This window comes from Andrographis paniculata, unplaced genomic scaffold (assembly GCF_009805555.1).
Source record: "Andrographis paniculata isolate CXL003 unplaced genomic scaffold, ASM980555v1 Contig22END, whole genome shotgun sequence".
NCBI classification, from domain to species: domain Eukaryota; kingdom Viridiplantae; phylum Streptophyta; class Magnoliopsida; order Lamiales; family Acanthaceae; genus Andrographis; species Andrographis paniculata.
In genome coordinates this window covers 1,203,164-1,275,252 of record NW_026137513.1, presented here as the reverse complement: position 1 = coordinate 1,275,252, position 72,089 = coordinate 1,203,164, and the positions used below count along the sequence as shown (strand labels likewise).

General features: G+C 31.6%; 2 protein-coding genes across 2 annotated transcripts; one reads left to right on the top strand and one right to left on the bottom strand.

Moving 5' to 3' along the window:
• Positions 1-19,781: 19,781 nt before the first annotated feature.
• Positions 19,782-20,531, bottom strand: LOC127245699 (uncharacterized). Its single transcript, XM_051266712.1, has one exon. The coding sequence runs from the start codon at positions 20,529-20,531 to the stop codon at positions 19,782-19,784; it is 750 nt and encodes a 249-aa protein (XP_051122669.1).
• A 37,885-nt stretch (positions 20,532-58,416) lies between these two features.
• LOC127245600 (hsp70 nucleotide exchange factor FES1) lies at positions 58,417-70,098 on the top strand. Its single transcript, XM_051266586.1, has 7 exons — positions 58,417-58,819; positions 59,272-59,363; positions 59,915-60,065; positions 68,655-68,782; positions 68,921-69,079; positions 69,177-69,362; positions 69,489-70,098. Exons 1-7 carry the CDS (start codon positions 58,576-58,578, stop codon positions 69,816-69,818), a joined length of 1,290 nt encoding a protein of 429 aa, XP_051122543.1. The 5' UTR covers positions 58,417-58,575; the 3' UTR covers positions 69,819-70,098.
• The last annotated feature ends 1,991 nt before the right edge of the window (positions 70,099-72,089 follow it).

The following is a 72,089-nucleotide window of genomic DNA, read 5'->3' as shown; positions in this document are numbered from 1 at the left end:
ACAATATCAATTTCTACTTGCCTATTGGATCGCCACAACTACAAGGTGTAAAAATGTTCTAATGTATTGTTATTGATAATAATGTATAATAGTATTTTGATTGATAAAAAATTAATCATTTATATTAAATAAAATATTAAATTCCATTTTGTTTTATAAAATTACTAAAATATTTTTTATTTAAAATAGGTATTTCCAAAAATGGCGATGACACAATTGCATCAACTACTTTCTCGAAACACAATTCTAATAGAGAAATCAAATTTTGTGAACGTTCGAAATTATAAAAATAGAAGTAAGCTATCTATTCTTTTTCCAAATTTGAATCCTTAAAAGAAGGATATGAAATTTGTTCAATTAAATATTTGTGTTTTTTTTTTTTTGTATATAATATAATTACTGTATTATAATTACATATGTAAATATATATATATTATTATCACTAATGCACTTCAACAAAAAATTGAAAAAAAATATCATTTGGTATGCTTTAGATGTATATAATAGTAGATGCATCAGTTATATCACATTTTTTAAGACAACCTGCAACTTGAACATCGTTACTCGGTGAACAAAATATTATATGTCATCATTGTGGTGTATTTATGTGGTTCAAGAATTTCAGTTTGTGTTGTCAAAGCGAAAAGATATGTTTGCTTTTGCTACCACCTTCCCCTCCTTATCTACACAATTTGTTAAAAAATCATTTGTTTATGAAAAATATAAGATCTTTGAATTCAATCTTCAGTTTGGCTTTCATACACTTCAACTTCTAAACAAGTTACCGTGAGAGAATTTTGGACATCTCGTTTTCAACATAGGGGATCAAAAGGCACAACTATATTGCCAAGAGGACACCTATTTAACCAACTTACAGTAGATGTTTATACTGCAACTGAACATCATCGATTGAACTATCTGAAGACGCATCAAAATAAATTACATTTATATCTATATCAAAATCTTGAAGATGTAATTGTAGCTGAAGTCACATATGCCAACTCCGTAGAAATGCGATTTCTTCCATCATTTTTATAGGTTATATAAGAAATATCAAGATGCTCCAGCCATAGGTAGAGCAGTTGGAATCCTGATTTTTTTCATAATATTCACATGCAATAAAAATTTGTCAGAAATTTTAAATTACTTGAAGTTTCTTTCTAATAAAAAAAGCCGAAGACTGTCTCGATATTTTGGCAAGAGTATTTCGAATGAAATTGAAACAAATTGTATGATTATTTAAAGATCAAATAAATATTCTTTGAAAATATAGTTGTAGATAGTTTGTGCTGAAAGTTACACTTTAAATAAATGTAGGTAAAATGTGAATATTAGTCTTAAATTTTATATATGAAACATATGTTGAAGTTATTGAATTTAAAAAACGAGGACTACCGGATACGTATATGACAATAACACTTGAAAATGAATTCAAGCCAATCACCACAGAAGACATAGGCCACTACATATGCGCTGAAATACAAGATAAGAATATCGATCTACTAGATGATACGGTAACAAAGAACATGCTTCATGTTCCTTATATAATTTATAATCCTCAATCTTCATGTATGGTGGATGAAAGATATAGCAAAATTTATCCACATTTTTTCCTTTGCACTAGTATTGATGAAGATGAATTTGTTTCATATATGATATGACCCATCAAATACAATTTTGATAAATGGTGTGGAAATAGATAATCGTTGGATTGTTCCATACAACCATGACTTCTCTGTGTTGTATAATGCTCATATTAATGTGAAAAAATATATATTTGGAAAATTAATAAAATATATGTATAAGTATATGTGCAAATGACCAAACTGCACAACCATCGTTTAAAATAAAATATTGAGGAAGACAAACAAGTTGACCATAAAGCCAAAACAATTGATGAAATCAAACCATATCTCAATTGTCGTTATGCGTCAATAATAGAAGCTTTCTAGAGGATATATGAATTTAAATTATATAGGCATTATCTATCAGTTGAAGGATTGCAATACCACGCCCTAAACCAATAGTTTGTCATATTTAATAATAGAGACAATTTTCCAAATGTTTTCAACCATGGTGGAATTCGAGATACAATGTTGAAAAAAGAGTTTGAATCTAACAATGAGAACATCGATGCGAATAGAATAACATACGTTTATTTCATCAGTGAATGGGTATGAAATAAAAAAGATAAAGAATAGCTAGAAAAAACATGGGATGAGCATAGGTAGATTTCCATATCTGCATTCGAGTTCCAGAGAAAAATATTATTTGCGGATGATGCTCTATATAGTTCGTGGAGTTGAGAACTATGAAGATATTAGTACATTAAAGGAAAATAGATATTGAACATTCAGAGAGACATGCGCAACACGTGGGTTACTTGACGATGATAATGAAAACCACGAGGCATTAGGTGAAGCTATGACATGGGCTTCATCACCAGCATTGTACGATATGTTTGCAACTATGTTCATGTTTTCTGAAATCACAAATCTCGTTCATCTGTGGGAAGAACATTGAAAATTTATGGTCAATGACATCACATATCACTTGAATAGAGAATCACAAACTAATATGATTCTTTTTAAAACACTTCTAAAGGATTGGTGTCTGAGTGAAATAAAGATGATACTAATAAAAAATAGAAAAATTATTATAGATTTTTTCATTTATGCCACAACCATCTATTGTATCTTATGCATTCCCTCGAACAAATTGATATGTGAAGAACACAACTATATTGTACTAAAAGAAGAGAAAGCGTTCAATTTTCTATTATGGAATGAATAATGATCAACGCCACATAAATAACATCATAATGAATGCTCATGAAAAAAAAAATGTGGATTTTTCTTTATCAATAGTGGGGGAACAGAAAAATATATTTGGTTTAAACATTAATTGTGAAGTTCCGATTTGAATAAAAAATTGTCCTTTCATTGGCATCATTTGGCATTGTAGCTTTATTAATATCAGGAGGTCATACAACACATTCACATTTCAAGACACCATTCAAATTGCATGAAACATTGCATTGTTCTGTTACTGTCAACTTAAACCTGGAAAAACTAATTGAAGAATGTTCAATTAAAAATAATAATAATAATAATAATAATAATAATAATAATAATAATAATAATAATAATAATAATAATAATAGTGTTCATTGATAATATGAGACGAAGCACCAGGGACACATTTTTATAGCTTTGAAGCAGTTAGCAGAACACTCAAAGTCATAATAATAAGTTCGCCGAACTACTCTGATAAGTCTTTCGGTGGGCAAGTTATGTGTCTTGGATGGTGATTTCAGATAGATTCTATCGGTTGTAACAAAAGGAAGACGTGAAGCTATTGTCACGACATCGTGTCTAAATTCACCTATTTAGAGTAAGTGCAAAATATTGCATATGAAAAAAAAAATGAGATTAATGTGTCTGGATGGAACAAGACGATCACATAAAAAATGACATAATTTCGTGAAGTGGATAATAAGGTTGGAGAGGAAAAAACCAAATTATTTCATTTTGATGATGGTACAAATTTGATTGGATTGAAATCCCTTTAAGATTTCTAATAAATGAGAGCCCAAATGACATATATTATTTAATAAGTGAAACATACTCAAAATATACCTAAAGTTGAAATAACAGTACACGGATAGTAATTACTTTAAAGAGAAAGTCATCTTAGCACCAAAAAATGCAAATATAGATCAAATCAAATCGATGATGTTATCTATGTTTGAACTATAACAATACTAAGGTGCTGATAGCATAATTCTTGAAAAAGTGCAACATAAAGATCAAAACCTACATTTGATAGAGCTGGATAAAAGGTAACATCATTAATTCTCATTACAATATATGTTTACTTTTACTACTCATATATAATTCAATTATATATATATAAATCTAATTGTACATTATGATAATAAGTCTGACAACAATTCAAGTAATTTTAAAAGAAAACTGGGCCATGACAGATGGAGTTAAATTGAAAATAGCGATGAAGGAACAAACAACATTGTTGGCCCGTAGTGTCATAGTGAAGTTATTTCAAGGTACATTGCAAAACTATAAAATCATTACATTAAATACTATATTTTTGTAGTATATGACTAGTTATATAATATTTTTTTTTTAACATGTTCGATTGTTTATACTCATCATTTCAAAATTGTATATAAATAAAAATATGCCACAAATATCTCTGTAACTCGTAATAAAAGTATATTCAATTATTTCTCACGTATTTTATATCAATTAATAGTTTCTACATATAAGTTCGTTCACAATCACTCTATGCAAAAAAAGTGGAATTCATTAGGTCAAGGATATTTTCGATGTTGGAATTATTAAAGATAACAAATTTCAAAATAATTAAGATCGCTAATTTGCGATATCGAAATTAGGTACACATACTGCATTATTTAAATATACGCATAAAATCATTTGTTTTTTTTTTTTGTGAATGAAATTTGAATATAAACTGTACAAGTGAAATTTTATTGTATACTTGCAGGCATTAAACGAATCGATAGGGAAAAATTATGGAATGTTTTATTCTATCCATCATTATATATGTTCCCATTATAAATATACAACAATATCAAAACATTGTCATTAAAACTGAAATGTGCTCACCTAAATTTTATGTTCCAACTAGATTATTCAGTTCATGGGCCACTTTATGCGATAAGTACTATAAATTAATTAATAATTCGATTCACATGTTTTCAATTCTTTACATATATATACATATATTTGTAGAGAAATGGAAAAACGAGGTTCTAAGAGTACTTGAGCACATTTATTGATCGTGCTTATATATTTATACTTCTAGTGGCACCTATATGCAATAGATCGGGTTTATAATTTTCAGTCTATCGAATATTAAACGTTGATTGGTGTGAAGAGTGAGCTCATATGTTTATTCAATCCTCGTGATGTAAAATATTGTGGTTACTAATCTTTTTGTACTAATGATAAATTTTAGTTAATGAGTTAGTATTGAATTATTTTTTATTTATTTTATTTATTTATTATTTTTATCATTATTTTTCGCAATGATTAGGTTAATAAATCTTTGAATTGGAGTTTGAAAACTTTTGGATTATTCAAGTTAAAATGTTTCACATTATTTTTGTTCTTGATTATTTTGAATCTAAGTCCATACCAATTTAATATAGAAGTATTATTTTTAGGACTTAATCAAAGTGTTTTTTCATTTTTTTTCTTTATATTTTTTGCTTTTAAGTTCATAATATTGTTGTGGTAATTGATCGATTGCAAGCTCAAATTGATCACATAATTTTTAGCTATTTATGTTGTATTTTGTTGAATGTTGGGTTAACAATTTGTGTACTTTATGTTTTGTAGTTGTGTATGTTATAATGTATAGTATGTGATAGATAATATAGCATAAATGTTTGATAACTTTAGAAAAATTATAATTTGCATCCGCCTTGGTCATTCCATTTTATTTTGTACAATAATTGTATTATTGCATACATATATGATATTATAGCTCAAATAAAAATATACAAAACTATTGAGAATTTTGTGTAGCATGTGTGAAATTGACTTATATGAGTACTGGATATTGCTATAATAGTGGTCTAGTAGATTTAAAATATAAAAGTAAGTATTGTCCATCGGAATTAACTTTGTAATCCTTGAGACATATAAATAACTAAGTACATTTCAACAAATATGTATAATGAACGCTTATCGTTGGTTATACGAAAGTAAGTGGTTGTCAAAAGTCGTTCAAAGATTTGTATATTTATTATTTTTAATAACAACAGTATAAATATTTTTTTAATATATATTCAATACGATACATTTACGGAAGAGTTAAAAAATAAGTAATTTGTTATTTTAGTCGTTCATAACACAGCTCGCCACTAGTAATAATAATGAACAAAAGTTATATTCTTTTGAAAATTTTATTTTTTATTTATTTACTTTATCATTCAAATAACTTTAGAAGTATACACCCTAACTAAACAATGAGTGTGTTTGGTTTGGTTTTAAATTAAACTCAAATATGATGCTATTTAATCTATATAGATTTAATAAAATATATTTTCTATCCGAAGTTTAATAAATATTATATTTTAATGATACTTTATTATAGTTTTAGTACGTAAAGACTATTTTACTTTTATGATGTATAAAGTTAATATAAGGATATTGGTATAAATAAGTATAAATATGATAATATTTTTATTGTGTAGTGGGGTCCACACATACTAAAAAATAAAATTGATATTTTATATTTTATATTTAGATAATACAAAATGACAAAATATATACATACAAAATATATTAAAAGAGTATAATTTTCTCTTACAAAGCATACATCAAAATATTATTTAAACGAAAACTAAAATCAAAATTTTAATTTCCAACCAAAACCAAACAAATCCAATAGCATTCAATAACTTGTATTTTATATTTTTAATGTTTCCAAATGATCAAAATTTTAAATGAAAAATATATTCTTTCTGTTGGACGAAAAAATTATTTGGATTTTTGTAATAAATTAATAAATAATATTATTAGCTAGTGAAAATATATAAGATGATTTTACAATTTTATCCTTTGTACTTTATGTAGATCTGTAATAACATATTTATAATTTATATAACAGTTAAGAGTATTGATTTTAATGTGAGATTAATTTTACTATAATAAAAAAAAAAAGATTGTTTTAAGTGAGATAAATAAAAATATTAAAAATAATACTTTTAGTTAAGGACAGAAAGATTATTTTTTGTTTAAATTAAAGTATCTATTGTATATACATTTTTAAATTGTAAAATATATTTATTACTCTCTATCTGTCCCAACTCAAACCACTTTTTTTTACTATTTTTATTTGTTTCATTTTAAAGTATTATTTTTTTTATTTTAGTTAAGTAATCATACACGAATACAAAAAAAAATTAACTATATAATTACTTTATACATAAAGTCAAATGACAAAAATATCAAAGTCTCTTACAAACTACCACTTACTAATAAAATATTATTATTTTTTAATTTATAACAAAATACAGAGGGAGGATATATTATGAAAATATAAAACCACATGTTAGTTAGTTTGGCTGCGATCACCACTATTTATTCCGCATACTTTTAAATAAAAATACAATATTTTTGTTTCATAAAATATCACATTAAATTATTATTTTAAACAAAAATTCAAGTAAACACACAATTTCAAATCAATTTTGAATCGCAACCAAACAAAAGCATCTCATGTTTATTTCATTTGATTTTTTCTGCTTGTTTGTCCAACTATGTTTTTTCCGGACACGATTCTCAATATATATATATATATTTAATATTCAATCATCACTACCAGAAATTAGGCTATAGTTGCGGTAAAAATAGTTACGGTTTTAATACAAATTGGTGATTTTTTACTAAAAAGTCACGGAAAAATATACGGAACCAGTTCCGTGGAATTTTGCTGGTGACTTTTTCTTAAGTGGTGAGATTTCTGTGACAATAAGTTATAGAATAATACCATGACATGTCCGTGACTTTATATAGCAACAGAAGCTGCAACAAAATTTCGTGAATATTTTATAATTGTAACATTTTCGTAACAATAAGTTACAAAATAATACCATTACACCTCTGTAACTTTATATTAACGAAAGTTGTAACAATTTCATGACTTTATATTTTTGAAAAAAAAATATAATTATATTATAATTTTTGTTCAATACAACCACGCACGATTATTTTTTTCGGAATTACTTCGTATAATCTGTGCAAGTCGAATCTAAGGGTTCGAACTAGTGACCTTATTAGTTATTAAAGACTTACACAACCTGTAATGTCAACTTAGCTATCTACTCTAAAGTATTAATTTTTGTTTGTTATTATATTTTGACTCTAAAAAGATTATTGGTTATAAATTTATATTTTAACAATATATACATATTTATTTAATATATCATCATGAATTTTCAACAAAAAATTGAAGTTTGTCTATTAATATAAAAATTATTAAATTTATTTAACATATAGTATTTTTTTAGTATTAGAGTTTTTTAATTTCATCTATTGTCAATAAATTATTTATTTATTTATTTTTTTAGACTCAATCATATTGTTAAAAAAAAAATCTATAATATAAAGTTTCAAAATTAATAATATATTTAAAAACATTATCGATATGGTAACTATAAATAGTTAAATATTGGCTTATGTTAATATTTGCAATAACTTAAATAAATATATATTAAGATTTTGCTAATATTATTTTAAGCAGTGATGAATGGTTAAAAAAAATTATTCAATTACAATACAAGTAAAAATAAATAAAAATATTGAAGATGATTTTATTATTTTGTTATTATTTTAAATAGCTACGAACGATAATAAGAAAAAATTATAGTTGTTTTCGTTACTTATGTTGTGACATTTGATTTTAAAAAGTCACGAAAATTATACCATAACAATATCTGTAATAATTTAAAATGTTGCAAATATTTTGGTTATTTTTGCCGCAACTTAAAATAGTTAAGAAAAAATTTCATGACAATTTTTGTGACGAAATAGTCAAAAGATACGGAATATAAATATCTTGGACATTTTCGTTACATAAGTCGTTACTTTAAATAGTCACGGAAAGTTTTTGTAACTTTTTCTGCAAATATTATTTACGGAATAGTCAAAGTAAAAAGTTGTGACATAAATTTGTCACGAAATTACTTTCCGTGACTTTTAATTGTCGCGGATTAATATTTGCGACAAATTTCCGCAATCATCAACCCTCCTTTTTCTAGTAGTGCATCTCATAAAAACATTAAAATTTGACATATATTATTTTTTATATTACCCATACAAATATCTAAACTTCACATAAAAAAAAAAAAAAAAAAAAACCCAAAACAAAACACTAAACCAACGTTTTTATGTAAAATTTCAAAATCTCAATATATATATATATATAGTATATTACATTCAAATTTTTATATAAAATATACCACCTCCATCTCACATACCGTGTCTGCTACACTGTAGACACGGTATTTTAGGAGGGGTGTAATTAGTAGATAATTAAGAATGTATTAGTGAAAATAATAATCCTATAATATAAATAATTATAAATTAAGATTAAGATAACTAATCAGTTTAATTAAAATTTTTAAAAAAATAAAATTAAAAAGTTTAAAACGAGATTAAAATGTATAATCATTTTCTAAAAAAGAAAAGTGACATGATATATGGAACGGACAGAAACGGCAACGTGGACATGGTAAATGAGACAGAGGGAATAATATTTTAAAATAAATTTATTTAAAAAGTAAGTAAAAATATAAACCTTAAAAAATTCAAAAGAAAAAAAACAAGGGAACTAATTATAAGAGTAATTTGATAAATGTCTCGTAAACAATAATTTGGTTGTGTAGGATAAACTCGGAACCGATCACATTTGAAAGAGTAGCCATTCCAACGTTCCACGTCATGTAAAAAAAAAGAAAAAAAAAAGTTATAAATTAAAGACCTCACTTGTATAATTCTTTTAGCTAAATTTATATCTATTGCAGTGTATTGAGCTTTAAATTAATAAATAAATTATTAGTTTGATGTGAAAAATAAGTGTTTAAAATTGGATTTAAATTAAAAAAATTAATGTTTAAAGTAATATAAATAATAATAATAAAAAAAAATCTCATTTGATAGTTTTTAATTAAGAATAAAGAATTATGAATGCCGATACATTTTAAAAAAATATGTCTTGAACATTAAAAAACAACAAATCTTAGAAGGTGTTTGGGAAAGAGCTTTTTGAATAGTTTTTAGTTTATTGAACAGTTTTTAGCTGTTTGACTAGTCAAAAAGTTAATTTAGATGTTTGGTAAATTAGCTTTTTGAAATAGCTTTTTTAACCCAAAAAGCTAATTTATGAAAAGCTCATTTGCCCAGCGTTTTGAAAGAGTTTTTTCATTTTAATTTTGGTTATTCTTTATTTACCCTTAAAACGTAATTATTTATTTTATAGATATAAATATATTTTTATAGCAGTATTTATTAATTATTTTAATATATTTAATTTATTAAATTAAATTTTTATTTTTGTAAATTTAAAATAATTACGATTATTAATTATTACATATAAATTATTTTATTTGTAAAATATATAAATTTTTAAAACTAAATCAAATAAAAAAACAAAGGTTATTAATTTATTTATATATATTAAAACAATAATTAACATACGAAAGATTTATTATTTTATATTTTACATAATTTTAATAAAAAATTATTATTTTTTAATAAAAATTATTTTCTCAAATCTAAATAATAAAAATAAAATTAAATATTTTATAATATTTTTATAATTTTCAATAATTAATAACAACAATTATCATAAATTTCAAACTAAAATGAACAAAATTAAATATTTTAAAACATAACAAATCAATGTCTTTAATAGTCATTTTATGTATAAACAGATAATGTTAAATGGTTGTTTTACCAAACACTTTAATACAATCCGCTAATTGAATCAGCTAGTCAAACCAGCTAATTGAATCAGCTAACAGCTAAAAGCTATAAGCTAATTGCCAAATGTACCCTTAAACTTATTTTGAAGTGATGATTACGATTCAAATATGTATTACTATATATAGTACATATGATATGAATCCATACAACATATACCCCCGCACACAATTGGCACACATTTGACGGAAAATTTCTCTAATTCAAGCACGCGCGCATCTAAGTACTAACCTAACACTTTAACTATTCTCTTTGTTTAGATAGATGCACCTAGAGTTGTTAACGATCCGAGCCGAGCCAAATTTTAAGTGTTCGTTATCGTTTGCGAACAAAGCTTGTGTTCGTTCGTTGAACTTTTGAGCTCATTCATAGTGTTCGAGCTCGGCTCGTTAAGAATTTTTTTTGTTTGAACTCGTGTTCGTGTTCGGCTTGTTTAGGCTCGATTAAGCTCGTTCGAGTTCGTTCGAGTTCGTTTGTCTTATTTTTTAAAATATATAAATAAAATAATTTTAAATTATCTTTATAATTTATATATAAATTTAAAAAAATCAAACGAGTCTGTTTATATTGTTTGACTCGACTCGTTAACGGTCGCGAACGAGCTTTAATCAAACCGAATCGTAAACTCGGTTCGGTTCGTGTAACACCTCTAGATGCACCCTTATATTCAATATAATAATAATAGTTTATAATAAGGTGGGTTGAGAAGAAATTGGTAGATACTTCGTCTGTCTCCCAAAAGATTCACAGACTGATAATGAATTATATTTAAATATTATTATGTATAGACTTTGAATATAAACATTATTATAATAATAATATTATTATTATTATATATATTTATGGTGCCCTTTTTCAATTGAAGTACACCTAATAATAATAATAATAATAATAATAATAGTAGTAACTTTTAGCCCCACTAACAAGCTAGCACTGATGGAATTGGTGGTGGCAGCAGCAGAATACGACAATATTAATGTAATTAAGATTCTTAATCTATATTACTATTATTTAATTGATCTTTAGGACAGACGTGGGCAACTTTACTGTTTACTGAAGCTTCATTAATCATGTCCACTAGATACGCTATGCCACGTCTACTTCCATTTAAAATATGAATAAAATCTCTATTTAGATATGTTCTTAATATCTCAAAGATAAAATAAAAAAAAATAAAAAATATTCTCTTCATTCTGGTTTTCAAAGAATATAAAATTTTAAAAATACATATATTATATTGACAATTAGTATAAAATATATATATAATTGACTTTAAGTATTTTTAATGTAAGTGTAAAAAATAGTGATATTTTCCTAATAATAATAATAATTATATGGTAATATGATTATTTATAAATATGAAACTATTATTTTGAAATGAACAAAAATAATAAAATAAGACTATAGAATTGTATATTGGACCCTCTGTCTTAGGCGAAGTTCTATTCTGTACACACTATGAGTGTGTTTGTTTGAGGAATTTATTTGGATTTTCGCTATTCATCCTATTTTTTCTCCCAAAAAACATCAAATCAAATACCTATTTTTCATTTTTTATATTATAGTAAAAATCAATTTTACATTCAAAACATCACATCAACACCTATTTATATCACATCATACAACTATTCAAATTCAAAATTTTTACTATTCAAATCTCAACTCAAAATCCAAATCCTCAAACAAACACACCCATGTATGTGAGGATATGAGATAGAATTTGTTTTTGGTACAGATAATCTCATAGAATTGAATTGGAACGAAAAGAGTAATACATAATACATAAAATATTAAATATAATTTTTAAAAATAATAAAAATTTGATCAGAATAAAAATTGAAAACATAAGTAAAATATTAAAATTTTATTTAAAAAATATTCTAATAGATTTGAGATATTAAATTTTCAGATCTAAAAAAATTAATTAAAAACTGAATGAATGAGTCTTATAATAGCATCATTTTAACACATTACATTTGCTATATATTTTATAGGATTCACAGCAATTTATTTATTTTTATATATTTTTATTACATAATATATAAAAATTATTTATTTATATTATATTAAGTTTTAAAATTTTAATCTATATAAATTTTAATATATTGAATCATATAATTTACTATTTTAAAATTTGAAATTATTTGAATAAATCAATATATATTAGATAATTTTTGTTAAATTTTTAAATATTTTTAATAATATTTAATTATTTTTTTAATTTTTGTTTAAAGTAACCAGTTCTTGACAAAAGTAATAAATAGCGGATAACTGTATTTTCTCTAAACAGTAATGAAAAAAATAATTAGTTATTATAATAAAAACTGAAAATATAATTATAAAAATAATAAGAGAGATGACCGTAAGAAATGCTCTAAAATACTTTAGAAAAAGTTATGATAGATAATTTTGTACTGTCAATTTGATAAATAAAAAGAATAAAACAGGACTCCACTAAAAGAAAAATCACACAAAATTACTCAAACTCGAATTGTAAATCAAAATTTATAAATAAAATGTATAAATATGTGTGAAGGTATATGTGAAAATGAACAAAAGCCAAAATGATTTGGGCTTTCTGCCTACATAGCCTACTTTCTTTTTTTTTTTTTTTTCATTGGGCGAATATTCATCTTTCTTGAGTCTTGATCCATCTCTCATACGTTTTGAACTAACTAACTGTTTTTTAATTTCGGTAACTGAACCATTTTATCATTTTAGTCCCATAAGTGGAGCCTGTCGCAAACTAGTCCCATAAGTAAAAAATTTTCGGTGTTTTAGTCATCCGGCGCCGGAGACGCCCGCGTGGCTCGCCAGAGGTGACATGTTCGCCAGAGGTGACACCTGGCGGACACGTAGATTTATTTATTTTTTTTTTATTTTTCATTTTTTTTAATTTTTTTAATTGGACCAAATAAAAAAAAATACAAATAAAATTAAAAATAAGTTTAAAAAAAATTAAAAAATTAAAAAATTAAAAAAAATTAAAAAAATTCCACGTGTCTCCCAGGTCAGCGACACCTGACGGACACGTCACCTTCAGCGAGCCACGCGAGCGTCTCCGGCGCCGGAGGACTAAAACATCGAAAATTTTTCACTTATGGGACTAATTTGCGACAGGCTCCACTTACGGGACTAAAATGATAAGGGGTCCAGTTACGGGACTAAAAAACAGTTTACCTTTTATTTTAATTTTTCTTTGATCCAACAAAAAAATTTAATATACTTTATTTATTACTCTCTTCATCCATCAAATTTATTTTTACTTTTTTTTTTAATCTGTCCGCTAAATTTACCTCATCACTAATTTTGGCAAAGTCTATAAATAAATATTTAATTATTACACTTCATTCAATATTTATTTACAATAAATACTACTACTTTTATTACATTATCTCTTTTTATTTACTTTAATTTCTAACTAAATTTTCAAAAATATGTTCAACTACTTTTTTACTTTTTATCATTTTTTCAATAAAATATTCATTTTTTCTTAATCTTCCTGTCAAATTCAAATGAATTAATTTTAATGGACGAATGAATTATTAAGTATTTTAAATTTTTTTCCAAAAAATTACTACCTACTTCCCATGAGAAAGATACTGTTTGTTTTTTACATTATTGTATTTAATGTTAAAAATATCATTATATTTGTATAATTTATTCATAAATATTATTATATTTGAATTATAAAAAATCAATAAAGATATTTTTTTTCCTTTAATGTGTACTATGTATTGATATAATAATTAATATTAAAGATCAACACACACAGAAGAACTATGGTATGCTTATTGTGAAACGCAGGAAGTATTAAATAAATATATATAGTTCACTTAAAAAATCAACTCTTAATACCAAAATATTTGCAACGTATAACTAAAAAAACTTTAAATTTGATATATTCCATAATATTTTCTTTAATTTTTCTATTTTGAACGATGTACTTGTCTTGCAGGACGATGTCATTAATATTTTGGATTTTAAAAAATGTTTAGAGTAAAAATAATAATTAAATAGCTAGGATATGCATACATATTTTAGGCACTAAAAATAATATTTTTTGAATAAATATTTATTTAAATTAAATAAACATGTAATATAGCACATGAAATTAATGACATAGAAATATATTAGAAAACAACCCTTAAATTCAAAACTGATTTTTGTAGATTTAGGGTTTTTACCTATTTAATTTTGTATTTTAATTTTTAGTTTAAATAATGAATATATGTGATGTCTTATGAAAACAATAATTTGAATTATATAAAATAAAATAAAATTCAAGAAGAACAAAATAAAAATAATTAAATTATATATTTTAATAATTTGTTTTTATTTTTATTTTTATTTTATTTTGTATAAAAAATAAAAAAAATAGATAATTTTATTGATTGCCTTTCAATATTTAATATTTTATAATAAAAAATAATAAAATTTGTATAATTATGTTAAAAAAATTTCAGTTTCTAAAAATATTATTTTTGTTCATTTTTTTTCTTTACCCGGTGCTTTAAAAAAATATTGAATTGATAAAAATAAATTCTTATTTTGTCCTTCTCTCTCCGAAATTTAGAGGCTAGTTCCGTCACTGTTTATAATAAATTTTTTTGGAGTTTGATTTTTTTTTTTTTTTATGTAAATAGAAATTTGGTATATATATAATATATTATTAAAAAATAATATAGATTTATAAAAAAGATATATAATATTGATTGCATAATAAAAAATTGATACCAAAACTTAAAAACGAATGCATGCAAAATCTAATCAAATGCATCCTTAATATAATAGGTAAGATATATAATGGTAGTGGTAGTGCATGCATGAGATCACAACCCCGTTTGTCTTCTTTGATTTTTATCACCTACTTTGCCAACTTCAAATTTATTTTAAATTCTTTGCATGTGAATTGCCATAAAATAACTGTAATGGGGTGTTGCATGCCTATGTGACCTTTAATAATACTATAATAGTGTCAGGAAATGGGTTTTTATTATAGGATTATTATTGCATGCCAATTCATTTTTTGTTTTTGTTTTTAGAAAAAAATGAAAATAAATTTCTTTATATTCATTCAATCTTTGGCGACCACAATGAGCCACTTAATTATAGCCTTTTGATTTATAGATCACTATTAGAAGGAAGGGTCATTTTTACACAAAAGCCATTTATTTCATGACAACACTAATTGATTTTGACATTTAATATGTTTATTTTTATTTTTTTCTAGTAGATAATGTTGGAGATGTTTGAGCTGTGTTCTGGGAAATTTTAGAGTACAATGAAAAAACTCAAGAAACAGAATATACAGAATATAGCACAAATCAGAAGATAATGTAAGAACAGAGCACAAAACAGGCCTGTGGAATTAATATGTTTTCATTGATTGAATTGATTAGAGAAAACATAGATTATATATACTCCAGGCTAATCTATAAAAACCGTATCAAGGGAATCAAATCTACACTAATAAAATCTAACAACCTAACAAACAAATCAGAGTTTGTTATGAAGGGTGAGGACAACTGAGATTGTGATTCTGTGTATAAGGATGCACTGTACCAATACACCCACCCCAGGTCATAGAATGCATGGACATTCTTTTACACCTGTCTTGACATAGACATGAGGATAAGCTGCCATGATCTTCATCTATTGTCAAAACAGTCCCCACAAACTGCAATGGGAGAAAGTCCAAGTGAAGTTTGGACCTAAGAGAATGGAAATGAGCACTTGGTAGAGATTTTGTGAATAAATCAGAAGGTTGCACGACAGAGTGTATGTAGATTGGTTGAATGAATCCTTTGGAGAAGTGATCACGAATAAAATGACAGTCAATATACACATGCTTCGTGCGTTCATGATGAATATGATTTTGGATCATGTGTATGACGGACATGTTATCAGTAAAAACAGAGAAAAGTCAAGAAATTTGTATCTGAAAAAGTCCCTAAGGAGGTATGAGATCCACAAAAGATCAGTCACAATTTGAGAAATGGCTCTATACTCTGTTTCACCCGAGGATTTTGCAACTGTAGATTGCTTATTTGTTCGCCAAGAGATCAAACAATTTCTAAGGAAAATACAATAACAAATGGTGGATTTTCTTGTGATAATACAACTACCCCAGTCAGCATCACAGAAGACCGAAAGAGAAGAGCAATCACCTTGTTTGAAAAACAGTTGGAAAGGAAGAGTGCCCTTAAGATATCTCAGCAATTTGTGAGCAATCTTGAGATGGAGAGATGTAGGAGTATGCATGAATTGAGACAACTGTTGAACAACGTACGTGATGTCAGGCCGAGACATGGTTAAGTAGAGCATGCGACCAACCAATCTCCTACAATGATCAGGGTTTTGAAGTGGTTCTCCTCCATTTGAAGACATCTTCACACCCGGAGGTAATGGAGTATAGCAGGGATTACAATCCTGCATATGTTCTTCATTGAGAATATCAAGGAGATATTTTTGTTGAGAGATGTAGAGGCCGTGTGAACTTTGGGTGATCTGGAGCTCAAGAAAATAATCAACATCACCCAAGTCCTTCACAGTAAATTCAGAGTGAAGAAAGCCCCTAACCTCCTGGATAGTGGAAGGATGATTACTAGCAAGAGAATATCATCCACGTAGACAATAAGAGCAGTGAATTGATGGCCATGGGTCTTGAGGAATAAGTAATGATCATGAGCTGATTGAAGGAAACCAATCGAAATAAGCTTAGATGTAAGTTCTTTGTACCACTGGTGTGGAGCCTGTTTGAAACCATACAAAGATCTATCCAGTTTGCACACCAATCTAAGAGGGTGACTGTAGCCTTGGGGTGGTCATATAAACCTCCTCATCTAAGTGTCCATGGAGGAAGGCATTGTTGACATCTAACTGGTGGATATTCCAATGTTTAGAGGCTGCTATAGCAAAAAGAACTCTAACAGTTACCATTTTTGCAACAGGTGCAAAAGAATCAGTGTAATCCACCCCAAACTGTTGAAGGAACCCCCTAGCTACCAACCGAGCCTTATATTTTTTAATATAGCCATCAGCATTCGTCTTGATCTTATAAACCCATTTGCAAGTGATAAGCCATTTTCCAAGAGGTAGAGCAACCAAATGCCAAGTTTGATTTCTTTCAAGAGCAGCAAGCTCCTTTTTCATAGCTTACCTCCACAATTCAGTCTTACTAGTATGGTGATAAGAAGTAGGTTCCTGCAGTATGATAGTTAGTGCATCATGCTAAATAGTATGTTCAGTCTTATGGATAGTGGGGGAAACATAATCTTGAAGATATCTGGGAGGCTGTCAAAAACTCTAGTGGATCTAAGAGGTGGTGCATTTGAAAGTTGGGGAAGGATTAATGGTTCTTGTGCAGATGAGAGGTCAGAGTGGTCAGGTTGAGAAAAGGATTCTGAGTCTGAGAGGCCTGTTGCCAGGATGGAGAAGTGTGAGCAGCAGGTGATTTATGGGTGTGACCTGGGCTGGAAGCAGGAAATTCATCAATGGGATTATAGGTGAAAACAGAAGGTTGAGGAGCATTAAAGAAACCAGGGACATGATCAGAATTTATAGAACAAGAAGGAGAAGTACCTGAAAATGCTGAGGAACCTGAGGTTTGTTGATAATCTTGTGATTGCTTTGCCCAAGGGAATACATCTTCATAAAACACTAAATCCCTAGAGGTAAAGACAGTGGAGGTATCAAGGTTGTACAATTTTTAGGCCTTTTGGGATGAGGAGTTTCCTAGGAAGAGGCATTTGAAGGCTCTTCGGTCTAGCTTGGTTTTAGCAAGGGAAGTGTTGGTAGCATAACGAAGGCAACCAAACACTTTGATGGAGGAGAAGTCAGAGGTTTTACAGTATAGAAGTTCAAAGGGAGTTTTCCAGTGGAGAACTAGGGTAGGCAATCTGTTTATGATAAATGTGGAATATAGGAGGGCTTCCCCCCAAAATTCTTGAGGTAAGTTGGCTTGGAAGAGTAATGACCTGGTTACTTGGAGAAGATGTCTGTGTTTCCTTTCAACCCTTCCATTTTGCTGAGGAGTGTAAGGACAAGTAAGTTGGTGTTGGATGCCGAGACTCTGGAAGAAAGTTTGAGAGTTTGTACCGAGGAATTCAACACCATTATCAGATCTTATTGATTTGATAGTGGTATTGAAATGGGTTTGAACATACTTGACAAATGCCTCAATGATTTGGAAGAGATTAGCCTTAGAATGGAGTAAGAAAGTCCATACATTTCTGGTGTGATCATCTACAATTGTTAGGAAATATTTGCAATTATTTAACGTGGGAATGCTATATGGACCCCAAAGATCCATGTGGACAAGCTGGAAATGAGAAGTGGCATGGGAGTAACTTTTATTGAAAGACATACGAGTTTGTTTAGCCTTGTGGTATACATCACAAGGTTTGGTTTTATAACTAGAATCAAAAGGTAGATGAGAGAGGACTTCAACAGTCGGGTGTCCTAGCCTGAGGTGCCACAGCTGATCAAATTGACGTTTGGGTGTGGAGAGAGTATGATGGAATCCAATGAGTAAATAGAATTGATCCTTCTGCAAAGCAATCCCAAGAACTTCCTCAGAACTCTGGTCCTGCATAACACATTTGTTAGGGAAGAATTTCAATGTCAGTTTAGAATCATTAGCTATGCAACTCACAGAAATTAAGTTGAATTTGAATTTAGGCAGTTAATAGACATTATGAAGGACAAGAGTTGGGGTAATTGAGACTGAGCCAATAAATTCAGGGTGGCATATTGTGCCATTAGGAAGACAGACTCCTGCACATGAAGAGATTGGTTGTAAGGATTGAAATAGAGACTTATCGATACATATGTGGCATGATGCACCACTATCTACTAACCAGGACTTGTTGATCATATCTTTGGAAAAATTCTGATGAATAGTACCTGAATACTCAATCACTGAGTTTGCAAAGGACACATGGGTCTCTAAGGTTGCCATCATCTTCTTCAATTCAGCAAGGAGGAATTGCAAATCAACCTTTGAAGAAGTGTCTGAAGGAGTTCCATCATATTTTGGAACAACAACAACATTGACTTGAGTCCTTTTCTTCTCATTCATCTTTCTAAACCAGTCCGAAACACCATGTATATTGAAGCATGTCTCATTTGTATATACCATTTTCTTTTGCACAACTCGCATATTTGACTTCTTTTGTCAATGAACATTTTCTTCTTGTCAATTATTTTAAAGTTGATAGCAGGTTGAGTGATTTGCTTAGCTTGTTAATAGACAACATTAAAGGCCTTAAGATCCACAGGAACAATATGAGTGTTTTGCTTCTCAACTTGGAGTAACATAGCAAATGCCTTGTTGACTGTTGGAAGAGGATCCATCATCAGGATCTGGTTCTTGATGGGCTGATAGATTTTATTGAGGCCGGTCAAGAATTGAACGAGGTAATCCCTCTCGTAAATTCTTGCTAACACTTTGTCAATTTCATGTCTACACTTGTCGCACTTACATTTAGCTCCAGGTTCAATTATGCGAAGCTCATCAACCAATTTCTCCAATTTGGTGTAATATGTTGTCAGCATATCACTTCCCTGTTTGAGATCACCTATTTGAGCTTTCAACTGGTAGATTAATACTCCATTGGCCTGGCCAAATTTCTCTTTGGCCCGAAGCCATAACTCCCTAGTAGAATTAACATAAACGAAGCCTTCTTGCAGGTTGGCAGAGATAGAGTTGCGAAGCCAGGATCTGATCATAGCATCACATGCACGCCACTGATTGAATTCAGGTGTTCCTTCAGGAAGTTTAACGAGGGTTTCATCTATGCAGCCCACCTTAGATTTTGCCATTAGGGTTGTTTCTATATTAATGCTCCAAGAAAGATAATTAGAGTCAGTCAGATGGACTGATGTAAGAGCCATACCTGGATGATTTCCAACAACCAAAAACAATGTAAGGTTTGGAGAAGATCCATGGTCTGTGGTACTCTGTGAGCTGGTGTTAGGACTCTGATCAGCCATATTAGATTCTCACTAATCAGGCACCAGGAACAATCATGGCTCTGATACCATGATGAAAAAACTCAAGAAACAGAATATAGCACAAATCAGAAGAAGAGGTAAGAACATAGCACAAAACAGGCTTGTGGAATTAATCTGTTTTCATTGATTGAATGGAAAAGAGAAAGATAGATTATATATACTTCAGGCTAATCTATAATAGTCATACCAAGGGAATCCAATCTACACTAATGAAATCTAACAACCTAAGAAACAAATCAGAGTTTGTTATGAAGGGTGAGGACCATTGAGATTGTGATCCTGTGTACAAGGGTGTATTCCACCAATACACTTACCCCAGGTCCATTGCATAGAATGCATGGACATTCTTTTACGCTTGTCTTGACATAGACATGGGGATAAGTTGTCATGATCTTCATCTATTGTCAACAGAGTAAGAACGCCAGTATGATGATATGCTAGGTTTGTTGTGAATGGAATTTATTAAGACTATTGTTGATCGCAAATATTGTGTGAGAATTTTTTAAAGCTTATTAACTAAAGCTAAGTTTATTGAAGATGAAATTTCGATTGTATTGTATGCATGTGATTGCACGATATGAAAAATTGAATATATTTGAGTTCTTATTATTGTTTACATTGTTGCATGATAATTTATTATTGTTGATTGTTTCATCGACCTTTTACTTGTTTTAGTTGAAGAAATTAATTGGATTTTTTCAAACAATCATATGATAAGGTTTCATGCAATTGAATATTGTCTAAAACAATGATTGATTTCTATTTTTATATGACTAATCTTAAAATTGATTGTAAAGATTACAACTCTTGATTGACAATTTTTATAAGCTAATAGAGTCACCAAATGTAAATAAAAGTAAAATCGAAAAACCTGACAAAGAATAATAATGAAAATTGGCATATTAAGAATATATAGTAATATTCAATTGAAGAGAAGATTTTAATATTATTGAGATACAAAACACGTAAAAAAGTGATGGACACATTAGGCGGTTTGTTTTTTAAAAAGAACACTATACCATTGTTACCCTTGCCTTGAAATGTCTCGATTCGATAAGAATTTATGTAGACGAAGTCCTAAGTAATAAAGAGCCAGTCCAAAAGCAAGAGCACAGCGACCAACGGCATCGAAAGATGTCCTCTGGCGTTGAGCAATCCAACATGCACATTGAGTGAATACCACCAACAACGCATCAACATATACTAAACAAGCCTAGATAGGAGCATTAAGCTAGCTAGGTTCAATAACGTTACGTCGAGTAAAACCTAACAACATGAGGTGATCAGTTCAATCATGTGGCAATCCAGACATTCCTTCATTGCCTTATATATAATCATTTTTTTTCATTCTACGTCCTTACTGCACTTCTAAAATTTTCTTATTGATATTTTTTTCGATATTCCGACCCACTTGACATGTGGTTCCGAATATTTTCTTGAGAAAACCAAAGAACCCATCCAACTTTTGAGCTATTCCACTCACCGAGCCCCCAAAAAAGATTTTTGAGCGATAACAACTATATATTTATAAAAGACATGTTAATAAGTGTTGAGTTACGGAAAATGGCGCCTAGGGTTTCAGTCCAACGCCCCATTAGGACAAGATGGGCCGGCATAACCAAATTAGGTATAGCAAAATCTGGCGGTGCAATTCGGCGACACTGACATTGAGGTGTGATAGACCAATAGGTCGTTCGTTTGGGCTGAATGGTTGGAGGGCCAGGAAGCACTGACTGAATGGTTACGGTATCTAAATGCCGGGGAAAAGCTCTTCTTGAAGTAACCGATGCAGGTTATGGGAGGTTTGGGGTATAACCGTTAGATGGTTACCCTGTAATTGCGTAACCGAATTCAACCATTCGGAACCGGTGCAGGCGAACGGATAAAAAATGGCCTGATGTGGAGAAAAGAGGGACAACAAAAAATAACCCAAAACAAATGCAGATGCTAGTTTCCTTTTAACGTTTTCTTTTCTATTTCCTGTTTAGATTTCGAAATTCTATTCTAGCAACTCTAGTGCTTAGGGATTCGTATATTATCCCAAGCCAACCCATCAAATTCAAAGGTCTATCATCATTCCATTTGAATTTTACTTTGTTTGTTGGATTTCACGAGCCAAAAAATTGGCGACCACAGTGGGAGTGGAAACAAGATTGCCAATCGCACATCCAAAGGTAGCTTTATTGGACTTTGATCTGGTCGAATTATCGAGAGAAATCTCAGCCACATGGCTGGTTCTCATTCTCAAACCTCCAGTGTGTCTGCGGGAAGTACAACATCCATACCGTCTGCAATCCCATCTACAGGAGGTGCAACTTAAGTACCCACCGAATGGACAGCCTATGTTCAGTAATTGAACAACCAACAGATAGCCACCATGCAAACAATGCTGTGCGATCAACAAAATCTGATCCAAAACATGCTAGATCAAGATTTTTCAAGGGTCACACTTCAAACGGGCCGTACACCCTCAGCGATGTCTGCATCCCTACTTCAAGCGGACTTCGCAGGGTCATCTTATATCGAGAGCACAATTCCAAGTGTCATAGTTCCGAGCAGAGTGGATAGGGGAAAGTCGCCTCTTACTTATCCCAATAATGTTCCACTAAGAACAAGAACAAACCTTCCGCCGGGTTATTTAAGGGAAGAACGTCTTTGAGGACAAGTCCATGATCCCATCATATATACACGAAAACCCACCGCATAGGTTTGACCCTGAAGATGTCGCTGATGTTCTTATAGTGCACTTCAGGATGAATCCTCAGACAGCGAACCACCTAGCGTATTATAGGCCATTTTCGGAGATGATTGTCAATGAACACCCCCTCCCGAGGAATTAGGCCTCTAGATTTTCATGTCTTTTCGGCGAAGACGGTTTTTATACTATCGAGCATGTGGGCCATTTTACGGCTCAACTTGGCGAAGTCGGCAACAATCCATACGATAAACTGCAATTGTTCGGGCTTTTCCTGACAAGGGCAACGTTCTCGTGGTTTGCTAATTTATCACCCGGACAGATCCAAACCTGGAAGGGTTGGAAGCCGTTTTCCACGCCAGGTTTTCCAATCCTATGCCTACGGAGAGGAAGAATCCAACAAGTGGCCCGGTATGCGGGCAGACGCGTATACCCCTGAAGTAGCTGATTGCAAGGAAATAGAAGAGATTGCTGCTGAAGTCATTAAAGGGAAGCCTTACATCTGTTCCAATTTGAAACCTACGCCAGGGATAGAGACCAACAAGGACCTACCTTTAATACTTCCAAGGCCGACAATACTTTGATATACTGTTGGCTGATGGGCAAATCAGTATTCCGAAAGGACAGGTTGGCCACCAAGGAAGAGATCAAAGGGCAACCACACTGTAAGTAGCATAATTCGTTTACGTCTAATATAAGTCAGTGAACTCATTTTCGAAAAGAGATACAAAAGGCTATCCGAGAATGAAGATTCAAGTATGTCACTCTAAGGGTTGAACAACAACTATTTCTGAAAGTTACTATGGCTACCATTGACATAGGAAAAGGACACGAGTCTAGGAAAATATTGAAGGTTCCGTCAAGAGTGGCCGAAAAATGGGACCACTCGGATGATACCTTTGAAGTCGAGGTAAAAAACGGAGCGTTCGTACGCCCTAAATCCATGCGCATGCCCCAGCCACCGAAGGGAGATGGATGGAATCGGAATTGAAAGCCTTTGCCCATCAATATCGACCAAGGTTCCCTGGGATGAATTGTATGCAGATTAGGAACAGTAAGCGAAGGTATGCAGCTATGCAAGGGAAAAGGCTGAAAAATGGTCAGAATAAGTAGAATATTGGGAATTTCAACCAAGAGACGAATGATAGGCGTCAGGAGCAGGTATTAAAAGAAGCTCCCAAACAGAATGTTAGGATTCTGAGTCAAACAAAGAATGAACGCCCTCTTGCAGAAATAAAGAGATGTTTTAGGTGTCTTTTTTGCTACCAAATCAATAAAGATCCCGAAATGGATATTGATTTCGGGTCCGAACCAATGGTATTTGGAACTTTTTCACCAAACGAAGTACGGGACCTGCTGCGATTAAATCAAGTTCCTTCCAAAAGAGAAGACCTGATGGACTCTAAGAAGAATCGTGATCGGGTTACACATTCTTTCACAGTAAGGATGTTGGACATCCATCAAATGGATGAAGAACCAGTATGGACTTATTTCTCGGATGACCCGGTGCCTGAAAAGGAATGGACTTTTCTGAGCCCATATGAACCACTCGAAACAACTCAGGTTATTTTCCCGCCGATGCCTGAGGAAGCAATTTCATATCTAATGCCCCTTTATGTGAATGTGCAAACTTATAGGAAACCGGTAAGTAGAGTTTTTATTGATAATTGTGCAGTATCTAACGTTATGCCTTTGAAAACCTTGTACAAGCTAGGAAAAAGTGTGTCCGACCTCACCCAGGTCGACATTAAGATGACCAGCTTCACTAGTTAGCCTTCCAAGCCAAAGGGCATGATGGTTGCCCCTATAGAGGTGGGCTCGCTGTGCGGCTGGCGTTCGGAATTCATGGAAAAGGATCATGTCAACTTGAAGTGAGGCTAGGTAATCTTCTCTCGCTTTACGCTTCTCCTACGAGTTCACTTGCTGGGCCGTTTCAGGAAATTTTGCTTTTTTTCGGGAAGCGCTGGCCCCACCGGTCTGTGTCTTTCGTTGTCGTTTCGGTTGTAGGGGTCCCAAGGCGAGTTGCCCCATTATAGGTTGCGGCAGCAAAATCAGTTGGGACCCCGATTGGGTGGTCGGAGGGAAAAGGATCTTTACACAATCATTAATGGGCTTCGCGACCATAGACCAAGCCATCTCCGACCACCATTCTCGAAAAGCTGGGACGGTATCAGGCCAGTCACGGAAATGAGTGTAGATATGATTGGTTAAGTACTTGGTTAGTTGATCAGTGTATGGCTTGATGGCATATTCAGCAACAACATTTTGGGCATGGGTTCGGACAAGGTGAAGAGTAAAAGTCAAGGCTAGGATGCCTTGACGGCAACCGAACTAACACGTCAGGTAATGTGGGTAATAAGGGAAGGAAGCATATGTCTTTTTCATTTTCTTGAGCTTCTTCCCAGCAAAAAGGGATCGGGGTTTTAGGGCCGCCTTCCAGAAATGTTTGAATATCGGATATGGGGATTCGACGGGTGGCGCATATGAAAAAAATATAGAATGAGGAACGTAGAAAGTTGGCGTGGCGAAAGTAGTAAGATGAAAATAGGGATAATAATTTGAGTCTGATATATCGGTTTCCAAAATGGCTTTAAGGGTGGTCTCGGGGTTATTATGATATATTCGGTCAGAGTAGAGGAAGAGGATATATTGGCTGAAAGATATATCCAAATCAAGAAGAAGAGGCGGCCGTCCAAAAAAGAGGGAATGGAAGTACAAACCGAATGAAAGTTCCAAAACCAAACCAGACTAGAAAAGACGGTGTCAAGTTTGGTGGGGCTGGACAGTTTGGGGCAGGTTTTGGAAAGGCCCTCATAAAGACTCGCAAGAAACAAGGAACCGACTGAGAGAAATCGGCCCTGAGCCAGGTGAATGGCGATATCAGTGTGGGTATAGGTGATGGATTTGGAAGAGGGACATATTACATATCTGTTAGGACACCATAATATAAACACGGATGAGGAAATTTTACAGTAAGAATAAAATGCTGAATTCGGAGAGAGTCATGTACCTGCAGAGCCAGTACAGCAGGAAGGCAACATGTTCCTCATCGGTCACTGGAGTATCTTTCACTCCACAATGCAGCTTTACAAAAGGTCCCCAAGCTACGACTTTTTTGCGCGGGGTTGCCTTTATCGCCCATCTTGGGTGGTCGGTTGTTGGGTCTTGGCCGGTCAGGGTTCCAATTACTGGATCCTCCTCCGCAATCGGAAGGTGGGCGATCATGGAGACAACTATCAAGGTCGGGCCAATCGGATTTGAGGGTGCAGAAACGCATTAACTTCCGGATCCCATAAAGCAGTCATGGTGAGAATGAGTGTGTCTTGAATGTTGAAACTTTGGCAAGACAACAGAATCGCTTTGTCTAGCCCTTTCTGCTTCCATTGCGCTCTGAAGCTTTTCTCTACTCTTTCGTATCAGGTATGAAATTCATCATTGGGATTAAGGAGGTTAGTTTTGATTCCGTCCCAGAGACGGGTGGCATTGAAGGCTCCGTCATTAATGGTGAAGCGGCGGTTGTGTTCAGGAAGTTCAGCATAAGAGCCCCTGGGCAACAATAAAAATAAATGAGCGCACTACCGGAGCAGTAAACTTATATTTCATATATCATTGTTTGTAATAATTTTGTATTTGCATGTAATATTTACACATATAATTATAGAAAATGGCAAGCACGTGTAAATAGTCTATAATGTCGTAAGTACAAAACAATATGAACTAATTATTTTCAAACAAAACATCTTTATATTGATCAAATTAACAAGAGTGTCGTGAACACATTGATGTTGCAATTATATTTTCTAAAACACACACGCTTACTTAATCTTAAAATTGATTCAATTCTATCAAGTATTTAAAAAAAAAAAAAAAAACATTGAACTTTTGGCACCTCAAACCAAAAATTAGAGAAATAAAAATTATCTCGAGCTCGAGCTCAAGTCGAGTCGATCTGCTAGACTAAAAAGTATTTATTTGAATTCAACTTTGATGATCGATGGATCTTTTGACTTAATAATTACTTGATTATTACTTTCTTTTTTTTTCGAACTCAAGCATTTATAAATCGAGCTTTCGGGCAATTCGACTTTTCCTTCCATGAATCTTTGGCCTACTCCAAGAGTCATTTAGTGGTCTTAGTTCTTTACATGTTGAATTTCAGACACTTTTTAAATTTGTAATTATGCACACACATATATAGTAATTAGTATAACAACTCCACATGAATTTGTTTCCTAACAAGACATTATTTTGTTTGTATTGTTATATTTGGATGGACATATTATTTTCAATGTTGGCTAAGTTAATTAATATATTAATGTATGATCTCATTTCATGCACGAGAAGTTTTTATGAAAGGAACATGACAAAGTTGAGAAGTTTGACGTTGTATTCCACTAATGTTTGAATAAATGTACGTACGGACCAACCCAGAATCTAATGTTGTCTTTGTCATATATAACAATAAGCGTTTGGTCTTTTGTGAATTTTTTTTTAATTTTAATTTTCTATTTCTTTTAATGTTAATTATATATATATATATACAGAACGCATTATATATAATAATTTATTATTTTTTTTATATAAAATATTATGTTCAATAACTATTTTCACTTAAAACTATCTTAAAAAAATTAGAGAAGAACACAACATAGAAGTTTGATTGTTTACTTGATACATACATCTTATTCATTTTATCTGGTAAATATAGTTCATTTAGATCCAGCACAAAGATTAAAGAAGAAAAATTGTAATAAAAATATGTGTTGTCTATTCATCATTATAACATGTGTTGTATATAAGTATATTATGTGTTAAAAATCAATTATTGCATGTGTTGTGTGAGACTGTATGATATGTTGTATTTATATTATATTAAAATAAATAATGTGTTGTAAATAGTAATATTGTGTATTGTTTGTTAACATATTGTGTGTTGTTTAGTTCAGTACTGGATTTTAGCGGTCATTGAAGAGAATATTTGAATATAATAAATGTAGTGATAATTATAGTAAATAAGTATTAAATGAAGGGTAATAATTAAATGTTAAAAATTTAATTTTTTCTAATGGGCTAAATTTAAGAAACTAGCAAAAAAATATATGAATAAATTTGACGGAACAAAGGAATATCATTTAAGTTGTGTTTGTTTTGTATTTTTAATTTGAGATTATATATATATATATATATTAGTTGTGGTGAAAAGCGTACACAAAATAAAATTATTGACTTCTTTAGTAGATATAATATATATTTATATTGAGGATGTTTGACAAAGAGCTTTTAGCTTATTGAAAAATTGTTTGATCAATCAAAAAATTAATTTACGTGTTTGGTACATTAGTTTTTTTAAATGACTTATTGAATCCAGAAAGCTATATAACTCAGTATTTCACAAGAACTTTTTTACTTTTATTTTCTTTGTTTCTTATTTGACCTTAAAAATTATTATTTATTTCATATATAAATATAAATATATTTTATATTGCAATATTTATTATCATTATAATATCTTTTATTTACTAAATTATAATTTTATTTTTATAAAATTTGTTTTATATGTAAAATATATAAATTTGTTAAAATTAAAACATAATAGAAAACATAAATATTATTAATTTATTTATATATATATAATTTTATATTAAAAATAAATAAAATAGATAAATTTATTAAAAATTATAAATATGATAAATTAATAAATTTTATTACTAAACAACGTAAATATATATATACAAAAAATTTATTATTTTATATTTTATATTATTCTCAATAAAAAAAAATATTCATATTTTTTAATAAATATATATTATTTTCTTTTTCAAATCAAAACATAAAAGAACACAATTGAATATTTAATAACTAAAATATAAATGTCTTCGATTATTATTTTACGTATAAACAATTCATATCAAAGCGTTGACTTACCAAAAATTTTAATACAACTAGACTAGCTAATTGAATCAGTTAACTGGTAAAAGCTATCAGCTAATTGTCATAGCCATTGTATTTTTTTTAATAATAATAATACTCGAAGAAGAAGTATCAAAAAATTTGAAAGAAACAAATCCTAAATCTTTCAAACTTTATTAAAAAATAATAATAATGAATGTGCAACATTAAGCATGTGTTATTACTCTTTTTAAAATTCAATTTAATTTTTAATTTAAATTATAACTCAAATATAATATTTATAATAGAAAAGAATATCTATATTTTTTATTATAGCAAATTATGATTATTACATAGTTAAAAAAAGGTTGAAGCCACACTTCAAAAGAATAAATCCTAAAATTTGTTAATTTGAACTTGGTTTTAATTTTTTTTTTTTTATATATTATTCAATTGTAGCAATTCAATATAAAAATATATTATTTTTTCTCACAAAATATTTTATTTTTATTATTAAGCCGATACAATTTCAAAATTTACTTTAATTATCCAAAAATTATCTATACAAAAACCGGTTATTGTGCAAATCTAAGACATCTTTAATCCACAACAAGTTTAAGAGGAATTATTTGAAGATTACCACTATAAATTTCTTGTATTCTACTTTTCTTATACTCATTTATATAATTTAGAGGATTTTTTCAAAACTTTAATATTGTAAAAATAAAATTCATGTTTAAGTTTGAATATTACTTTTTATTTTTTTGACAAAATTATACAAAATTCACATGTAGTTTCATGAAATTGAGTCAAATTTCTCATAATTCAAAACTGTGTCAAACTTTCTAATGATTTTATAAACTCTACGTCTAATTCCATTGGTTGTCCTTATTTAACGGTATTTGACCTCTACGCGCCAAATGAGTTTCAAATCTTATATTTTTAAATCCTTAAAATTACAAATATATTTATTATTTTTATATTTATCTTCACAAAACAATAAATATAGTAAAAAATAGTTGCTTTTACCTGATTCTAAGAATTCTTTTTATTGTTTATTGAGGTTAAATATAAAATAAATGAATATATTGATAATTTCAGTAGTTCAGAAATTGAAATTTTAAAACTCATTCGCAGTTTAGGCGTGTATAGATCAAACACTATTAAATATGGACACCCGAGGGGGTTAGACACGAGTTTATGAAACCATAAGAGACTTTGACGCAATTTTAGATGTATGAAATATTTGGTGCAATTTCGTAAAACCATAGGTAGGTTTTGTGCAATTCTTCCATTCTTTTTATAACATGTGAACCTGCAGGCGTTACTCTTTTAGTACGCTTTAGGTAAACCTCAATCGAACCTAATACCCTATTGTTGAGCACAAAAAAATAAGGTTAGGATTTCAGCCCAGGAAAGATAAATGGATGAGCTTAGTGGTGATCCAGTGGTAGGCCAGAGTCATTCGGTCGGATGGTTGTTGGGGTCAGGCCGGTCGTACGGTTGGCCTTACGGACAGTTTTCAACTGAGTATGGGCCTTAAGACGGTTGGTCAAAAAGGTTACCGACGTGGAAGTTTTGGTGGGACGGACAGTCGGTTGGTTACAAAGGTTACCAACGTAGAAACGGTTTTGGACGGTTCAAATCAGTAACTGGCGAGGAAGCAGTTTTGGACGGTTTGTAATCGACGTGGAAACAGTTTTTTGACGATTACCAACGTAGAAGCGGTTTTTGACGGTTACCAATGTGAAAGCAATTTTTTACGGTTACCGACGTGAAAGCGGTTTTTTGGGCGGTTCAAGGGTAACCGACATGGAAGTAGTTATGGACGGATTGGTTTGATACATATAAAAGCAATCTCAGTGATAGAGAACGGACATCTTCAATCAGACAAAATTCCAAGAGAACCTTATTGGAGATCATCAGTTTATTTTCAGTTATCTTTTTCAGCTTTCCTTTTTCTTTTCTTTAGCAATATGATGCACTATATGTCTAGGGATCTGTGATCTTAGACACTCTTCATTTAAGTTCAAAATATATTTTTGAATTTTACTTTTTATTGTTGAACTTTTGCCATCAACAAATTGGTGACCATAATGGGAGAAAGACAAAATTGTTGGTCCTACGTCTAACGAAAATTTCATACAACTTTGATCTATTTGAGTCATTGAAAAGAACTTTATAGCAGGTTCTCAATCTCAAAGCCTCAGCACAACCATCGGGGCCACCACGGCAATGCCACCATCAATCCCCACTACGGGGGTCGTCTCCCAAATACCATAGGAATCGTTAAATCATGTTCAACAAATGAACAGTCAGCAAACAACAAATTTGTAGATAATAATGCACGAGCAACAAAACTTGATACAGAATATGCTGGATCAAGCCCTGTTGAGAGTCACACTTCACTTTGCGCCTCACCTCTAGTATTGTCTCCGTTGCACTTTCAGGCAAACTTCGCAGGGCAGTGATTCGTGGATAGCACCATTCCAAGTGCTATAGCCCCTAGTTAGGCAGAGAGAGGGAAAACTCCCCTCACTTTTCCAAATAATATCCCTCTGGGGACTCAGGCTGAGCTGTTTAACCAGAGGGATGACCGACCTAGAGGTCATCATCATGATCCCATTCCCATTCCGAATCATCATCCGGTCAGATTGGACCCAGACGACGTCGCACACGTTCTGAGGGTCCATTTTAGTATGACTCCAAAGGTTACCAATAGGCTCGCATATCAACGGTCATTACCTGAAAGAATCATTGATGAACATCCTCTTCCCAAGAATTATCGACCACCCGACTTCCACATATTCTCGGGGGATGATGGTTCTTCTACTATCGAGCATGTGGGACGCTTCATGGCTCCGTTGGTGGAAATCGGTAATAATTCATTTCATAAATTGCAGTTGTTCGGTTTATCTCTGACCAAGACAGCTTTTTTTTTGGTTTGTCAATCTGTCACCTGGGCAAATACACACATTGGAAGGATTGGAGACAGCCTTTCACGCTAGGTTCTTCAATCATGTTCCAATGGTGTCTTTACCTATCTTTTGGAAATAAGACAGATGTCAGAAGAATCTGTTGTTCGTTTTATAGAAAGGATTCGGTTAATGAAAGAAAGATGTCCGACTTTGATAGAGGAAAAAAATGACCAATCTTGTGATCTGAAACATGTATGGACGGCTTCGAGAGGCATTAACCGCCCACGATGTCGAGGATCTGGCCATTCTGGCATCTAAAGTTGGGTGTTTGGAGTCAATTTGCGACAATAGTCAACAGATGGCTAGCATGGAAGCAAAAGCATACACACCAGAGACCGATCCAATGGTCAAAGCAGAAGAAATTGTGACATAGATAGTCAATGGGAAACCATACATCTGCCCGAAATTGAAGCCTCTTCCAGGAACATAAGGGAAAGATCAACCGACTTTTGACAATACTAAAGCAGATGAGATCTTTGATATCCTCCTCGCGGATGGAAAAATTCGGATTCTTAAAAGGCAACGATTGGCGAAAAAGAGAAGAAATTAAAGGAAGACCTTACTTCAAGTGGCATAATTCATTTACCCATAGTACAAGTCAATGTACACATTTCAGGAAAGAGATTCAAAAGGCTATCAAAGTTGGCCGTTTCAAATACGTCACATTGGGAGTAGAACAGCAGCCATTCCCCAAAGTGACGATAGCCACAATTAGAACTGCTCCAAACAAAGGAATCCAAAAGAAAACATGTCCAGACGAAACCAAAAGAAGGGTTTCAAAATATGTGAAGACCGGGCAGCAGAAAAATGGGACCGTCCAGATGGAACATATGAGGTGAAGCTTAAGGACCAGGTATTAGTACAAAATTGGCCAATGAAGAAGCCATATCCAGTCAATGGCAAATGGAGTCGGAATAGGAAGCTGTTACCGATGAACATCAATTCTCGATTTCCATATATGAATCGTACTCAAATTTGTAATGCTAAACATAGATATACAGGCCGGCACGGCCACCGTATTGATAGTCATAGGGATCCCTCGTGCCCCAAACCTGAGATTGGACATCAACCTAGTATTTGAGTATCTCTGGATACTACCACAGATCACTGGACTGTTCAAAAAGAAGATCAACAGGGGGTTGTTAAGAATGTCAAGTGTTACAGATGTCAATATTGTAACAAGGTTAATATTGATCCAGTCACCTGGGGAGATCAAAGAAAATGTCCAAGGAATTCGCTTCGGGTCCCTCCCACCGACTGAGACATATCAAGCCTCTAGACGGTCCCCTTTTGAGGTCAGGATGTCAGGACTGCGATGGCAACAAGAGGAGGCGACCTAGGAGAAGCCCATTTGAGAGGAGTCAATTTGGACTAGTTTAGCCAATAACTGTTTTGAGGAACCCGAATGGGTAAGGATAATGGACCCGGATCCATCAACAGATAGTCCTCCACCAATGGTTTCCTCTCATCACCCTGAAGGAACGGTAGCTCATCTGAAACCTCTTTATATCGATGCTCATATATGTGCCGCAGGACATCGGATTCTTACTCAGATTGATAGATATGTTGGTTATAATCAAATTTTTCTGGCAGAGGAGGACATCCCCAAAACAGCCTTTAGATGCCTAGGGGCATTAGGGATATAAAAATGGACGGTCATGCCTTTTGGATTGAAAAATGCGGGGGCCACATATCAACGGACGATGAATGCTATTTTCCATGATCTCATCGGTGAATTTATGGAAGCCTATATTGACGACGTGATCATTAAATCGGATGATTTCGAAAGTCATTTAAAAGATCAGAGGCTAAGACAGGCTGACTGCTTGGATCACTGGAAGGTCGGCTTGGAATTCGGTGATCCGTTCCATCAATTGGTGTAAAACTGGAGTAGCCGCTGACTTGATGGGGTGCTAAATCAGCAAATCAATCATGACTTGAGCCAGAGCTTGAAGATCTTCGGACTTCAAGTCAACAAAGGGCAGTGTTGCACATCGGGCCACAACTGATCAGGCAGTTGCTAGAACTAAAACTCGAGAGATTAAGGAGAGATCGAGATTATGCTGCCAAATGGAAATACTGATTTAAAATTTGGAATATCAACAAAAAATTTAAGAAATATGCAGAGTTGTCTACCTTACCCTGGATGGCGGTCGCCTCGGAAGGAGTCAACACTGGGGAAAGTCGGTTGGCCTCACATAGGAAGGATTGGAGACAACCGTCCAGCGGGAAGTTGGTTGGCCTCAAGATATCTCTACCAGACTCCTCTCTAGCGGGAAGTCGGTTGACCTCAGGAGAGTCGGCCGCTAGAGGGTCGGCCGCTGGTTGGTCGGCTTTCGAAGGGCCAGCCGCCTGGGATCCAAAGACGGGAGCCGAACCGCCGAAGTATTTGTGGCCAGAATGTCGGTTATTGGCAGGTCGGTTGGTGGTTGCTCAGGAGAATCCGGTAGTTGGTCAGGCAAGAGAGTCAGGAATACCTTGTTGACAACCGAATTAACACACAAGAAAATCACTACAAAAAAATATTAATTTTGTAACGAGATTTTTTTGTTCTTAAATCCACTTTTTCCGTTACTAATGATATTAGAGACAGAATTAGGGATGAAATTACGTTAGCTACGTGAACTTTAGGAACTAAATTCCGTTACAATTATACCTTTTTTTTTGTAGTGAATAGGGTTGATAGTTAAAGACTCCCAACTATCACTTCTTACGCCGATTGAGAATGATGTTTTGGAGTCAGAGGAAGATGAGGTAAGTTGTTAAGCACAACAAAATAAGGTTAGCGTTTGCGCCCAAGAAGGATGAATGGATGGGCCTAGTGACGATCTAGTGGTGGGCCAGAGTCATTCAGTAGGTTGGTTGTTGGGGTTATGCTGGTCAAATGGGTGGCCGTACGGATAGTTTTCATCTAAGTATAGGCCTTGGGACGGTTGACCAGTTGGTTACAAAAGTTACCAATGTGGAAACAGTTTTGGTGCGACGGATAGTCAGTTGGTCACAACGCTTACCAATGTAGAAACGGTTTTGGAAGGTTCAAATCGGTAACCGACAAGGAAGCGATTTTGAACGGTTTGTAACTGACGTGGAAGCAGTTTTTTGACAGTTACCGACGTTGAAGCGATTTTTTATGGTTATTGGTGTGAAAGCAATTTTTTGACAGTTACCGACGTGGAAGCGGTTTTTGGGCGATTCAAGGGTAACCGACATGGAAGTGGTTCTGGACGGTTTGGTTTGATATGTATATAAACAACCTCAGTGATAGAGATCGAGTATCTTCAATCAGACAAAATTCCAAGAGAATCTCATTAGAGATCATCATTTTATTTCCAGTTATCATTTTCAACTTTTCTTTTTCTTTTCTTTAGCAATATTATGTATTATCTGTCTAGAGATCCGTGATCTCAAACACTCTTCATTCAAGTTCGAAATATATTTTCAAATTTTACTTTTTATTGTTGAACTTTTACCATCAACACCTGTAAACTAGGTCCAATAAGATAAGTTACACTATGCGAACCATGTGTGATAGGTAAAACCTACAAACGTCGGGGGTTTGAACCCAGGAGCTCACGGTCACAAGTCTACTCCACACAAGTTTTGGTTTAAATATTACTGCTAAATTCTCATGTTTAACAAACATGTTTTTATTAACAATCATGCCGGTTAAATAATAAAAAAAATGGTTTAATGTGTCACTGTCTTTTTTATACTAAATTTATGCATAAAATTATAGTAAAAAATTTTATTCACCCATAATCTATTACTATACTTTAACAAATATTCAATCCAATGGTAATCTTCTCATTTTACTTTGTCATGTAGATTAAGATAAATTAATATTTTACAGATATTTATTGTAGTAGTGTAGTAACATATCTATTTTACCTCTAATATTAGTGGAATTAAAAGAAATGCACTAAAGCAAAGATAAATGATTTTAAAAAGTTGTGTCACTTCATAAATTGTTAACATAATACATAATTACTTCATTAAAAATAAACTAAGCTAAGCCGGTAATCCCAACTTCCCAACATCAACAGGAAAAAAAAAATCATAGGCCAACACATCCAAGTAGCAACAACAAATCCAACTGAAAATTCCATCCAATATTGAATATATTTTATCAATTTGAAATTTAAAATATATAAATAAAAATATTATATAATTCTATTGAACAAATCAATATTAGTAAATTTAATTTAATTTATTAAATAAAATATAATTATAAATTTTAAAACAATTAAAACTAAATTTAATTAAATAAATAATTAATACTACAAATTAAAATTATAATTAAAAAATAATATATATAATATGAAAATAAAAAATTATTAAAAAATTAGGATGAGTATCTTGGTTGTGAATATAAAATAGAAGAGAATATCTTTGCTGACGGGTATCTCCATTGCGAATGGTCTTAGTGATGAACATAAAAAATAATAAATAATTTATCACTATATTTTCCATTGATTCACTAATTCTTTAATAAATTTTTTATAATACAATCACTATATTTTTTTCTTATCTATTTTACTTTAATATTAAAATATTATTATTTCTTAGTATTCATCTAAGCACATTTACATAAATTTATCACACGGTGGAAGTATTATTTTATTTATTTTATTTTCACAAAACATCATGGGCGTGCTTGCTTTGTGATTTGAGTTTTGAGATTTATTTATTTTTATGTTAGATATAAATAAATGTATAGCTAATACAAAAAAAATAAATAAATAAAACAAAATTTTTTTATCCATCTCAAATTAATTGACATATTTTTTTTAGTTTGTCATTTAATTGATTCATTTTTATTTTTAGTAAATTATATTCATTTAAACATATTTAATATATATTATAAATCGATTTAATTAACATATAAGATCCACTCAAAATCTCTTTATTTCTATATATCCTCAATAAACAAATATTTTTATCTATATTAAAAAATTATGTTAATAATTAATAAATATATATTTTTATTATTTATATTATATATATAAATTTTTATTCTCTATAAAATAATAGCCACTTCTATTTATTTTTACTGAGATATAGTTTTTAAAACATTTAAATACATATTTTAAATCATATACTTCCTCCGTCCCTTTTGAAAGAAAACTTTTGGGTTATGTAGTAAATTAAGAAATAATAATATTTTGTTGATTAATGAAAGTGTATAAGAGATTTTGAGTGTGTCTGTTTTGTATTTTGTGTTTTGTGCTTTGATTTGATTTTTTTTTTCCTGATGTGAAGTATAAAGAATTGTGTATATAATATAAAAAATAATTAGTACTTAGTATATCAATTATTCGGGGGAAATGTGTTGGAAGATTTTTTGCAAAAGAAACAAACTCTTTGATATTTTGGTTCTTTGACCTTTTGTATAAAATAATTATACATGTAATAGTATGTTTATAATTTAAATAAAAGTAATACTAATATTTTAGTATTAGTGTATGATTATTTTTACAAAAAAAAAATTACATTTGAATGAGACCGACGAAAATAGTAAAAATGATACTTTGAATACAACGAAAGGAGTATTATTTTTATTTTAAAAACACAATACTATTGACATAAAAAATAATAAAATAATATCATAATCTATTATCATTAATTCACTGAACCCTATTACCTTATATTTACATAAGATAGAAAAAGTATATTTAATATTAAATTATTTTTTTAATAAAATATATATATATAAACTTATATATTATATTTTGTGTAAAGATATGTATATGTATTTTTAAAATTTTAATCGAATAAAGTTATAAAAAAATAATTAATTGGGTGAACAACCATATATTCAAATTAATACTCAAATTCTATATAAATATAAAAAATCTAAACACAAACTAAACTCTATATACCAGGTGTACGTAAATAATAAAAAAAAAATCAGTAATAATATGCACGCTTGAATCAGTTTCATTGATAATTAAAAAATATTAGGAGAATCTAATTGTAGTTTTATTTTATTTTACCTAAAATATTTAATGGCCATCCCAATTTCTTACTTCTATTTCATACTTAATAATAAATTTACAATTATTTTTCATTCAAAATATATCATAGTTTAGATGAAAATAAGAGCACATAGATCTATTGTCATCCCAACAGAATAATACTAGAAAGAATGAAAATTAATAATAATAATAATAATAATAATAATAGATTTTTGTTAATAAATGGAGTACTCTTTTCGTCCACTTAATTTGTCTAATTTTTTTTATTTTCGTTCGTCTCAATTAATTTTTTTTTTTTTAGGAAATATAATTATACACTTTAATCACATATTAAAATTTATAATTTATAATTCTTTTTATTTAAATTAAACTATTTAGTCATTTTAATTTTAATATATAATTTTTTTATTAAATTATAATTAGTTTCACTAATACACTTCTTAATTACTTACTAATTAGACAATAACTAAAACTCCGTTACTAAACTAAATGGGACAAATTAGCTAGAAAGAAAAAGGAGTATATTATAAGTTTTTTTTCTAAAGCTTGGAGGTAATACTCTTCACCATTTTCAATTTCTTTTGGTATTTAATTCAATTCATCCAACCATATCATTACACCAACTTCTTCGTATTAAAATTATTAACAAAAATATATTTCAGCTTATCTAAATAATAATGTCAATTATTTATACTCAAATGTGTTAATGTGTGATTTTTATTTTATATTTGATATATTTTTATAGAAATTTATAGTTGAATAAGATGTTTTTAATTTGAATGTTAAAAATGTCTTGAAATTAATAAAACTATGGGGAAGGATCATGTGCTGATCCTATAGTATAATTCAGCGTTGCCGAATGATATTTTAACTATTCATTATAATCTAATGATTGTAATTAATTAAGGGTACTTTAGTCTTTTCATTCCATTACTTTCTTCTCCTCATTCGCAATCATTGTGCGCTGAATCGATTCCTTGCCCTTAGTGCGATTCTTTGCCCTCGTCATTCAGATTCTCTCAACCGGAGAGTCCTCTATTGCGAATCCAATCTTAAACTCTCAATCTAATTTTGATTTGTGCCCTAGATATTTCCTTGCTGCGAACTCTCTCGGCCAACACTTCAATTCAGATTTCTCACTTAGACTCAGGTTCTTTGAATAATATGTTTCTTGTGTTTTCTAATGTGTTTTAATCTTAAGAAAATTTGGAAACTAAGTTTGTATAATGTATCTTTAGGGAAGAAGTAGCGAGTATAGCTGTCTATTTCTAAATTAGGGTTGGAGCTATAGTTGCTGTAGAGCAATAGACACGCAGTGCCTATGATTGAGGTATTTTTTCTTACCTTTTTTTTTTTTTTTCATATAAATCAAAGCATAATGCATCTGTTTTCCAAATGCAGAGGAATGAATTAGGGCATTTGGAATTTGTTTGGTGGGGGTATACGTATATTTATTATTTAGTGCATTCATCCATTATCATCTATGTAATGTAAGTGAAGAAGAATTGTGTGAAGAGAAAAGGGATATATTATTATGGTTGTTCTTGATGAATGGACATTTATTATATATATATATATATAACTGGTGATAATGATGATGATTTTTGCCTTTTTTCCTAATTTTGTTGTTGGTTGATATAATTTTCCTTTTGTGATGCTTTTTGGTAGTGGATTGTTGTCTGTTTCTTTATTTTCCTTTTCAAGAATTGTTGCACTGAGAAGATGGTCCCTGCTTGCATCTTTTTTCGATCATCCCTTAATCCCTTCACCTTCATCTTCAACGGCTTTAATGCACTCACTACTCTTACTTTTCGTCAATATAAACCAATAATTCATTTGTCTCTCTTTGATATTTCAACAACATAAATATATACATACATTGTTGAATGTAATGATTCTTTTCTTTTCAATTTGCTCAAAGATCCCAAAGAAATGATATATATTGATTGTTCAGCAGCTTGTATAGTTTCTGCTACTGCTGCATGCATATTGCTTAAAATCAATACTACTGCATGCATATGTGTTCTATGGCAATAATTTGTATTCTTTTATTTATTTAATTACCCTAACTAATATTGTAAATTGATTACGTTTCAGACAAAGAAAGACTAACTTGACTGGTATTGCATATATATGTGAATTTTTGAAATCGTAAAACTGTATGAGATAGTTAAATATGACTAACTTTGCTATATGGGTGTTTTTTTCTCATTTTTCCCTATGGTCTCTTTGTTGGAGTTTATGTTTCATATGTTGTTATTGTCTTACTGGTTTACTACGTGGTGTTGCATTGATGTATTTATTGTGTCAATTGATTGTTACTGTAGAATGAGGATGAGAAGTTTGGTTTTGTTTACCAATCTACTTGAATTGAAGCTATTCGTGCTGATTCTTTTTCTAACTATGCATCCATGTTTCTGCCCCTGCTGGCTGCTGCACTCAAAATTATAAAGCTTAATATTTTTTTTCTTCTTTATATGTTAAATTGTTATGAAATCGTCAACGGAGATCCAACTTCCTTATTTCTCACTTAAGTACTTCATCTTATTTCATTTCCAGCTTTTCAATTTCATCTTAATGGTATTGTATTGTTGAATTGTGGTATATTTCTATTGATTGTGTTATGTTTAATTTTGTATTTTTACAGGGGGGAAACGGCTAAACACATTCAGATGTATTCCATCCCGAGTAAAATAGCAAAATTGAATAAGCTACTAGAGTCTGAAAATAAGGAAAAGTTTAGATCCTATATTGAGAAGTCATGTTTTGAGGGTCTTCTATATGTTAGGAAAACGAAAATAAATAGTGAGCCATTGCTTCAGTTAATGAGAAATTGGGACACCGAGAAAAAGTGTTTTTTTTTTTTTAGATGGGACGGAATGGCATATTACCGATGATGATGTTGCTTTTTGTTTTTTTAGATGGGACGGAATGATATATTACCGATGATGATGTTGCTCGACTATATGGACTCCCACATGGATTTGGTAAAAGTCTCATATATTTAGTAAAGCCTTCAAACTATTGTAGCAAAGTTCATGAAATTAGCCAATGCTTTGAGCTTGATACAAGAAATTCTACGGTAATCCAAAATTGTTGGTTATCAGAGATATTACAATCTTCTAGATTGCACCGTCTTATTGACTTTTGGAGATTTTATGTCCTATATTCTTTGTCGACCTTATTAATTCTATCAACATCTCCATGTATCAATAATCAATTCTTAAGGTTCTTTGTATCTTTTGAGGATACTTTAAGATATAATTAGGTTGTTGTTATAAAAGACAAGTTGGTGGATTCAATTCACAATTTTAAGTGTACATTGATGGATAACAAAAAGCCAACTTGTAAGACGACGACAAATATGCATTGTCTTATGGTAAGTGTTTGAAATGTGTGAATATAGTATGTACATACATATTTTTGTATTTTTTCTCTAATTTTTTTGTTACTTTCAGCATTTATTTTACGATCTAATTGATCGTAAAAAATTGGGGACTAGGAGCTTTGCTTGCTCTTTTAAGAAACACATACGCTTGGCTGATGTGATTCAACGTTTTGGGGAGCTTCCAAATGAAAATCAAAATAAATTAGCTGAGGAAAATAAGGTATGTGTTACATATTATATTGTAAAGTATGTATTACATATTATATATAAGGTGATGGACTTGTAAAATTCCAAATGGTAGATCTAAATAGGCATCTTGTTTCCCAGCATGTAAGACTAGAAGGTTTCTTGTTTCCTTACATTTAATACCTGAAGTTTATTTGAACTGATTTTGTGTAGAGAACATTATTGTTTTTTATTTGCCATATGAAGTATAAGTATATATTTTTATAGTAGAAAATTAAAAGATAGGGGTTCTATTATGTTAAGAACTAATATAGTATTTTTGTTTTTTTAGGAAAATGAAAATGCTTTGCGCTAAGGGGATAATGTTGAAAATTCAAAACAAACATACAAGCGCAAGAAAGAAGCATTGATTTTGAAGTTGGATACCTGAAAATGTGAAGCAAATTGATTAAATGAGAAACTTTTAGCTGTTAGACAAGAGATTGTAGAAACTGAGTATGAATTGTATTCTCTTGTTGCTGATATATTGGAAAACGACGGATTGGCTAAGAAAAATCAACACAAAGATAATCATGCGGAAAATGTAATTTATATTGAATGAAATTTAATATTATATTATTTAATTTTTTATATATTTACTGGATTTTTTATATATTGATAATATTTTATTTGTAGACTCCTTGCAAAGCTACAGTTGATGAGGCATCTATTAATATAGATAGTTCAACCCACAATGAGGTTTTGTTATTTGATTTGTGATATTTGTTTATTAGTTTTGATATTGTTATTAGTTGTATTTTTAGGTTTGTTATGTGGAACTATAACTCTGTTATATGGAATAATAAGTTCGTTATATGATATATAGACTTTTTTATATATAATTAAAATTTATTAATTAGGGTTGAGATACTATTATTTGACGTCCGATAAGGTATATTATGCATGCATGCACTATTTTTTTGAAACTGATGTTTAAGAACAATTATTTGCTCCAAAATCATTTGTAGGTTCTTTGTGAAAAAACAGTTGTTAAATATTCAACAGGTGATATGGAGATTCGTATAGATACGGTAAATGAGAAAATATAATTTTATATTGTATTTTATTATTACGTAAATATAATTTTGTTATTTGATTTGTGATATTTGTTTGTTTGATTTGATATTGTTATTAGTTGTATTTTTAGGTTTGTTATATGGAACAAGAAGTCTGTTATGTGGAATAATAAGTTCGTTATATGATGTTTAAGTTTTTTATATAATTAAAATTTATTGAAGTAGGGCCGAGATATTGTTATTTGACGTTCGATAAGGTATATTATGCATGTATGCACTATTTTTTTGAAACTTTGACATTTAGGAATGATCATTTGCTCCAATATATTTGTAGATTCCTTGCGAAAAAACTGTTGTTCTATCTTCGATGGGTGACATGGAGATTCCTATGGACAATATGGTAAATGAGCAAATATAATGTTGTATTTTGTTATTTCATAAATATTGTTTGTTGATATTATGTATTGTTTATTTTCTAGAATTTTGTTGGACCAAGTTTTTCATTAGGGTTGAGTCAATCTTCTGGTGATAAAAACATTATTGATCCTACACTCGAAAATAAAAACGTGATGCATTATATATGATTGCATTACTTTGTAGTATATCTTATATGTTTTTCATAACAAGTTTTCTTTTTTCTAGACATATGATGAATGTCAAGAGGATCTTGTTGCTGCTACTCTTGGTCCATTTAGTGCTACTGAAGAGCAACTTAGACTTCAATTTAAGAATCAAAACTTTGATGAAAAATACTACATTGTATGTGATTTTGCATGTTTATAATATATATATTTTCATTATGCAATGATGTTTATTATTATTCTTATTATTTTTTTGTTAGGGTGTTGAATCGTCAATCGACACAAGGCAGCAAAGGCAATTTATTGCTTCAAGGGTGGTTAGATCACCATATTATCTTGATGTTAAAAGTGTCCAAAAAGCTTGTCATCTCACTAATATTGAGGAGTCGGTAGTGAGCTGGATATGGGATATATCTGATCGTGAAGCTTATGGTGAAACAATTGTGTCTGATGAAAATAGCTACATGCGGATCGAAGAAATACAAAGCTTAGCACCAGGGCGATATATTATAGACACTGCAAGTGATTGTTATGCTCATTTTCTTAATCGGAGATAATTTGAAAAGGCAAAGACAAATAAGAAGCCAATGACTTGTTTTTTCTTTCCAAGTATATTGGCGGTATAAATTATTTAGTATAATATATTTATAATTTATATTACTATATGTTTCTTTTTTATTGACATATTTTTATTTTAATTATCAATAGTAAATTACACTACATGAAGTACAAAATAAACGTCCAGTGTTGGATAAAGAGGCAATCATTTCATCATGAATTCCGTACTTCAAAAAAAGTTGCTTGGAAAAAATTGGAAGTGCGCATTTTCAGCTGATTATGTAAGTAAACGAGATTGTATTTATTTTATATAGAATGTTGTTATTTGACATTTGATATAATAGTCTTGTTATCTGAAAGTATTGGTTTGTTGCTGATATGTTACTTTGTTAACAGAACTAGTTTGTATTACTAAAATATAATGTTGAAATGTCATTCATTAATCTGAAATTGTGGAAAATGTTGTATTATTTGATATCCGACATAACAACCTTGTTATCTGACAGTTTGGTTTGTTCTTGATATGTTATTTCGTTAACAAAACTAGTTTATGTTACTTAGATATGATGCTGAAGTGTCATTCATTGGTCTGAAAGTGACCTTTTTTATTTAGGTTGATCTTCAATGGCTTATTTAGCCAAATAAGGAATTCAGAATGTTCAATTTAGTACCATTTAGGATGAGAATTGAAATCTTTAATACAATGTCTAATTTTTTGTTTATTTATTGATTTTTGTAGTTTTTCTTTCCCTACTGCCGACATGAACATTGGGTGCTCTTTTGTATTGATATACCAAGATATAAAATTTGGTATTTCAATTCACTTAACCTCAAAGAAGGTTGGATTACAGACAAGCCAACAATGAAAATGTTGTGGTATTATTTTAGGACCATTGTTCGACATCATTTAGCTAATCAGCTAATGACAGGTAGGAATAGAAATCTTGAATATATTTTTCTTTAGAATTTTTTATAACAAAATACCAATCCTTGTTGTATATTACATGTGCGAAGGAAGTTTTGAATTTGTTTTTCCTAGTCATATCCCACAGCCAGATACCCATTCTTGCGGTGTAATGGTGGCTTTATACATGGATTACTTCAATGGCCATATCGCAAATAGTGTCTTGGAGCAATTCAAAGATGTGAATAATTTGAATGCAAAAAGAGCAAAGGTATGTGCTGAGTTACTTTTGCAAGATGCTAATGAAAATAAATCTAATTTGTTGGATAGGTTAAGAATTTACAATGAACAAAATAAACATGTGAGGAAATAAAACTATAAAGAGAATATATTTAGACGAATATCAAGGCGAAAGTTGTGATTTTTTCAACCGTTTGTAGTTTATACTGGTTATTTTTTAAATGGACAAGTTGTATTAGTTGTTTCTAGTTATGATATATTGTATTACTATTATTATAAATGAATATATTGTAATTTGGAATGGTGTGTAACCGAGGATGTGCCTGATGGAGCCGCAACTGATTAAAGAATTGCTGAAAAAGCACATGATGGTGATGAGAAAGTTGTGGCAGCATTAGCAGCAGAACAACCAGCCTTTCATCAGATTGTGATTGCTAATGGCCAACAAACCAGGATTGCTTGAATGTGTTCGAGGCAATGGAGAATAGGCGGCAATTGAGCAGTTTCTATAGAAAATCGTCAGCGTGTTAAAAAGTGAAAATATGTTTGCTTCACAGTGGGCTTGTTATAATATCTCAGGTTCTTGCATCGTAAGCTCTGGTCTCGATAAATCTTAGTATAAATCGTGCAATAATTTGACTCTTCTTCGATAGGTTGAAATGAATTTAGGGCACCGAGGATTGGTTCTCGGGCAAGCCGGAGATTCTTACATGAATTGGGTGGCAAAGATGGCTGTCGGATTAGATACCTCATCCACCATTGTTTTAGCTCTCATCACTACAAAAAAATGGCTATTTGTAGCGGTTAAAAAACCGCTACAAATGGCCATTTTTTGTTATAAAAAGCTATTTGTAACGATTTTGTACCGAATTTTGACCGGTGCATATACTCGAGCTACAAAAAGTCTCTGTACCAACTTTTTTTGTTACAAAAAGTGGACGGTTAACGCACTTCTTAATCACTTATTGTAACGGTTTTTGTAACGCGAACTTTGAATTTTCGATGAATTTGTAACGGATATTTCTCGTAATAAAAGAACCGTTACATTAAATGTTCATCTATTTGTAACGGCACTTGTTATGGTATAATTTTTGTTACAATAGCTTATTGTCAAAAAACTATTTAAAACAACATTACAAATTTTTGTAACGGTATTTGTAACAAGCACAACTTCGTAACAAAAAAATATTCTTATTCTTTCAATAAAAACATGTACGATACGAAAAAAACTCCCAAACGACATTATAAAATATAAGAATATTACATAAAATATCAATTGCACTAAGTACACACTGTCTAGGAACATAACTACTTCGCAATTCGGCGTAACATATACGAGAAAGCATAAAAACAAACATACAAAAAAAAAAAGTAGAAAATGCAAGTTCAACCAACGGAAAGGAGGTCAGCATCAATCCACAAAAAAAAGTTAATCATCATAGAATCACGTGTCACACTGCCACGCCACATGCAGCATCAAATTGAACATACACAGCACGCAGTTGCGGGCGACGAACAAACTGCAAACATAGTGCAAAAGTATATAAGAATTTAGTCGAGATGGAGGCTATCTTGATGACAAAAATTTAAAAATAACAAAATATAGAACAACATAAATAGAATTATAGCATAGACCCTATCTTGATGACTCCCGGACCAACATCCATACAACGACACAATTATAGAACAACCAACATACATGACAGTTACGGGCGATAAGTGAGCTGCCAACATTGTGCAAAATTACATAAGAATTTACTTGCGAGATGGTTAAGTTATAATCTAATAGAAAGTCTTATAAATATGATTACGTACATCTTTGAATATCTAGTTGATTGGCTCGACGCGGACAACCTCACCGAGTATTTGTGCTCTAGGTATCGTCTGTAAAATGAGCGCGGCCTCCGGAACGGTACAGCCATGACAAAAACCTTCACTATGTCAATGGTATAACCTACGGACATATAAAGAAAACATGTGCATATCATCGAAAATAAAAAGCAACTCACAAAATATTTAATCGCTATAAAATATTAAAGAAATTAACTCAAACATTTTAGCATATGTAAAATTGTAAAATATAGAATAACATAAATATAATTATGGCATATACCCTATCTTGATGACGCCCGGACCAACATCCGTACAACATCACAATTATAAAACAAGCAGTATAATCAATTTATTTGATACATATGAAAGTTGTTTGTTTAAACAACCAACTTAAACATGTATCGATTCAACAACCAAAATTTCATCTTCAAGTTCTTTCAGAATAAAATAGAATAAAAAAGAAATATCTACAGGTTTTAGGAAAAGGTGTCAGGATGCAATGCACAGATAAGTCTATTATTTTACCTGTGAATTCCCACCCTCACATGAATAAATGATTTTTACTGATTCCATCTTCTGCGATAAAATGAAATATGAAACATAGAGCAGGGCTAATCTATGACGTATATTAAAAATTTACAACAAATCAAAATATAACTAATCTAACTAAATTAAACTAAAGCAGACCAATTAGAGTTTACAAAACAAACTTTATGATACATTATATACAAACAAAACTGAACCTAAACAACATATTATCTAAGGCTAAAAACAATAGTAGAATACCTAAATAAAAATGCAAGATTGAAAGAATCTAATTTCTTAAGCTAATTAATTCTAATGGATCCACTAAATATCTAAGTAACATATTCTACTACAAAACCAAATAGTTAGTAAGCTAAGAGACTAAAGTTAATTCTTAAATCTAGCACAAACAAACAAACATGAAGCAAACTAAATATTCTATCTATATAGCAAGCAAACTCCCTTGATTATGTAGGTGCTGCAACCCAACTTTTTAAACCACTTTAACCATTAAACAAATTGAAAAAAAATATTATGCAAGCAAAGCTCATAATAAAGAATAATTATTTATATTAAATGAAAGCTAAACATATACAATTTTTCTCTGATAGATGAATAAAAAATTATTCATAATGCATTTATTTGTTATCAGAGAGAAAAAAAAAACTATTAGAGAATATAAGACAAATTCATGGAAAATACCTCATAAGAGTGCGGTTGCGAGATATTGTTCATGGTGCCTACAGTAAACTCAATGAACCAATTGCTCCACCTATATCCAATATGCCTTTTGCTGTAAAATTAAATTGGATGCTGCAATCTCTAATTAAGGTTTCACTATCAAATAATGATTCCACAAACTTGAGTACAAATGAAATTGGCCATTTTGCATGTGCAGTCTCACAATCACGCAGACTATATTACATCATCTACAATTGGTGTATGTAGCAATATTATTATTACTTGTTTTAGCACTTGTCATTTTTGTCCTATTTGTTCACACATTTTGACAAACTTTCAACTTCTTAGTTCACTAAATGAAATCAATTGAACAAATACACAAATCTTACTACGCGCAATTAAGATAATGCTAAAACAGCCCTGTAAGTTTTTCTGAAGTGAAAATTATCATGTTCTGAGACCGATTTTTAAGTAGGGATAAATTGGTTAACGAACCAAACTAAAACAAGTATCAATTCATGTGTAAGCTCAATAATTTCAACAGAAAAATAATTAGCATACTAGTTGGCCTAGAAATTACACTCAAAAGACAAGTTTCAAGCTCAATACTTTCAAGGCAATGTTGATCAATATGTGAAAAACTACCACTTGTAAGCTATAAATAACCTTTTTAGTGTAAGATGTTAAACTTGAGTATTCACAGGCATAGAACTACAGATCCACCAATTCAAATAGATTCCATAGCAAACAGTGCAGTTTCAAGCAACCAAAGCAGTTTCAGAGCTCTAGTTTATGAAACTTTTGGAGTGTTGATCATAACATAAAAAAAAAAGCAAGCAGTAGCAGCAAATTGATTTAAATTAAGATCTAAAAAAGTCAGACATATGATCAACTTCAAGGATCTCCAAGTTCAGCTATCGAGGAGAGTCGTTGTATCAAACCATGGGATCTGTTTCATTATTTGTAACTTTTTAAGTTTCTTTTTTATTCATAATATAGTTGAAATCAATTTGGATTCAACACAAGATTCAATTATCTATTCCAAAATACAAAAAAAAAAGAAAAAAAAAAGGAATTGGCTAGATAATTATTTCAAGAACATCAAGAAATTCTTAAGCTCTACTAAAAACACTTTCTGATTTTCAAAGAGTTCGATTAAGCTACTAAATTGTAGGCAATATCGATTTAGACTAGAAATTAACTAGAAATAGTGGAGGTTAATCACAACAACAACAAAATCGATTTACTCAGCTCCATAAAGAACTCGAATAAAACAGAACTCAGCCCGGACGCACATAAGCAGAACAATTAGATCAATAAACATGTTGATTTTCACTAAAGCAACACCGGACGAACTAAAATTTTCAAAAGAATTACCCGGACAACTGATTTTTAGAAAATAACAACTACAGGAGCAGATTTTCAGTGACCAGAAAATATTATAAAAAACTTACCAGAATCCAGACTGTGGTTGAGCACCAACCGTCGCTGGTCGCTTGAGATGAGAGAATCACAGATGCGCTGGTTTGAATTAGGGGATGAGTCACCGTCACCCAGAAAGAGAGAATCGCAGACCGCTATTGGAATTGAAGGATTGAAAATGGGTTAGGGCAAGCTTGCAAAAAATTTTTATAAAAAGAAAAAAAACTAAAGAACCATCCAAGTTTAATTTCTTCTGTAATTCCTTTCGTATTTGCGAAGGAAAAAATTGTCTTACCAAAAAATAAAACAATTTTAATTTTTAGTGAAGAAGAACAAATAAAACAAAAAATAGACGAGAATTGGGGGAGGGGCGGCGCTCAAGGGTTTGTTTTACAATGTTTGAAATTTTATTTTTAGTTTTTTAATTATAGATAATAATTTTAATTTTAAATAAATAATTATTTTAATTTCAATATGTATATATTAATATATAAGTATTATATGTATATATATATGATATATGATATATTATTTTAGATTTAGTTTGAAATTAAAATTATTGTAATTGTAACAAAAAAATACTGCAACAAAAGAAAAATGTTGATCAAACCGGAAAATTTATTTTTTACGAAAATATCCGAAACAAAAAATAGTTTTTATAACAAAAAAATTGTAGCGGGTCAAATTTCGCTACAAATAGCCATTTTTTTGGTAGTGCATTCACTCCCAGGAGTTAGTCGCACAAAGAAATTCAAACCTTGTTGTGTGTGTGTCCTAGTTTGTAGCTTGTAATTTCTTATGTTGGTAACAGGGGAGGAAATGTTGATAACAATGGAAAGTGAAAGTGGCTTGATCATTATTGTATGATGCACACTATGCAAAAAAGGTTAAAAACAAATGAATGAATACAATGGATAGTATGTGGAGAAAATAGACGAGTGAATTGACATTATTCAGAAAATTGTATTGGCTATATTGGAGAATTTTGTTGGTTGTTTATTAAATTATGCCGTTTTTATTTATAATTATTATTTTATTAGTTGATAGTTTCGAATATGTTATATAGTTTCAAAACAATGTTTATATGAGAGCTTTGGCTGATTATTCATTTGATTTGCTATACATACAAGCATTTTATTATTTTTGCAGTAAGATTCATAACATATTGATAACTGCATATCTATATGCCATAACAGGTTTGGAAAAAATGATTAAAGGAACAACTAAGTGTGACTACTACAATTTTGTTCCTTCAGAAATAACAATCTAAACCCCACATATTAATTTTGATTTTTGTGGTGTTTAATGGTTAAGGCAAGACAATCTTTGTATATATATATATATTGCTAGCGACGACGAGCTTGAGGGACCACATTTTTGGCGACATTTGCTATCATATATATATTGTATATATTGATTTCCTTCTCCACAAGAACATGATCAAATGTGTGAATAAAAAACACACGACATGCACCAAAAACTTGAGCAACACACAAACCACACATAAAGCAATTAAGTTCAAAAGCAGATCATAGAATGTGAGACTTTACAGAAAATATCATCGAAATTGTCATTCTACTGAAGCAAGAAACTCTACCTTTCCTTGTTTTGTGCCTCGTTAAATAGAGTAATATCATCATCCTTCTCAAATGATCGAATCCCGCTTTCCAAACTCCGACATCTCTTGTGATTATCCTCCTTCAGCCCCTTTCGAGGAGAAATCTTCGTCGCAGGAGATGCAGGCATGGCTGGAATCCACACCTCACAAATCAATTTACCCCCACAAAGCTTCAATCAAATCCTTTCAAAACTTCAAACATGGTGAAGATAAAATAAACCAATCAACTGCTAGTTTTCGAAACTACAAATGGATTATTCTTTACCCTACACCAAACCAAAGAACTCAAATCCAATTCAAATTACCAAATAGTGAATTGAATTAAATAGCAGTGTGGATCAAGCAGCTGCTCTTGCAATTATTAACCTTGCAACAATAAACATAGCTTCAGAGTACATATTAACAACTGCAATGCATAGATTTCAGCATGATAACAAACTGAACAACATAACTTACGCAGCCGAGGAGGCCGAGGAGGAACCTCAAATCCTGCCTCTTGGTTGGTCCGTACAACTCCATTTGATGATGAAGAAAAAATACTCCTTGGGTGTTGTTGCTGCTTCTCTGTAATATGAACCACTCTCTGATCAGTTCTCAGCAGCTCTCCTTCCTGGTCCCTTCATGATCCTCCATTCATAACAAAATATAAAATAGAAAATAACAAAAAACAAATTTACAAATTTCTTTGTAACTTTGAATATTCAGACAATGCACCTCTTCAAATTTGCACCATTTAGTTTTCTAAATCCAAGAATAACACAACAACAATCAAAATCAAGTAAAAACTTTTTTTAAAAATAAAAATAAAAATAAAAAGAAACATAAATCACTCCAAGCATACACAAAACTTATGTTCTTATTAACGTATTCAACCCCTAGCTCAGCAACCCACAAGGGTTGCTGCTAGGGATCCATCTGGGCAGCAATGGCGAGACGAGGAAAGCATACAACCAACTTATTGCATAAGCTGGAAACAACCAGAATATGAACTACAAGCATAAGAACTCTCCATCTCAAACACGCCATCATCAAAGAATTATTACATAATATTCAAATCAAAGTAAAAAATCAAGAATTGAAAGGACAACCATATATTATATTAAAAAATAAGGTTTTGAAACTTTAAAGAAAAACCATAAGATGGAACCAACAAAACAAAACATAAAGATTCATAACAGATTTATAAAAATCATTTATTTCTAAATTTTAAACTAATTGTAGGCATCAAATCCAAGAAATATGAAGGTCCAATCCTGTAGAAAAAACAACATCAAACTGTTAATCATAATTACTTTTAAAATATTAAAGAAGAAAAATAAAGATGAAAACATAAACATTGAATATACTTCCATTTATACTTACTGATGCATATTTGAGTTAATATCAAATTAGCTTCTCCTACTGCTCCAACTCATCAACTTCTTCATAGTTTTGCAAATAGATTCTATCCAAGCCACGAATAACAAACCTTTATAACTATTTAGCATAATTCAATTATCAACTAACAAACACAAAACAAACCTTTATAACCCACAATCATTCATTCATTCAATCAAATAAGTCTACCACATATAAACAGCATCTTCCACCTCCCCACCACTCCTATGAAGATGCAAACTTATAAAAATATCTACAAGTTGTTAAACATAATTATTTTTCATATATAAAAAACAAAAATAAAAAACATAACATCAAATGCATTTCCATTTATACATACAAACACTCAATTTTTGTTTTCATCGGATGGAAACAACTCTAACTCTTTCATGTCACTTGTGGACCCATTCAGTTTCTTCAATTTAGCCTTTTTTATGTCTCGAGCTTATTTTGATATTGACACTAACCTCTTTCTGCCCTTCGAAGAAACTGCATTACTAATTCTCTTTCTCTTTTCCAATCCATCTTCCGTAATCACTTGGTCAACAGAATTGATGGTGTTATTTGTTGATTGGACAAAATTTTTCACCATTCAGTGGAACTCAAAGACAAAATTATCATACAATTTCTTCTCCTTACTTATTGTTCCAGCTGTACTTACCATCATCAAACACAAATTTTTGTATCTTATATTATAATCATCTCCCTCACTTTGATGATCAGAAACTGACAAATTTAAGTAAACATCTTTCTTTGCATCTTTAGTCCATCTTTTCAAGATATGATGGTTAGAGATAACCACAAAAGTTTCCAAACCCATAGCATTATTAACATCCATCACTTTTAATGCATGGTAGCATAAGATTCCTATATTAATGAATATATTGCAGTCACAATGTATTAGTCGTTGTCCAAAGTCCACCATGACATTATGCATCTTATCTTCATATTGATCTGAATTTGTTTTCTGGACAACATAGTGCTGAACATCAGTTTGAAAATCTGCATTTGTCACAACTTTTGTAATATATGCAAAAGATTTGTTGCACTCGTTATAAAAGATCTTGAACACTAATGGTGCGGAACAAACACCAACTGATGTAACCATCTTATTGTCTGGAAAATTTGTTGCCTATTGACGGTCACGAGCATAGAAGTCATGCAACACTTCATTTTTTTTGGCTATCAACCACCCTTCCAAAATGACTGAAAAACTATAGTAAATTGTGTTCTGGTTGCAAATATTTTTTTACAACCCCATTTACTGATTCACTAAGTTGGATAGTTCTCATTCCTGCTGTGAATTGTTGCATCATCCATGCAGAAGACCATTTATGCCTCAGTGTATGTATTGAAGATATCCATTTATGAGCTCCATTTGGAAAGCATGTTGATAGCATTAAAGACCATTCTAGATCAAACTCTTGCTCATTGTTGACACAATATATTAGCTTGTGGAAAAACCTTGCAAAACTACAACAAAAAAAAAAGAAAGAAAAATAGTGTTAGTATATAACATAATATGTCATATCTACTATGCGTGTATCTATAAAATAATATTATCAGACAACAAACTTGATAACATTGAAATATATATCTAAAACGATCATAAATATTACATTTCTGTGTATGTTTTACTCAAGTTTTTTTTAGCATTCTCCAATATATGCCAAGTGCAAAGTACATGATATGTACATGGCATTGTCTGAGCTATGGCTGAAGATATTGCTCCATCTTGATTTGTAAAAATTGTTTTTGGATACTTGTTCCCCATGCATTTAATAAAGGTATTGAATAACCATTCGAATGATAATTGCGTTTCATTCAATAGAAGTGCAGCTCTAAATACACAACATTTGCGATGGTGGTTGAATCCAACAAACACAGCTGAAATGACCAAGAAAATTAGTATAATTGTTATATAAAATAGCAAAGTGAATAAAAATAAGCACATGTTAAAGATATAACCTAACGGCCTGTAGCTTTTATTTGTCCGATATGTGGTGTCGAATGTAACCGAATCTCCAAATATTGAATAGTCCATTCTCATTTGAGCATCAAACCAAAATATAGTTGTAATTTTTTCCCCATTGTCCAATGCATATTCATAATAGAAATATAACTTTTGAAGAGATTGTTAACTAAAATAATTCATAATTGCATCAGCCTCACCTATTAACAAAAATTAAAAGCATTAACCAATAAAATAAATATATTACATAAAAAAAAAAATTACTCCTACCATGTCCAATTTAGTGAAGCCCACTAACTTTGATGACCCAGCTGCCCGTTGCATCATATCATATGAAGCTTTTAATGGTAAACCCACATCCTCATTTATTTGAGCTATTAGCTTATGTCCTTCTCAATTTTCCTATATGACTTCAACAAATGCTTATGTTTAGGAGAGTGCATAGCATGATTATGCTCATCCTAAAAATACGTGACAACATATGTGTCATCTTCTTTATTATACTGCAATTTTATCTTTGCTGGACATCCAATTCGAGTAATTAACAGGTATATTTCTTTGGCTAGATGCTTGTTTTGTTGATGAAGATTTGAATCATGCCTTATTGCAACTGTACTGTATATACATAATTTGATTACCTTCTTATTTTTTTTTTATACTTTATTCGCACCGAAAAGCCTTTCAAATGTGCATAATTATTGTAGGACATGAAAGCATCATTTGGTATTTCAAATATTTTCGCTTTAAATCCTATTTATATTAAAAAGATTAGTAATATTAAAAGTGAATATATATATATATATTAGTAATATTAGTAATCATTTAGTGTAACATTCATATATATATATATATAAAAGAATATATATAAACCATGCATAACAAACCAACCAACAAACATTGTATGCCAAATAACTGTAAATAACAAATTTTAAATCTCACATAACAAATAGAAGCCACATATGAACCTTTATAATCATATTACATAAGTTTAAGTAATAATAACCAACTTTAAGTAATAATATAAGATAGTTTGAGTGTCAACACAAGTCACCAACATTGATATTAAAATTTTCTTATTAGTGCACAAATATGTAAAATTTAGATAGAAGAACTATTAGCTATAAATTAACATTCAAATTTCACTTATTTGGGGGCCATGACAGCAGACAGACATATCTTTCTCAATCGCCATAACCAATTTCATGAGCTAACCAACAAATCTTTTTTTTTTTCCATTCAAATTAAACCTCTCATCAACCCCCAATCCTAAACCCCAACACACATATATTCAATTAATCTCTTACGTGTCTTGCCTTGATTTCCATTTTCTCCAAATTTTTGTATATAATTTATCGTAATTTACTTATTTGAGTTGTATAATTCAATCAATATTTCATAGTGAATTGCATTAATACTATAATGATTACAAAGATATGAAAAACAAGTTACATTGCAGCTATATTATAACAGATTAGTGAAATTGAAATGTAATTTGCAATGTAAGAATTTAGGGCAGAAATATGAACTCTATAAAAAGGAAGATGAAATAATACAGGGAAATCTTCAAGTGAAGTTTTTTCGACAAGGCAAAATGCAATCGCAGTTCATCGGCGTCGAAGATTTCTTCTTCTTCTTCAGCGTTTCAGTATGCGCGTGTGAGTGTTGCGAGTTCTGCGAATTGAAAGCGATAAGAAGCTTTTAGTATTATATATGATTTATTATAAAATTACATTATTACCTTTCAATTAAATCTCCACCATTAAATATTAAATACAATTAATGGATTGCTGAAATTAATTAATCAGCACCGGATCTGAGTCGTAAAATTATTGGTTTGTTTCCTTTTAATTTAGGGTGTGTTTCTTTTGCACAATTTTGAGAAAATCTATAACGATGCTACTGTGTATGCGTGAATGGGCATAAAATCTCGCTTACCCTAACATATTTTGCTACATTGGGATAGTAGAGTCAGAAGAAAAATATTCTTTTTATATTTTTTTTTAATTTTTAATTTTTTCTTAATCAATAATCTATGATTTTTTTTTTTTTCCATATAAGGCATCTGCAATGGGGCATCTCTATTGTGGAGATGGACGCATTTAAAAATAAATAAAAAAATTGGAGATATCAACTTTCAATGCAGAGATGCTTGAGTAATATTTATTTTTTTTGTCATATGCTCTATTTTAAGTGGGACACATCACATATTCATATAATATATAAAAATAATTTTGTATCTTAAATATATTATTATATTTTATTTTTTTTAATAGTTTATAATTCATAAAAAAATTTATTATACAATACCAATATTAAATATTTTTTATTAATTTAAATTTATAATATATAAATATAAAATATTAATTAAATTTATTAAACTTTAACAAAAAAATCATAATAAAATTAAAAAATAATTAAAATTAAACTTAATTAAATAATATACTTTTTATTTCCAGAAATTATTAATAAATTAAAATGTTGACAAAAAAAAATAATTAATTAATTAATTATAAATAAAAAATATCGGGTGGTCTTAGCCATTTTTACTGTGCATGAATGACTATTTTATTTGTTATTTTTTGTTTTATTCTTTATTTTTTTAATTTTCAATTCGTTTAGTATATTTTAAAATTTTCAAACAATAAAACTGTGAATTTGTTTGTTTGGTAAAATAGTTGGAAGAAATATATCTTTATATGAATTATAGAAAATTGTATGAATAATATAAAATTTATACTTTTAATTTTTATAATATATTATTTTAATTTAAAAAATTATTTATACAATACAATCTACTATTTATTTCATAAATTTTAATTTTATCTATAAAAATTATATATATATATTATTACACTTTAATATTACCACATTTATTATTTATCAAATTAATAAATATAAAAAATTCCCAAAACCGAGTGACTTAAGAAAAACAAAAATTAAAATTCATCTTAAAATTCAAATTAAATTCAAATTCAAACTAATTTTTTTCAAATCCATTCAAAAGAAATTGGAGGTTTGGATTTTGAATTGAGATTTGAATAGTAAAAATTTTGAATTTGAATAATTGTATGATGCTATATAAATAGGTGTTGATGTGATGTTTTGAATGTAAAATTGATTTTTAGTATAATATAGAAAATGAAAAATAGGTGTTTGATTTGATATTTTTGGGGGAAAAAAAATTGGATGAACAGTGAAAAAAAATCCAATCCCTAGACAAACACACCCTTAGTTTCAAAGTTTTAATGTAAATTATATTTTCATATAATATTTTATAATATAAAATAATATATTTTTATTAAAAATCTGATTAAATAATTTTAATATGAGTTTGAAATCAAAATCAAACGCATTCTATATGATTTTTTACTTTTTTACAAAAGGTCACAAAAAAAAGCTATTTTAAACAAAAAATTTCAAATTTAAATAAAAATTTTAATTTACAGACAAACCAAGTCAACCCTTGACATATGGTTTGTTTGGTTGGGATATTTTTTTTTTGAGAAAAATCATAATATTGTTTGATCTTCACAATTCTCTGTAAAAAAAATAATTATTTTTCCAAAAACAAATCAAATTCAAATTACTAAATAAATAAACAACCAAAATAAAAAGCTTGACACAAAATATAAATATATATATATATATACAGTAGTTCAAATTTATATTCATTTTCCTTTTTTTGTTGTCATTTGAAAAATATTTTTATTTCTTTTTAAATAAAAAATTATTATATTTTTATATTTTTTTACTATAAAAAAATATTATTATTCAATTTTATTAAAACTCATGCAAGATCAAATGAACACACACATTTACGTGACAAGGTGAGAGTATATTTTAATATTGAAAGATTGCATGAAAAAACGAAATGAATAAAGAGAATAAACCCAAATGTATTTGAAAATACTAAATTGGTTGATAATTGGGCCAAGTTCATTTTGTTGGCCCAATTAAAAGTATCATGATATTATATGGTGCCTGGTAGAAGAAGACAAAGTGAGCCCATCTTGTACACCCACTGTCACTGTAGCAGCGGCGTCGCCGAGGCCGAAGTGGCGGACCACTGGACTGCTGGATCTCCGGGAAGCTAGTGAGGTTCCACAAGTGTGTGGTGTACTTCCGAGGGGTCGGAGTATTACGGAGATGGGGCGCTGCGTTTCGATCGTCATGATTGTGGTTGTCGTTGTGGTTGCGATGGCGGTCGCTCGTGGAGACTCCGATAATAAGTCGGCATCCGTTTGGTCCACTGTGAAAGAGGAAGGAGATCTTCTTGCGTGGGATCCGGAAGCCGATGATGATTTGACTGAGCTTGCAATGCGCGACGACGAGGAGCGCCAGCTGGACGGCGGTTTTTCTTCGCTGGACGGGATGTTGCAGTGGGCGATTGGTATCTCCTCCTTCCGAATTCTAGTTTTTGTTTTGGTTTGATTCTATTCGATTCGAATGCTTTAATAGCTGAGAAATTTGTAAGGTTAGGGATTCGCCTCTGAACTAAATATGTTTGGAGGCCGTAGCTTATACTTTATTTACCCTAATTATGTTTTGAACTTGCATCTGTTAGCTGTTAGGGTAAATTTACTTAGAGATGAAATACGGATAATGCTCTGCTTAATGCATTGGGAAAGTTTTGGTGGTGAAAAACTGTTACGGAATGGTCTAAGAATTTTACGCTATGGATTAATGTTTTGAGGCAAAAAGGAAGTATATAATCTGAGGATAGGAAACTATTCTTATAATTTCTCTTTTTAGTTTGCTCTAAGAGATAGCTTGCACCCTTGTGATGATACATACATAATGTAATGTACTAACATGTTTATTATTTGGGGGAAAATTGAGTAGGCCATTCCGATCCAGCTAAGTTAAAAGAAGCTGCATTGGGCATCCAGCACCTGTCCCCAGAAGAGCTCAGAGAGCGTCAGATGGAAATAAAGGTGGGATGCTTAAATGAGTTTTTTTTATTCATTGTATTGTATTGTGTTGATCGATTTGTTATATACATATTTATATGTAGTGACGAATATAGTGTTTCTGCATGTATAAGATAGAAGGAATTATTTTTAAATCATTTCTGTTTGTTATGTGTGCTTTTGAGGGCCCTAGGCCAGTCCCGAAAGCCGAGCAAACATATCCATAGTTTTTTACTACCCAACTTTTTTATTCAAGAGGTAGCATCTAGCTGTAATCTTGTGTACTCTAAAGCGGAGATGGCATGTGGGCGTGAAGTATGATGCTTATATTGTAGCACTGCTTTTGATCATTGTCTTTAACAAAATATGTTATATATTTTACTGATTTTCCAGTAATCAACAACCTCAATATAAGTTCTAATAGATGTACAGACATATGGTGCTGTTTTGTCATTCTTGTATTGATCTTTTTCGTATTATATATATATATGTTGTTTTAAGGTACAACTGTATGCAATATATCTAGTACTGCGGATACGGTTCTTATTTTTGTTGTCCTTGATGACATGTAACAGGAACTGATGGAGAGATTAAAGACTCCATCAGATGCAGAATTGATGAAAATTGCGATAGACGATTTGGATAACAGTTCCCTATCTTTAGAGCAGCATCAGCGTGCTCTTCAGGAACTCTTGATCCTTGTTGAGCCCATAGACAATGCCAATGGTATGTGTGGTTTACAACCTATAATCATTATTTAGCCTGGGAATTTTCTTCAGCTAGCACTATTTTCAGTTTCTAGAGCATGTTTGTGACACCCCGGCCGGCTCAAACTGGGGTGTCACCGCCACGCCACACCGGATGTAACACCCCGGCCGGCTCAAACCGGAGCATTACCGCCACGCCACACCGGAAGACTTCGTTCATCAACCAACGAGTCCTACGTTGTGGCGCTAAGGCTAAAATAATAAATACCAACAACTAATAGGGATTTAGAATTAAAGCGCACCGGCTTATCAATTAAGTAAATAAAGTTCAATTCAAAAGCATAAATTGTGAATAGTTTGAAAGGCATAATGAATTTCAAAAGCATCTTAGAAGGTAAAGTAGTTCTAATTCCCCCGATGGATCATATGACGTGAATGCATCACTTAGGTATAACGGAAGCATGATCACCTATAAAAAGATTGTAAGAAGAGGGTCAACACAACGCTTGAGTAAGCACAATTAATCGAAGATAAATTAATACGGTATAATGCCACAAAATCATTTGAAAAAGATAATTGAATAAGATGACACATATGACATAAGGGGAACTCACAGACACACGAGTCTTTTAACGCCTCCCTTATATCTCCTTTTCATTTTCAAATAATAGTGATGAGCACATCACGAAAAAAACTCCACTAGGCCTTAATCAGGGCCGGCTCGACCCGGTTTCCCAACCTTATTAATTAGTATGACACATCACATAGTTTCACGTAACAACCATACGGCCCACAACCCTCTAGTCTCAAATATAACATACCAAGAGAGGATTGTACGCAATCCATCCCTCCATCATGGATGACGGTCTAAAGACTTTTTCATTGTGAATGACGGGCACCTCAGAATCACCCAAAAAGGGAACCCGCCATCTCGATCCTTCGACCTAGCCCATTCGAGATCTAGTTCAAGGTTAGTTAGTTATCATAAAATACCGGTATACCCTTGCGTGTTTGCAAGGCATAGAGGTGGAAGACTATGTCTTATCATCCAAACAATTGACGAATTGATCGGACTCGACGGATAGTTTCAATTACCAATTTGACCAAATACTCAGCATGCTCTTAGGCAAATTTCAAAAAGAGTGTTTTAAACTCAAAATATTCCAATTGTCAATATTTAACCAAGCAAAAGTAGGATATTACACCCAACAAATTCGTTATAATCTCACTTTATTTCGCCAAATAAACATTCGAAAAATGTCAATCACAATTGGCATGGTCTAACTCCAAAAATCATAATATTTGAATATAATAGTAAATCTTTTTCCAAAAAAACCATAACTAGGTTAGGACGAAACATCCCATAAATTCTACGATTTTCAATTTAAAATACAATGATAATCTTCACATAAGCCTTAGATGACATTATAATTAACTTTTTAGAAGAAATTGACAAAACCTAATACTTTTAGGGAAAACCCATTTGACAACAATTTTGAAAAAAATATCAATAGAAGGGATCTAAGGATTAGAACGTATTATCTATCTAAGATTAATCCCACTTACGTCAAGAGAAGAGACCAAAAGGAAGAGTTTTGGAGAAAAAGGAATCCAAGGAAGAAGAGGGGAGGGGCTGGCGGCTTGTAGGCGTGTCTGCTGGTTGCTGCTCCCTGTTTTTTTTTTTTTAATTTTAATTTTTTTTTTATTTTATACTTTATTAGACATAAAAGACTTGGGCCTTTATTATTTATTTTACCCTACTTGGGCCCAAACTCAATTTTTATTCGTAATTTAAACCCAATTTTTTAATTTCTTACACTAAAAGCCCAAAATAAGTTAGGCCCAAAATAAAATTTGTCGGACTCCGGCAAACTTTCGGCGATTATTTTACGGGGTATTACACCGAAAGGTTCGTTTATCAACCAATTAGCTCTACGCTGCGGCGCTAAACCTTAAATAATAAATACAAACAACTAAATAGGGATTTAGAATTAAAGCACATCAATTAAATAAGTAAAGTCCGAGTAAAAAATATAAATTGGAAATAGTTTAAAAGACATTAGTTTAAACATAATTAATGAATTTCAAAAGCATTTTAAAAGGTAAAGTAGTTATAGTTCCTACGATGGATCATATGATGTGGATGCATCATTTAGGTATAACAGAAGTATCATCACCTACAAAAAAGTTGTAAGAAGAGAGTCAACATAATGGTTGAGTAACCGCAATTAATCGAAGATAAATTAATACGGTATAAGCCACAAAATCATTTGAAGAAGATAATTTGAATAAGATGTCACATCACATAAAGATAACTCACACACACGAGTCTTTTAGCACCTCCTTTATATCTCATTTTCATTCTCAAATAATGGTGATGAGCACATCATGAAGAAAACTCCACTAGGCTTTAATTAGGGCCGGCTCGACCCGATTTTCCGACCTTATTATTTCGTATGACACGTCACATAGTTACAATGTTGGTATTGGGAAGAGCTTCATTATAGTGTTTGTTTTGCTAAAAGTAAAATATTAAGAAGTTCTCTTCACTTCTTTGACTTGATTTTGGTGTAATGAATTCCTTCGTTGCTGGAAAGTTACCATGTATCTACCTAGAACGCCTGAATTTCTAGATGAATCATATAAAGTCATTCCTTCTAGCGGTGAGGTCCTAAAAAGAATATAGTAAAGGGTTGCATTATGAGAGGAGACTATAACTGACTTGATAAGAATTGATATGAAGGAATTTGATGTAGTGAGACGAGTGATCAAGAAAGATGCAAGATATATTTAGCTTGTGCAATGGAGATGCGAGCACTCACGAATTTCAAAGAGAGCATATCAATAGTCAAAGACTTTATAAACATAATCAATTTGTTCACTCAGCATATTTAGATGAATTAATATTTTTTGTGTGTGGTATGGGGAACTGTTGGTAATATAAAATTAATATTTTGCGTTAAATGGTTGACTTTATATGAGTAGATGATATATACTATCTCCGTCTGGCTCTAAGGGTCCCATTTACTTTTTGCGTGTTGATCTTTGAATATTAGTTATTATATCAAAACGTAGTCCAAATTAAGAAAAAATTGCAAAAATACTTTCATTGGTGTCTTATAATACTAATAGGACATTTGTACAAAAATTTAGGCAAAATAGCAAAAAACCCCAGTAGTTTTACGAATTTGCTGAAAACCCATAGTGGTTCAAAAATTCCAAAAACCTACTTGTGCTTTTCAAAATATTGCACACTCTCTCTCCTCTTTAAATTTGACTAACGGACGTTAAATTTTATGAGATTTGACAGTTATACGGTTATTTATATATTTTTTGATTTATTTCTCTCTTATGTTCTTTTTTCTTCTGTTTTTTCTTCTTTTCTTTTCCCCAACTTTTTTCTTCCATGTTCTTTTCTTCCCCAAATACTTCTTTACACGTCTTTTTCCTCAATTTTTTTCTTCATTTTCTCCAATTTTTTTCACACCATAGCAGTTCCACCCATTCTTTCTTTTTTTCTTTTTCCCCAATTTTCTTTTTCTTCTTCATCTCAAATTCTTCTTTGAAGACTGAAGAATAGGAAAAGGATAAGAAGAGAAAGAAGCAACGGGCAGAAGTGGTTGGAGTAGGGAAGAAGAAAGGAAAAAGAGAGAAAAAAGAAGAGAAGGGGAAGAAATTTTTTATTTTTTTTTCTCCAATTTTATTTTTCTTTTCTCTCTCTTTTTTCCCAATTTTCTTTCTTTTTTTTTTCTCCCCAATTCTTCTTTACGCCGGTTCGTTCTTTCTTCTTAGATTGATTTCAAATCTTGATATCAAATTAATTTCTTAGATTTCTGAATTTGGTAAAACAGAAGAAAAAATATTTTTTGTGGGTTTGGACTAATAGAAAAAGAAAACTTAGACATTCTCGTCTCTATCTCCATGTCCGGTCGATTAATTGTGTTATAAATTTGGAATCGATTTCAAATTTGGTTGTGTTTAGGGGATTTAAAATGAAAAAAAAAATTGAATTGAGATTAAATTCTTAAAGTATGCCGAAGAATAATGAAGAAGAAGAATAAGGAAAAAGAAGAATGAAGAAGAAGAAGATTATGTAAAAAGTAGCCATTAGGGTATTTTAGTAATTTTATATAGAAATATATCACTTTATGGACCAAAAATCGCATTTTAGGCGTGTGATACAACCTCCGTTAAATTCTAACGGAGGAGGATTTTTTTGCAACATTTTGGAAACCACAAGTAGGTTTTTGAAGTTTTAGAACCACGAGGGGTTTTCAGAAATTTCGGGAAACCACAGGGGTTTTTTTGCTATTTTGTCAAAAATTTATACAAATATAAAGATATTTTTAATGTTAAGTACAATGACGCAAAAGGTAAATTTGATCCTTAGAGGCGAACGTAAGGAGTATGTTATATTAATGTGTGTGTATATTTGTATTTTTTAAATATTTATGGAGAATTGTTCCATTGAGAAATATTGAGTGAACAGACTGAATATTTAAAAATCACTCAATGACTTCATGGTTGTTTTCATCAAAGACATTCTCATGCATTCACAAAGTGAATAGGTGCACGAGGACCATTAATGACTATTTTACAAATGTTATTGAAGAAACAACTTTATGGGCAAATTTTAGTTAAACAGCATGGCCTTGTTAAGAAGGTGGCACTGGAGGTACGTTGACCCAAACCCATAAATTTGAGCGAAATACAAAGTTTTTGGAATTAGCTAGCTGCTACTGGAAGATTGTTGAAGGATTTGTTAAAATAGTGATGCTATTAATAAACTTGATATAGAATAGAATGGAGTTTGAGTGAAGCCCAATGCCCTTATGGTCCCACAGGCCATATGCTAAGAAATCCTCGAATAACTAATGAAAAAATATGTATTGGTCCTTGTACTTACGATACCCCATAGTCGCGATTAATTATTATGCCGGTTGAAGGGGAATCTAAGGGAGGCGCAGCCTCAAATGGTAAAGTATGCTAATCGTTCTCAGCGCGATGTGAGTTTTTAGTTAGGGATCGGGTGTTCTTCAAAGTGCGCCTATATAAGCAGACTTCCTTGGCAAAACAATCTAATCATAAAGTCTTTGCAAAATTCTAAAGCCCTTTTGTTACAGAAGCGCGTGTCGTAGCTTAGAAGGTCGTGGGAGATCACCTTGTTGAACAGAGCTTCCTAAAAGTTTGGAGATACCACTTAGCCCAACATTTGAACGGGAAGCGGTACTGGCGTGGCATAATGTGTTAGTCGGCCAGGAGGATGTCAAACAGATTTTTGTGTAATGGGTTGGACAGCCGGAGGATGAAGCTACGTGGCGCATCAATTTAAACAACAAGTCTCTCACTTCAACTTTGCTGACAAGGTTGTTTTGCAGGGGGAATTGATAGAGAACAAAAATTAAATGAGCAAAGGATGCAAGCAAGAAGGAGAACCCCGTCGTTTGCTAGTGTACCGCCGACGCGAACTTAATTTAGGAGCTGAGTAATCCTGAACCTTTAATTGCTCTCTTTATTACCCTTAGAAAGATTTAGGGATTAGATTATGAATAAAATTGATAAAGGAAGTTTGAGAAGGGAAGATTTGATATTAATATATATATATATATTGAGATAAATGAGAAATGGGGGATTGATATTATAATAAAACAGTATTTTTTTATTTCTTAAAAATTTGATCTATCAATGAGACTGCGTGTTAAGAGTAAAAAAATAAGAGAATGGATTAATTATGAAAAAATGATAAATAAAAGATAATTTCATTGAAGAAAAATTGTGACTAAATATTGTCATATTTAAAATTTATAAAATCGAAACAATATTTATTTATAAAGTTTATAAAAGTTAAATAGTAATATAAATAAATAAATAAAAATACATATCCAAGTATACAAATTCATTTCTCATATTTGAAAATAGAGAAATGCAAATTTATTTCTAGGATTTTGGACAAATTAAGATTTCCAGTGGTAGCAATCCTTTGTCACGGGAACATGTCGGTGATCTGTCTCAAGGTGGTAACTTCAGTAAATTAATGTTTTGGCCAAATTAGGAGTTTGTTTTGTGAAATGGTTTGAAGGGATTTTTTTATTTTTTATTTTTTATTTTTTATGTGAGATATAAGAAATTGTGTAGATAATATAAAAATAATGAGTGTAAGTTTTGTTCACCCAAACCAATTTTTAGATTGCGATTCCCGATAAATAATAATAAAAAATATAAAATATTATCTACAAAAGTCAAAAAGAAAAATTCAAATACTCATTAAAAAAGTCAAAAAGTCAAATATTCAATTTAAAATAATATATTTTATATTTTTGACACAATTTTCCATACCACACGTAAAATTTATCCATCCAAAAACTCTGGGTGAACATACTCATTATTTTTTTGGGGGGAAATGTGTGTTTTTTGACAAAACAAACAAACCCTAGGATTTTTAGTAGCCACGATCCTCCGTTGTGGCGGCGGCTGCAACGAGTTTTTGTCGCTACATTGATGCTGAATCCTAAAAACTTTAACCCTAATAGGCAGAAATTCCGGACAAGTAATTGAATACTAAACAAAAAAGTTGATAAAAAAAACTGGAAACAATTTGACAGGTAAGTTGAAAATATTACAATATGTAGTCGAAAAATTCTAGCAATTAGACACTGAATTCATTTGCACATCCAACCAAAGTCGGCTGTAACAAAATTATTGACAGTGTTAACCACTGTTGTCACGGCATCGCCATAGCGGGTGCCATGGCGTCCCGGCGCTTTTTGGGGAGCGTCGGGACTCTTTGCCTCGCCATATTAAACAAAGCGGCTTGGGTCGGCCTTAATGACGCCGTGGCGATGCCTCAAAAATGCCACGACGATGCCATGGCATTGGGCAGGCTAGCCTAGAGCCTTGTAACTTAAATCTCCAGCCTAGCCCAGGTCCCCAAATCGTATTGACCTCAACCCGTAAACCTTGAACCTGATTGAACCTCACTTGTGATCCTCTCTCTCCCGCTCTTCTCTACTCTCTCTCCTGTTCTAGCTGCGGTTGTCCACAGCGTACAACTGCTTCATCGCATGGCGCACAATTGCTCTCCTTTACTCTTCTTAGGGCTATTTTTATTTTTATTTAATACTATTATAGTATTAGTTTATAGTGTATCACATTATTATTTATTATTTATTTTATAGTTATTATTTATAATTTTTAAATCAACTTTCTATTTTTGTTTGTTAGTTATTTTGTGTTTTCTTTAACATATTATAAAATTAATTATAGACATTATTTTCATATAAGATATAATATATGCATATATAAGTTTTATACACGTTCGTCGTGATTGTCATATTGTCGCCATGGCGGTCAACAGGCGTCACACCACAAAAGGGTGTTGTGACAACTTTGGTGTCAACTGACGACATTGACGAAATGTTGACAGGTGCAGGTAACACATACGTGTTGTGTCTGATGATCATATTTGATGGCAAGTATTTCAAATTAGGAATACGATGACGGTGGTGATATGGGTCAGATGCATTGAAAAGTAAGAAATAGGAGGGATAAAGAATAAGATATATATTTTCGAAGTGATAGTGGATCTCAAATTTGGAAAAAATTCCTCTGGATACATTCCAATTCCAAATCCAAATCACAAGGATGTATCGAGAGAAAACGTAACTCTGATGCTATGTAACATTCTGAGAGAAATCTTAATAATGAAATTAATGTTTATTGTGTAGAAGGATAAAATCAAATAATAACAATTAGTACTTTAGTAGATATATCTAAATAATAAACACCTAAGCTACTAGATATATCTAAATAATAACAATCTTATATAATAGATATGATTAAATAATAAGTAACAAGTCTAAATAATATCAACAAAAATATTTATCTAAAATATATTTAACATAATGGAATTAAGAGGTTTGATTTAACTATTTATGTCAATAAAGTACACATTTGTTTTTGGGAGCCTACCAAATAAAAGATTTAGAACTAAATGTGCTTGCCTTGAAGCAATTTCTAGGTAGATAATCTTCTGGAAAGTTTCTCAGAATACATGTGAATGAGGACAAAGCACATTGAAAGGATATGCATTGATATGTGAAGCAGTCTAAGATCATACAAGTCACCCAACTTACGACAGAGAGGTCAGGAAGGGGCCGGGGTGTTGCAGTGACTCTCGGCAATGAATTGTGTAATGGATATAAAAATGACTAGATTTTAAGATGAGAATCAAAATGTTTTTCTTATCCGTACATTTTCTTTGTAAATAGTGTGATAAATGATAATTGAGTGGTGCTTTGTGCAGCATATACGTTACAGGTTTTAGCAGGTGTGAAGGTTTGAATATTGAAAAACATCTTAGAAACTGTCATCTATTCAACTGTCTATAAATTTTTCTACTTAGTGCATTATATATATACCCCCGGTTCATTTGGTTCTATACTAACAAACAAGTCTGCAATCAAAATAATGGAACATATTATAGATTAACAAGTTGCATTTCAGTCAGCTCTTGTCTGGGCTTCTGTTGCTTGTAGAAGTGAAAGAGAAGGCTAAACATGCCTGATATAACTCATTTAAATATAATGCCTGTTGTTTTGCTGCATCTCAGATTTACATAAACTTGGTGGACTCACTGCAATCATAGGGAAGCTTGAACATTCAAACCCACAGATACGAACTACTGCTGCTTGGGTTCTTGGGAAAGCCTGCCAAAACAACCCTTTTGTTCAGAACCAGGTATCAAGTCGAAGTCGACATTTCCAACCATGTCAAAGCTGCTATTGTGCTTTTTTCCCTTCACGATCAAAGTTTTATGTTGTTATGGAGGTGCCTCACCCGTGTAGACTCCAACTATCAGAGTATTTGTAAATGCAGGTTTTGGAGCTCGGACCCTTGGCTAAGTTAATGGATATGACACGCTCTGATTTCATTGAAGAAGCCACGAAAGCATTATATGCAATATCAGCTTTAATCAGAAGTAATCACAGGGGACAAGAACTGTTCTATATGGAAGCTGGGGATTTGATGATTCAGGTAATTGATTAATCCTGTAAATGATACAGCACTTGTATTAGATCTAAAAATTGCATCTGTTACTCTTTTTTTTCCTTTTTTGGTTGTTGTCCTGCAGGACATTCTAAGTAACACAAGCATTGATGTCCGGCTACGACGTAAATCTGTGTTTCTATTGGCTGACCTTATTGAATGCCAATTGGATGAGAGAAATAGCTCAGCACCGCCTTCCTTCAGCAGTCATTTGTTGTTAAAGTCTGTAGTGAATCAGATGGCCTCCGTAGACCTCGATCTCCAGGAAAAGGTTTTTGCCTGTTCTTTATCCTTAATAAATTTTGGTATGTTAATAATATATGTGGTGATGCCAAATAGTACATTATTATTATACTTGCATCTGTGATCGATCAAGTAACTTGTGTGTAACTTGCAGGCCCTGTACGCAATTAAGAATTTATTGCTGTTGAGATCCGCGAATGCTGTGGTCTTCAAAGATGTCTGCGAGTTAGATGTGGCCTTGCATAAAATGGAACAACAATTGCAGCAGCAGCAGCACCAGCACCAGCGATTGATTTCTGATTCTGATTCTGATGATGATACGGTAAAAGACTTCGAATTTGGTGAGGATATGGAAAATCTTCGAAGAGAAGTTGAGGCCATTTTCAATAGAGAGTTGGATAAGGCAAGGCAAGGGAGAGCCGAGTCTGGGGATATATATGATAATAGTAATAATAGTCCTCCACAGTTTCCACTCAAGCAATAGCATTAACATTAACAGCCATATTGATATTGCCTGCCTCGGTGAGAAGCTTCTTGGCAGGTTAGGATTGGATGGATTGATTGATTAGGTGTGTCCGTGACCACTGAGTGTGAGTGAGTTAAATAGTAGTAAAACAAAATGGGTATATTTGTACAGTGAGTGTATGGATTTGATCAAGGGTTAAACAAGTAAGGTTTTATTATTATTATTAGAAGAAGACACTGCTGTGTTGGTAGTTAATTTTAATTTTTTTTTAATATGTTTTTTGGCTAGTGTATATTATTGGATAAAAGGATAAAATAATTGCGGATATTTTTTATTTGGATTTCAGATAAATATGAATATGTTCTTTTGGATGAAACTATGGAGATTTTTAAGGAAAATATTAATTTATTTTGGAGATAGATTGAGTATATTACTTTAATTATTTGGGATAGCCTTGATTCTTTTTTAAGGAGGCCGGGGAATCTTTCAAACAAATAGATTCTGGTAGGCTTTTTCTATTAAGCTGCCAGAGATGATTTTTTGACGACAATAGAAATGGGCATGTCCAGTGGGACATCGACGTCTCACGGCTATTGCATGAAACTTCGGAAGAGAAAACTGACATCTCTGACAATCATGGAGATGTCGAAAAATAAAGAAATTATCGGCGACTCATCATCGCACCCTGCACAGGAAGCTGTGCCACGTGATGAAGCTTCCGCGGCAGCTGGAAGGCTAGATCCTATCGTTAGCCTTCCGTCCAACGTACTCCGGGGGAAAATTCAATCTTCTCTCCACGAATCTGCCTTGAAACTTTCAAAGTACATCACTCACATGCTAAATCCCACTATTCGGACTGAATTCACGCTACTTCTGAAGGTAGAAGCTCGAAAAGGCAAGACCCCGATGGCCAGCTCCAATCTGCCAGAAATATAGCCTCCCGCCAACCTTGCAGCTTGCTCCGGAGTGGACCCGACCTTCCAGGTGCTCAAGTATGGTCAGGTTACAATTTTTGGAAAAAAATTGATCTGGAGAACCTCCATTCAATGTCCGGAAGCTCGGAGAATCTAGCGAGCCGGCTAGGCAGGCCTCCTTCGAGCCACTTCCGACGTGCGGATTCAACATGACCTTTGGGTCAGTACCATCAGCTCTGTATTGGCATTCGAGTTTGACATTCACCAGAGCCACTCTCAGCGCCCCAGCTCCCATTCCGGGCCTCCAAGGACATCCGACGGCCGGACAAGGGATTGCCAATACTTGGGGGACAGGGCTAACAGCGGTTCCAGCACCCTCATTCGCTTCAGCACCTTTTGAAACGATGTAGGGACTAGAGGGAGCTATACCGGTGACATCCTAACACGTTGGGGGGCAAGTAGCTGCTCGGAAGGTCAGCTCAGTGCTGGTTCCAAGATACAGAAAAATTTTGAATTTTTTGCCCAAACAGCCGCCGAAAATCCTCAAGTACAACAGACCCAGTGTTTAGAAAAGCTGCGGAAGGTCCTTGAGTTTATTTCCCACAATAGGGACCTACTCATCAGGCCTTCCCAGCCGGCAGCTCGCGATCCGTCGCTCGTCCAGGCAGTTTCCGAACAGCCTGGAGCGTAGGCAGAAACAGTGCCGCCGCTTTCTCCAATCATAAATCCCCAAGCGATCAAAGATGTAATTCAGAGGATTTATGGTGATCCCATCCGCTTACCGGCTAAGCCTTACTACCAACAGCGTTTTCCGGGGTACATTCCTTTGGATCACCTGCTGCCTCGCAACTCTAGAATCTCCGAATTCATGATATTTTTTTGGTGGAGAATACGGGAATAACGATTGATATAAACTCCAGCTTTTTTCTTTGTCTTTGACCGGTCCAATTTTTTCATGGTATACATCGCTGCCCCTGAATTCAATTCATACGTGGGCAATCATGGAGAGGGTTTTCTACCAGCGCTTCTAAGCCCTCTTCTAGAGGTGACCATCTAAAGATTTGACAAGTTTGCGTCAGCGTGGTGACGAATCTATGCAGCAGTTATTGGAACACTTCAGGAGGTCGAAAAGTAGGTGCCAAGTTCGTATACCAGAGAACCAAATGATGAACATGACAATTGACAACATGACGCACCAACTGCGTGATAGCCCTCTAGGAGTACCATGACTTCCGGCAGTTGACATCAAAAGCTTTGAAGACCGAGCAGCTAATGAGAAAGAGGCTTAAACGACCCAAAATCAGAAGTTTCGGAGTAGAAATCATTGTATCTTTGCTCAAGAAGGAGCTGCCGAGGTCGAGGAGCAGCAAGAGGA

Excerpts from the sequence above, each read along its gene's own strand:
- LOC127245699 (XM_051266712.1), bottom strand. The coding sequence starts at position 20,531 with ATGGCTGATCAGAGTCCTAACACCAGCTCACAGAGTACCACAGACCAT.
- LOC127245600 (XM_051266586.1), top strand. The coding sequence starts at position 58,576 with ATGGGGCGCTGCGTTTCGATCGTCATGATTGTGGTTGTCGTTGTGGTT. Across the intron at positions 58,820-59,271 it reads GATGTTGCAGTGGGCGATTG|GCCATTCCGATCCAGCTAAG; the intron begins GTATCTCCTCCT and ends AAAATTGAGTAG. Across the intron at positions 59,364-59,914 it reads AGCGTCAGATGGAAATAAAG|GAACTGATGGAGAGATTAAA; the intron begins GTGGGATGCTTA and ends GACATGTAACAG.